Here is a 67,420-nt window from a genome sequence, read left to right as displayed (position 1 = left end):
TTCTTGACAACGCATCAGAATGGATTTGTTAAAAATCAGTCTGTTTTCAAAAACATGATTACTTTCCTGAAAAAATCCACGGCGCACTCGATAACGATCCAAACTCAGAAGTTATTGCTTTCTACAGGACTTCTCAAAAGCCGTCGATAAAATACCTCATTTCGAGCTATTTATAATGGTTGCAAATATTGGGGTAGGAGGAAGTCTCCTACAAGTTCTCATGGACTACCTAAGCAACAGGAAACAGTTCGTCAGAATCAATAACCCATGTTCCGGTGTTCGAGATGTTACTAGTGGAGTGCCGCTCCTGTTTTGCATCTTCATCAACGACTTATCCGACGCGCTGAAGTTCTCAGACCCATTCATCTTCGCAGACGACCTGAAAATCCTCGAGATTGGAAAAGATCATTGGACCATCCAGGAAGACCTAGACAGCATTGCAACGATCAAACAAGATGGAGCTGGCACTGGACAAATGTGCTCACATAACATTTCGAGGGAAAATGCGAAATTTTTGATCTTGGGAATTCACATCAAAGACGACCTGAGCTGGAGTAAACATATAGAGGAGCGACTCAGGAACGCTAACAAAGTACTTTACATCCTCAGACGAAACGTCTCAGTACAAGTTAAACCACTCATGAAACTTGGGCTTTACAAATCACTAATCCTACCCGTTCTGCTGTATGGCTTCACCTGCATAAACCCATCAGGAAGCGAGCTACTACATCGAACTACCTGACCTCACCAGCGACAATGGACGCACAAAGGAAGTCTTTCGGCTCCAAAAAACAAGAACGGAAAAAGTGATTTCACCTTCCGAAACTGCAGACTCGCAATTCGATTAGAGAAATATGTTGAATTCAGTAGTCCTTACGGACTCAAGAAGAGACTGATAAACCTAATGTGGGAGTTTGTCAATAAACGATTTTGCGATAAGAACGTCTGCACTTGACAAACATTTTGCGACTGCCGTATATGCAGAAATAAATGGACTCTATTTTAACAACTGACGACTGGGCATAAATCAGCTCTGCAGCAAACCCGCTGCGAATCCCAAACAACAACAACAAGATCAGGACAGCAAAAGACATAATCAATAAACTCCCTGAAAAACTGCTGAAATGTCTCTTTTAGACCAAAAAAAGTAGACTGGAGATGTTGAGATACTTAGCTTCATGCTAAATGCCGGAATAATTACGAGCAGCTCTACGCCAAGTAAAAAAACTGGTAAGGTTTTGCTTTTTTGCAAGAAAATTATTATAAAAGTAGTTAACCGGAAACAGAAAAAAATATTATTCGAAAGATACAAAGTCATTAAAATTTTCAGTGTAAGTGATGAACCAGATAGCTTGCTTAGAACAGTCAAAAATTTTTACAGAAGAAATGAATTCTCAATGAAAAAAAGAGACAAAAAAATTAATTTAATGTTTTAGACATAGAAATTAATGTAAACAGCTTTATGAAATAAGATGTGAGTGGCATCAAAAACCAAGCAAAACGGGTAATCATGAATTTCGAACATTTCAACACAGAAACAAAATCTTAGAATTAATGGCTCGCCTCATTTTTAGAAGCAACACATCATGGCATCATTTTTACAAATATGGGAAGAAAAACAAATTTTTTGGTCGACAAAACAACACTTTGAAGGCTGCAGTTCTAGAATATCAATGATGATTTCAAAAAATTTATAAGAAAACGGCAAAGGAAAATTGTTGGCGATAAGGTTAAAAAAAGATCCAAATGACTAATGAAAGACGTTAAATCGTTTCCCTCCATTTTCTTGGCAACATCGGTTTGCAATTGAAGCGCAAATTGTAAAAAAGCATGCAAGATGAGGAGGATCATTTCAACATATAAATATCAAACATCTTTACCCTCCCTGAAATCATGTTCTGATAGAACTCTGAAAATAGATGTAGTCAACTAACTAGGTTGTATTGGATGAAATTCTATTTGTGTCGGCCGAATTATCTGACATTGGCCATACGAATTTTGTAGCATCAACAACATTTGGTTCACCGGTGGCTCAAAATGCTGCGGAAAGCTTTGACGCACTGAGAGCCAGCCTTTATTTTTAATATTATAGATCAGAGCCAGGATTTGCCACAAAATCTTTACCGAAGAATTTCTTCACGTCAATAGGCTTAAGCCAGTTTTGAAAGCTCAAGATGAGTACAATAACCAGAAATTAGTCTTGGTGCACCAAGACCAGAAAACTTGTTCCGCTTCAGTTTTAAAAATAGCGTGTGCACAAAGTTAAAATGAATGCGAAAACAAAAATCTCCCATCAAATTTTTTTAACAGAGGTACTCACTTAAAATGGTTGTAATAGACAGCTAACATTTTTAACCAAAAAACTGATGCAAAAATTTATTTGAGAAAAAAGAGACAAAGTATTCAGATAATCAAGATACGTTACATTGTAAATGGACACCAGTAAAAATTTAACTTAAAACAATGAACTTTTGACGACGCAATTTTTTGCGAAAACGTTCGAGCAATTCAATAATTTTTTGACAAAGTTTCACTTTTTAGTGCTTTTATTCTTCACTAAAGCTTTGACTTTCATTAGACTGTCTGAAAAAGCTTACTAGTGGATGGATAAGAAAAAAGGTGAGACCAAATTAAGAAAATGCTAATAGAACGGCTATCAATTGACCGATGAGTAATTTCTCAGTGATATGACTTAGTGAAGAAGGCTGGGCTTTTCTAAATATATTGAGCATGAAATTCATAATAGAGTGATTTTTATGTTCACTACGACTATGCAATACAATTATGTTACCAGAAAGTTTTGGCTATACATACATAGATATGATCATCAATATAATTTAAATGAATTCGGCACCCAGTTAACGAATTTGAGCACCAAGGTAATTGTGACAAAATTTTATTGGCCTCTAATAAACTCAAATCCATGAAATACCTGAAAAATAATACTAAAATTTTGGTAGATTTAGAAAACAGGAACGAATTGGTTATCAGGCATAGGAGATTGGCGATAGAGCTGAATGGACGTAGAGAAGAATGTCGAGAATTTATTTAAAAATAAATAAGGAATTAAACCTCTTCAAAACTGGTGATCATTGGCTGATCGGGGTTCCCCAACACTACGTCTCAGTATTGCATTTTGTATATCTCAATTCTTTCAATGAAATAAAAATGATTCACACAGACATCAGTTCAGAAAAATGTAGAACAAAAGATAGAGAACTACTGAAAACAAAGATCTAAGGGCAAAAGTAGATGAGTAAACTAACAGCCTCCCCTCCTTAACAAGATTTCCAATTGAAGCATCATCAGCCCCGCGCCATCCAAGCATACTAGTTCCCCAAATTCAGAAGATAGAGCTTCATGTGAGAGGGAAGAAGATTTTCGTCCTTAGATATGACATGATGTCTGCTTTGCTGTCTTTATTAAGAACACAGAGCTTCATTGTTTGTTGTTTTCGAGCGTTTAAAGCAGATAGGCCAGCTTCTTCGGTGCACGCAAAGACAACGAATCAAAACCTTGCCTTCTCAAATTCAATTATTCTTTGTTCATATTTGTTCTTTTTACAGATTCTTTATATTGGTAGACTTCATTATTGTTTTTTTGGGCAAGTTTTTTTATATCAAAGTCAAAATTGCCACATCAAATTGATTTGTTAACGCTGGATTATCAGAATCTATTAGGCTTTCATGTCTGAGCAGTTGTAGTTGATTTAAGAGGAAAGGTTCCCTTGCAACAACTTAAGATGATGTTCAATTTCAAAATCTTGGCAGACATCATTTGAAATAACGGCGAGGAAGTCATGAAGTTAATTATTTCTCATGATGCTGTATGCTCCCTTCAGACAATAGATAGCCTGTGCCATAGTGAAAGCCTCTTTACGTGCACATAATGAAGCCATTCTTACTGGGTCTCAACCATAGCGAACGTCAATGTCATCTGGAGACACTGTTTTCTTTAGCTAAATGTTTTCGAGTCAAGATTTTAAAATTTTCCATTAATTGTTGACTTCCTCCATTTGGCTAACAATGAGGCTTTTTCTCCTTTTTTCATGCATAATCGGTTTGTTGTTGCCTTAGTTTGGCTTCCGGTAAGGATAGGGATAAATGATGTGAAATTTGAATTGATCACACGTTTTTCTTAAACCGATCTTGAGCTTTAAAGATGCTTAGATCACGATCTCTTATCGGTAAGAAACAGATTTTCCTGTATTTTTGAATTTAGGCGGGATTCCTTAATAGATTTGGTAATAGCTCATCTGCGATCGTTTTCTCACATTTTTTGGAAAGTGTTCAATATTAGGGGTTGTGCAAGCTAAAATTCTAAAAAGGTTTGTGAACTGAACGTTTTATAAACTTTTTGGTGTGAAACATTGACATGAAGGGATAGCTTTCTTGACAAAGACTTTTGCTGTCTTAGCGACATCTCATTAAATTTCTTCTTTTTTTGAATTTTCAGAACCAGCAACGCTACCTAATTCTCTCCGACCCCCTCCGCTTCTACTTGAAGTGTGTTTTTAGCAAAGTTTGCCGTGCATTTTCAAAAAATAAATTTCAAAGAAACATAGGATTAAGAAACTTAATAAGATTGAAACCCAAAAGCAGGACAGTAGAGAAAACAGTTTTTTTTACAGTTTATCGGTAGAACCAACGGCATTAGAATCGTCTGCATAATGAATTTCAGCTGTGAAGCAATCGTCAATAAGGTCAATTAATTGAATTATGGCCTTCTCATAAATCGAAATTGGAAGATGGTCATCTTTTTTGTAAATTCTTGGCAAAGTACTCTTTGTTTTTCTGTAGGCTGAAGACCATTCTCTGGATGCTTCTGACGCATAGTCAGGATTCAGACTCTTTGGTGAATTTAAAGACTGTCTAGTTTCCCGGCTGCTTAAAAATGATTGCCTTCCAGTGCACAACTTGTTGGTAAATGATCTTCATGGATTCTTTTGTGCTTTGCTTGAAGTGAAGCCATTGCTGCTATTTCAAAACAGGCTTGACTAAAATCTTGTGATGTCTGGTTCTCATCAGCTGCATGTTTTTGAGTTTGAATTCGCGTCAACCTCTGAGATGGTTTAAACTTTTAAAACAACATTAGCGAGTAGAATATAATTAGGGGAGGTTGTTAGCATTCTGAAATTATACAATTATTTAACTTGTTGACAATTCAAACATGCGAGTTAAATAACAAGCTACGTATGGCTACCATAGCAGGAGAAATGCATGACATCTCTTTTTTCTACAGTTTTGACATTAGAGAAAATATAGATTAATCGGAGCTATGTTCGTCTCATCTCTGGAGTAAACAATTTTTTTTCATTTAATTAACCACTGCATGATAATTGACAAGTAGTTGAAAGCAAAAAGCAGAGTACTAATAAAATCAAAATTGAAAACCAAAGCTACGATTTGTCTTTGAGTCTGTTTTTAAGTGCCAGCATTCAGGGAACGATGCAGGAAATTTCTATTTTAATTGAGCTTTATTTTACATAGGTCATCGTGTTATATGTGCATTGTGACGATGCATGGCAGATAGCTTTTTAGAAGTTTTTATTCAAGAATAGATGCATTTGATCGTTAATATCATTTTAATTGATTTCAAGTTACAGTTTTTGCATTTTAGCATCTTGGCAACTCTGAGAGTATTTTTTGCCTTCTATCAAACACAATTGGCCAAAAACCTAGTACACTACACTACTTTCTTCTAAGATATTCGAAAAATTAAAAAAACATTCCTGATTGATTATCCGGCGTTGGAGGACGCCAATAGAGCCGAGCGGGCGCAGAGCAGATTGACATAAAATGAGATCTTAAGAACAAAGTATTGCGGCTCCCCAGCTCTGGTTGATTTTTGCTTAGACGGGGGTTCCCAGAAATACGTCATTTTTAGCATTTCGTGTTTCTCAAAGCTATCAATGAAATAAAGACGTTACACAGAAAAATCAGTTGAGAGAAAAGTAAAACAAAAGATAAACAACTATTGAAAACAATAAACTAATGGAAAAGTAGATGTGTCACACTAACAGCATGCCTTCTTCAACAGCAACTCCTCCCATTGAAACGTCGACAACATCGCCATCTAGGAGTCCACGATAAATGTCCATAGAAGAATGAAGCTGACTTTTGTCCTTAGATATGAGATGATGTCAGTGTAGTTATCCTTTTTTTGCGCCGAGAGCTTTGATGCTCGTTGTTTCAGAGCTTTTCAAGCTATCGGGTAGCTGCACCATTGCATGTAACACACAAGGTAGGAAACATAAAAATTGTTGCTTTCTCAGCGTCAATTATTCTTTGTTCGTATTTGTTCATTATTTTTACAGATTCCCTTGCTCTAATTGGGTATAATGTTGAACTCATTTTAATTTTGTTAAATTCATTTTTGTGATAAAATGCATTAAAAATAAATTAGATTTTGAATTGCAGTGGAAACTTATTCTGTTGACATGTCTTTTTCTAATTTGTTGTACTCCTCAACATATCGCATTGCTTTAGTTTTACTCATTCTTTTCAAGACAACTTGTGCTTCGGCAAACAGGGAAGCATTGTCCGAAGTTTACGTTGATCTATCTTCCTTGCAATGGTTTTCTTAAGGCGTTCTCCTGTATGCTTGCTCTTGCAAGAATGACATTAGTCAACATCATTGAGTAGTAAATTGCCGTTTCTGCGTTAAATTATTTTAAACTGGCAAAAGTTTTTCAATCAACGCATCGGCAAAATTAAGGCATCTCTTGTTTCTTGGCTGCGTAAATAAGATTGCTTTCCTATTAACAGTTTTCTGGTAGAGGTTCTTCATGCGCCAAATTTTGCTTTGTTCAAATTTTAACCAATTGTTGCTAGTTTTTGAACAATCTTCACCAAAACCCTGTAATATCTGTTGTTCTCATCAGTTGCAATTCTTCAAATTGTTGACTCTGGGGTGTTTACATTTGCGTTTGTTTTTCAAATTAAGCAGCCAAAAATTTCATGATGTTCGCAACTAGCATAAAGTCTGGTAGACTGAACGTGCTGATACGTGGCGCATCCCTCTATAAACAAACAACTCCACCCCTAATATGGTCTAAAAATTTTAAGGAGTGTGACTGCTCGGACATTAGTGGGTTAAAAGAGAGTTATTTAGAGGCTATTATATACTATTTTTGTTTGAGTTTTTATTCTCTATAAGCTCATGAGCATATTAGTTGCTTCAGAATAAGATGGCTGCCAAGGTGGGCTCAAACACCTGTTCTAGTGTTCTCCCCAACATCTTTTGTTCACTGTCGCGCACGAATTTTTCTCACGATTATTAAGTTCGATAATAAATACCTCGGCTAATCCGCCCTGCTTCTTCTCCCACAATGTCTCTACAATATGAGTCTGATTCGGCAGGCTACAATGTCAAAGATCAGAAAGTGTGTCGGGCATGCTGTTAAAGTTATATGCTATGGAACTCTTGTGGACCGCTCCAGGTATAGTGTAGCAGACTGAAAAGTTCTTTTGAGCACTCTCCTGGTTTCTGTTGTCCACGTCGTTGTTCTATATATCATTAAATTGACATTGAATCTGAACAACCTCCCAAACAAACTATTTCGCTCTTCTCCCAGCAGCTTCAACTGAAAATCCTCAGCAGCAACAACAAAAAACCGAACAGTTATACTCATTAAATTTTGTTGACCACATCGATTAAAGTCATACTAGTATGCGTAATTAGCAAATTAAATTTTTTAGACATATATCTTAGATTAGATCGTTTCCGTTTGTGCCCCTTCAACCTGGGATCAACCAAGGAGACCATATTTCCCTGGAAATCTATGATATAGCTAGACTCCAATTGCTGGAGTTCATGGGCAACTCGGGCGTGACAAAAAAATGGTACGCGGACGATGGTAGAGTTGTAGCAGGCTCGAAAATTTTGATGAAGTTCTTCATAGATGTGTTGATAGGGGTTAGCGTTTTGGGAATCTAGTAAGAGCTCCAAATTAACAATTTATTATAAAGAAGTAAGCAAACTCTAGATCTTTTAACATTATAATGAAAGCTGCTGTCACAATAGTAGATGGCTGCCATGTGTTGTGTTCTGTCCTTGGCAGTGACTATAGGCGTGATATTTTCTCCTAAGGTTACAAAGCTTACCAATCGGCTGCAGAATATTGAAAGGTTCTAAAAACATCTACACAAGACTCTTAATCGTATGTAACATAAGTTTTTCAGCAAAATCTTGCTTTTTGCGCAGTCTCCTTGCGATTGGCGCAATCTCTTGGACGCAGAAAAAATAATTAAATACTTTTTTGCAACGCATCTGTGACCTACAAAACACGACAATTGTGTTAAATGTTTATCAACATGGAACACACAGCTCAACATGAGAGGATGGAATCTCATAAAAGTATATTCACCGCGCCTTACCTGAAGACAAAAGTTTAGGTGCAGAATTGGTGCCAGAGAAGGTTGCCTCCAAGTAGCTCAAAGCATTGTCACTGAAAAAGCGGTTTTACATTTTTAAAATCGAAAATTCTGTGACGGTTTCTGCATTTGGTAGAATCTTCAAGCATAAAAATAAATATTGATTGCTATTGTGGTGAAATTGCACACTAATCTATGCTCTCCAATGTCTAAATGAGGTTATACCCTCAGACTACAGAAAAAAATTAAAGACACGATTGCAAAAATATTGCATGACTTATGCTAAGGCGTTGAACGCGAGTCGTCACTCCAGTTGCTATCTCCACTTGCTTGAAAACTCCAGACTAAGAATTATAATTTATTTTAATAAGTAATGAAGGTTTAAAAAATTTTTGTAAATGTAAATCTAATCAAAAACAATTTCAAAAATTAGATGTTAGTTTAACTCTGTTCCAAGAATTAGTAGAAAATAGTCAATGAAAGTCTGAATACCTTGTAGGCTGTTTCAATTGATTGTGAAAAAGTTTTAAACAAAACTCAAGGTGAACAAAAAAAATTCCAAAAGGTTTGCTTTAGAGCAAATTAATTTCCATTTTCACTTCCTTTTTCTTTTGTTCTTACAACCTCCCTTTATGTTAATCTAACCCTTTTTTTTAAATTTTTAACTGTTCTTTGTCAAATGATAGCTTTTCCTCTAATATTTGTTCGGTGTCTTTCACTAAATTTGTCTGCTAATGAGCAGACCTCATCAATAAAAAAACGATGTTAATGGAGCATTTAAACCTAGTTAAAAAGCAGCCCCATTTTTGACTCCGATTACAGATAAAGAGAGAGAGAGAGAGAGAGAGAGAGAGAGAGAGAGATACAGAGCGGGGAGACAATGACTTTATTCTCGGTTCGAAGGCTAAAACATTAAAACAAAATTCGCAGCACTTTTTTGTTTGAGTTCTCTTTTGTTTGTTTGAAATTGCAGAAAATTTGGTTATTCGTAGAGATACCAAACAGACAAAATTTGCAATAAAAGCAGAATGTTTTTAGCTGAATTTCATTGCACAAAGGAAGGTTTTTATTTCATTTTCTTTGAAAGTTTTTTTAAGGCAAAAAATTCTAAGTTCTATAAGACTACTGTGGGGCGTGCATACTTGAAAAACTTGAATTAATTTGGCAAACTCTTTTCAGTTTGACACTGGTTAGAGTGGTCCAAGGATTAACAATCTTTAGGCTATGACAATATCTACTTGTTTCCGTCAACTTTTCATCGACGTGAATAGTCAATTTCAATTTAGATCGAATTACGGCACCCAAGTCCTTTTGGATTTGTACATTATCAATTGTCAAACAATTTGCAAATCCAACTGTTATAGTTCCGCAAAATTTCAAGCAAACTATCGGGATGCGGAGTCTTAAAAATCGCATGGAGGTCATTTGTAAAAAGTGAGGAGAGTTTCGGGCCCAGTACCCAACCCTGTAGTTTACCACTCAACACGTTTTGCACAGAGGAGGAGAAATTAATCACCTCCGATACTTGATTTGTTTCAAAGAGAAAAGTAGAAGAGGTAATTAAATCATCATCAAAAATGAAAAAAGTGAAATTACTCAGCAAAATGATGAAAAGCGCTTTATCGAACGCTTTTTCGCAGTCTAGACATACAGCAAATCAGTGAGGGTTTCAATGTTGATGCACTGATTGAACCTTTTCAATCAGTTGTACAATAGCGCTTTTGTTAGATTGACAACCTAGTTGTGTCGGATTGAATTCAGATTTGACGTGATAATAATTGAATCCTTATAAAAGTCTTCCAAATATAAGACATAAATAAAAAAGCAATCGGATTGGCCTGTAGTTTTTTCCAATCTAGAACAATTCCTATAGAGAGGTTTGATAAACGGAAATTTACAGACAATAGAAGAACTTTTCGTTAAAACTACGGAATTAAAAACTGTGGCGAAAAAATGTCTGCAAAAAAACCAGGTACTGGTTTTGGAAGCTGTGTGGGAAAATTGTCGATAGTTTTAAAACGTCACTCATAATGCCATGAAAGGTAAATTATGACAAACTATAGGTTATTATTACAAAACTTTCTGAATCGTCGCACGTGATAATGTAATGACCTCGGTAGAAAATTGCGATAATGGTGAACCTTTAAATGCTTCACCGATCTTCTGACTATATGTAGGAGGGGTTCTATGGTCTTACATAATAAAAAGATAAATTTTTTCCCTTCCGCTCCTGACAAACAAAAAGCGTTTGTCTGTTGTTCAAGTGCAAACAACCATTATACAACAAACTCTGTCTTGCTCTGGAAAAAATCCAATGTCAGAATGTTCTCGATCTGGCAGAATTCTGCTTGTAATTGAAGGGTTTTTCGCAAAACAACTTGCAATTGTGTTTTATCATATCAAGACAATGCTTTGTTTTTTAGGTGGAGTGAACAGGGTTCGCTTTCTTTTTTTTCGAGAAAAAAATTAGCAATTTGTTCCCAAAAAGCATTTGCTTCATCTGGATAAATTACAAAACTAAATGAGTTCCATGAGCTCACAAAATTCATCAAGCATTTTGCTTTTGAAAAAGAGCAAACTTTTCAGGGTTACATGCCCTGGAGTTTTTCTGAACAAACTTAGTTTGAAATTGAATTTCGTCATTGAAAGAAATGGATTTCAGTGCTACTGCTAATTGTCGGTCACAGGAACCATGTCCAACATGTTTCCTGCTTTTTGGTTGCTGGACTTTGTGATGACGACTCAGAGAAAAAGTTGTGGTTGAGAGAGGATGCTTCTCCTATGTCTGTACTATTCACTACCTGCCAATCAGTGTAAAGCATCTAGTTGATCCAATGACAACAAAAGTTTTTCGTTTCACAACAAGAACGCAAGAATGCTTTCTGTTCTTTCTTTCTTGGCGTGAAAGATACTCGAACAAAGCAAACAAGTTGCACTCTGCATTTTCCGTTTTTTCAGATAACCAGTTTACAGTCAGCACAAGTCAAAGCCATGAATAATTGCATAATCAAGCAGAGGAGCTTGTTTTGATATATTGTGAAGTCCTGTGTTATTTAGGAGCAGCAATTGCTGGGCTAACTGGTTTAATCATTGCGGAACATTTCGACTCAGAAGCATTTCAGTCTGGCGACTGACGGGCATCTCTCCCTTTCCGTGTTCGTAAAAATATCGTCCTTGTGTTACTGCAACTGATACAGTCTTAGACGATTTGGCAGCTGCAGCTGTTTGTTTCTAAAAAATTTTCATCGACATTTCCACATGATCGTCAATAATCGTTTTTTCTGACCTATCGTTTTCGTGGTCTTTTTTGCTTTTCGAGTCTGATGACTATTCGGTCCGTTCTAAGCATAAATTTGGTTCTCGCTTTTTCAGTTCTAGTTTTCAATGTCTCAAACAATTTGTGAGCTATTCCACTTTTTGTTTCCCTCGCAGTCCCTGACTTCCTCAGATGTCAGGTTTCTTAGCAGTAAAATTTCATTCAATAGAAGTCGTTTGCCGTATTCGAAATGAAGCAGTACTTCAACTGGTCTAGACCTAGCTTCAGGGTCAAGCTTTTTTTGGGCCAAGCCGCTCTGATCGGTTTCAAAAGTATACAGGAAAATTAGCCAGTACACTCGAGACTGTTTGCTCAACATTTTCGTCTTGGGTCTTGGAGATTACAGAAAACAAATGTTTTGGCTGCCTCTTTATTGCATTATGTCAAGTGACTTTTTTTACTTAATCCAACCAACTGAGACAAGTAAATTCACCGGAACACTGAATACCATTGCTACCAATGACATGCTTAACCCGATTCAAATAAATTATTTGCGTACTTAGCTTGATTTAGATGCTCAATGATATCCTTCAGCTGATGTCCTTCAGTAGACATATATAGACACTCTTTCGTTATTTGACTGTAAGTTGTTTGAATACTTCAGGAGAAGCTCTTACAAGCTCGTCGACTTGAGGATAGTAGTTCTTTCCACCCACAGAGATCTGGGATTTTCCCTTGCTGTTGACTTCGACCGTTATCACATGCGGTTATAGAATGCAAATAGGATTTTCTACCGTGTCAAGTGAAATGTGGCATAAAGCTCTTCGTCGAACTTGGGGTCTACAAATCCGTGATTCTCCCGGTGTTAACTTATGGAATGAACTGCATCAATCTCTGAAGAACAGATCTTCGGGAGCTGGATTAATTTCATAAAAGAGTCGTGAAATGGACAGAGGAGTCCGAAATTGAGAATAAATTGAGCAGCTGAGACTGTTAAACATCCTGCCTCTTCCGCGCTTGCTTTCGAAAGTAATGTCGGAAGGCAGTGAACACTTATCCTTGCCCAACTACGCGGATGCGCGTGTTGGGAGGTAAATCAATCTTCTAGTTATAAAAAGAAGCAGAACGGAGAAAGCTCGAAAAGAGTCTGTGTTCTAAACTTGCCGCATGGTGAATCGATTAGGTTCGTACGTAGATTTGAAGAAACCAAAATGACGGAAAAAAGGAGAATTCTGGAGACAATTTGGGAATTTCAACGAAGCAAATGTCTGTACATGGCAGTTGTGCTGCCATGTACAGACAACACAATTGCCACAAGTGCAGAGAAACTTTTTTTTCAGCTGTAAATCTTAACAAATAACAGAACAGTTAAACCCATTGATTTAAACCTCATTAACATACGTTAATAAGAATCGTCAGCAAACTGAAGCGAATCGTTAACGTTAACAAATTAAATTTTAGTTGACTTATCATAAAACGGATCTTTTCGTTTGTGCCTCCCCTCAGCTTAGTGGGTGCTTATTATTCGCACCCCCAGACGAACGTGTCATGTTTCTACATAATGAATAACTATATAATGGCACGTGCTCCTTAACTGGGGGTGCATAACGTAAGGGGGAGGCGCGAACGGAAATGATCACTTAAAGCATAAACGTTTTAATTTATTAGCTCGTACTATTTTCTCATTGGGTTCATATGTTTTTTTATTCTCTTTCAGTTGTGAATTTGTCTGATGCCGTTTTTGAACAACACTCCTCACGTACCAGGACCACCTCGACCTATCGCTACTAAAGTTTCTGACGAGCATGGTGTAAAGAGAAAGTTTGAAGAAATGACAGGAATTGTACCACCCAACAAACGAGTATTCGACGGATCCTTCCGAGTAGCCCCGGCAATCAACATTCCCGAAAACGCATTGACAGAAACCTTATTTGTCCCAGATCACATGGTTGGGCTCCTCATTGGGGCTGGTGGCCAGCATGTGATGTCCCTTCAAAATGAAACCTGTACTAAAATAGAGGTCGCTCCCAATAGCTACGGGAAACCGAGAGCTGTTACATTAACTGGCATGCAAGAGAATATAAATGAGGTTCGAAACAGAATCCAAGGTTTAATTGATCAGCATGGAGGGGATGCACAGAGCAGTGATGTTGAAACAATTGACGTTGTTATCCCAGCAGCTAAAGCTGGCCTCATAATTGGCTCTGGAGGGGCAACCATCAAGCAACTCATGGCTGAAAGTAATGCTAAAATGTATTTGATTCAGGAAACTAATCAAAATAACGGCATCGACAAGCCCTTAAAGATTACGGGTACAAAGGAAGCGGTGCAAAAAGCAAGAACGCTGGTATTGGATCTGATAAATCAGGGATCGGGTGGGGCCCCACCGTATATTGAGATCCCAGTCCCAAAGGCGGCTGTGGGTCTTATAATTGGCAATGGAGGCAATACCATTAAAAAAATGCAAGAAGATTTCAATGTGCGAATCCAGTTCAAACCAGACATCCCCAGTCAGGATCCGAGCACTAAGATTTGCCAAATTCTCGGCGATCCAGATAATTATCAAAATTGTGCTCAAAAGATATTGGAGATGATTTCATCAATGGAGCAAAGAAAGGGAGAAGGATTTCACGGAAGTGACCATGACCACATGGCTCAACAGTACAGTGCACCAGTCGACAACTCTCAAACTGTTGTACAGATGTCAGTGCCGGCGGCTAAAGCCGGTTTAGTGATAGGAAAGAACGGCGAGGTGATCCGATTGCTGAAGATGCAGAGCGGAGCTAACATTGAGCTTGATCGGCACGCGAAACAGAACGCCAGTAGCGACAAAATTCGAATCTTCAAGATTTCTGGAAATCAGTATCAAGCTGCAAAAGCGCAACATCTGATCAAACAGATTGTCGGAGAAGTACCAAAGCATCAGAGATTTATGACACAACAGGAGTTCATGCAGCAAGGCCAACCGGGAGGTGGGGGAAATCAACCAATGATGAATCAGCAAATGATGCAGCCCAATCAGATGCAACCATTCATGGGCATGATGGGTGGACCAAGTGGAGGCATGGATCCCATGCAGCAGATGGGGGCCATGGGTCCATACTCGGCAAGTGCACCATCTGGGGGAATGATGCCCAGTGCTGGCAACCCAGCTGCTGGTGGATGGATGAATCAAGGGGCTGGCGGTATGCCCGGACAGAACATGATGATGCCAGGAAACCAAGGAGCAGGTGGAGGTATGTACATGTCACTAAAATGTTCTTCATTTGCAGTAGCAGCGAAGCGACAGCGAGGCTGTTATGGGGTTCGTCTGTTTTCTACTACCCGAAGAGGAGTATTGGTTTTCTTGAGATTTTGGTTCACAAGAAGTATGATGTGTAAGGGCGGCGTTTTGACCTAAAAGCGAAAGTGACTCAAATTTTTGCTCAGGAAAAGTTTTTTGTTAATGTGCACCGCTGAAAGAATGAATTTTTTGACGTGAATGGATTTTCAATAGGAATACTTAGAGCTAACAGTTTTTAGCCGTTTTTGCCATTTAGCTAATTTTAATGACTAACTAATATACTCATGCGTTCCATTTCTTTCTTTTCGAAGGGCAGTGTTTCTAATTGTTCTCAAACGAAATTGCTAGCAATAATATTAGTCCTGTGATTTTTTTTAATGCGTTTTTAATAGCCGCGAAGCGATAGCTGAGGCTATTATTGGCCTTCTATTGGTTTTTTTTTTACAATTGAAAGAATTTGAATTGCATTGGCGCGCTGTCTTTTTTTAAAAATCTGTTCTGCCCATTTTCATGATTTTTGAAGTCAAATTGGAGTAGTGATTTTGGTCACGCAGAAACAGGAAGTAGAGCAAAAAGCGAGTGATTTTGAGGCATGAAATTTTTTTGCTCTAAGTAGAGTGAGAAAGCGGTGTTTGAACAAAAATTCGCTTTCTCGCTAGTGGTTTTGTTCACATTCGGCAATTTCACTTTGATTTCTGCTGTTTTTTCGATTGTTTAGATCGGATTTTTTAATCGGTTTTTCCAATCCATGCATAGTTCGTTTTAGGCCTAGTTTTTTGTTTGAAACTAATTTCCATTTCTAGCTAGTGGTTTTTTGTTCACATGCGGCATTTTGACATTGATATTCTGTTTTTTTATGATCTGATTTTTTAGAAATGGTTTTCTCATGTCAATCATAGTCCGTTCTAGATCTAGTTTATTTGTTTAGTCAATGGAAATTATTTGAATTATACGTCAGGACTTGACCTGCTATGTTTTTTTTTGTATGGTCGTCAAGATTTTTGTTACAACAATATGATGTCAAAATCACTTCAAATTTGCCTTTCGACGTCATTTTTGACGTCATAGCAGCCAGTGTTTTGTTCATTCGAGTGAAAGTTTTTCGGTCACTCGTGACTTACCTCACTCTCAAAAATGACCTCCTCACTCTAAAATTGAATTTTCGTCACTTTAATTCAAAAGAGATAAGGTCAAGTGAGTGTGTGTCACTCTAATTGAAGGTTTTTTGAGAGCAGTGAATAGAAGTTGCCTTAGGATAAAGAAATTCATAATAAAAAAATAAAATCTCAGCATTTAAGAAAAAAAAAATTTTCTTTTTGAGACTGCCGATCTACGAAGCTATCGCGGCTATTTTCTGACAATCTGCCAGCTATGTTTTTGCTTGACCGATTTTCTGTCCGACTCAATTGACTTTTGGTCCTTAAAAAAGGAATAAACAGATAATGCCCAGAGGGCATTAAGTTCTGTTGGAGCCTTTGAGCTCACTAGTCTCGAAGGATGTGAGTCACTGAAACTGTTTCGGAGACGTATACTCATGGAGTGAAGGGCTGTTCTTAGAAATTGACCTCCACTCTCTCCACCCCTCTTTCACATCAATCTCCCTCAATAAACCTCGAATCATCACCCCTGCACATCGTTCAGGCCGTAAGGACGTGGCCCCGTGCAGCCAAAGACCCCCTCCCCACCGTTGCCCACAGCAACCCCCGTTTATGCTTACATCTTTTTGTTCTTATATATTTTTTTGGATTTTGATCTGTTTAGTTGTAATATTTCTTATTTTGCACATTTAGGAAGGTAAATTTTGCTTTACTGGTAATTGAATTATTTTGTAGCATAAGGTTTTGAAATTGAATGTAAACTTGTTTCATAAATGTTATTTTGAGCAAAATTTTGCCACTATGCTTTGTTTTCACTTAGTTTTAGCATTTTATTCAGAGAAGAAGATGTCTCAACGAATTTATGTTTTGGCAAGGCTGAAAACGAAAATTCTTGTTTTCATTATACTTTTTAATTTTTCTTCGTTTCGCTGTTTTTTGTTACTCTCTGTGCTACTTATGTTGGTTCAATTCGTGTACTTTTTTGAGCATGTAGTCATTACAATTTCTGAAGCAGAGTTTCTAGTTCTTTTTACTGTGACACAATGCGTTAAACTTTTCAAGATTTTGGCCTTTTTTGCTTCGGCTTTAAATATTTTGTTTAATGATGTTGATTTCATTTCATGTGGTGCATTTCTTAGCGCCTAATGGACTCACGAATAGGAAATGAATAGTATTTAGACAAGGATGCTCGTTAATGTGCGTTTGCTTATGATGTTCCGACCCGAGTTCTTCTACATTTTTGACTCAATTATCAACCTAATGATGAGATAATTGAAAAAAGATGTTTGAGTTTTAGAAAAATTGTTATAAAACCAAACTACTAATTGAATTGCATAATACCATGCCTCATTACAGCGCTCACGAGATCTGCCAATAGAAAGACTACGAGAAAAAAAAGCAAACAGCAAAATGTGCAAAAAAATTTTTTTCAGCGAATGTGCTAAAAGAAGAGAAAAAGAAGCACAAATATTGACCACTCACAAAACTTTTATGAAAACGCATATTGTCCAACAAACGAAACATCAGTTACGACTTTATATCATTGGAAAAATAGTTTTTGAATTTCAACGAATTTGATGGAACCTCTCAATGATGAGAATAAATTACAAGTTTATGAAAAGAACAAAAACTGAAAAGTATAAAAATCTTAGTGAACGATCAATATCGTAAACTTTAATACTATTCGCTATCAACTGAGTGCATTGGACAGTATTATTCGTTCAATCCGCATTTAAAAGCTTATGAGACCAGTTAGCATTTTACGACTACATGAAGAATTTAAAAGGCAAAAACAGCAAATTCAAAAAAAAATGAGCGAGAAAAGTATCGAAGCCAATAAAAAAGCAATTTTTGATAAATATTTCTCTAAGCTCATATAATTTTTAACAGCATTGGAGTTCTTCTTTTTTTTAACAATATGACTCCAGAAAATCAACAAGTATGAAAAATATAAGCTACGAAATTTTTGAGGAAACCCGTTATATCAACGCTCTTAAACTCAATTTCTTAAAACGGAAGAGAAAAAATACGCTAAGCTATGCCTCAATGAGAAGGCGAGGATGTTTGTCAATAATAAGTCATCAACAGGACATCACAATAAGTCTTATGATTATGAAAACAACAACAAATACATGCAAAAACCAAAGATTCAGTAGAAAAGTGCGAGAAGAAAGTTTCGAAGCCATTTAAACCATATGCGTTTCTCTGAAATCTTTATCTATGATCCATTGGACGTCTTTTATAAGCCAATTTATCAATATTAGGATAGTGAGATAAGATTTCAAAAGGAACCGAAATTACAAAAAACATTTCCAATTTTAAAATATTGAAAACTCGTGCCATCGAAGTCATAAAACCAATAGTTAGCCAATGAAACCGCTTACCAGATTATTTTTAGTTACAGTAGAAGGAAGAGGGTCCGGTCAGTACTGAGACTAGTGTCCAAAATAATTTTGTCTTAAGAGCCACTAAATTCAATAGCTCTCAACGGAAGTCAACAAATACGCTAACTTATGCCTCGATAAGGAGATAAGGAGATTTGTCATCTTAAATTTATTAGAAAGACATCTAAATAAATCTTATGATTATGAAAACAACAATAAAAGCAGGCAAAAACCAAATAGTTTAATATAGAATTGGAAGCGTCGAAGCCATTTAAAACATATACTTTTCTCTGAAAACTCTATCTATGATCCATTGAATGCCATGTCTAATTCTCTAAGCCACTGAGAACTATCAATATTAGAATAATGGAACCAAAAATTTTTTAAAAATCCAAAAATTAAAAAAAATTATGAAAACTGGTGGCATCAGAGTCATAAAAGCAATAGTTAGATGATCAAACTGCTAGCCAGATTCATTTTAGTTGCAGTAGAAGAGGAGGTTCTGAGACTGACTTACAGTTTACGAAAATAAGTTTAAGGTTGATTAATTTGCAAAAAATTTCTTAAAATTCGTTTTTAAAGTTTTAACCGCCATTAAATTCAAGATCTTTCAACGGAAGTCAAAAATTACATTACGTTGCATCGATGGGAAGAAAAGGATGTTTCTCGTCAAAATATCATCAATAAGACTTCACAATATGTCCTATGATTATGAATATCATGCAAAAATACATGCAAAAAAAAATTCAGTAGAAAATTGCGAGAAAGTGTCGAAGCATTTAAACCATAAGCGGTTCTCTGAAAACTTTATCTATGTGCTATTGGATGTCGTCTTTTAGCCAATCAGAACTATCAAAATTAGGATAAAGAGATCAGATTTCAAAAGGAACCAAAATTACAAAAAATATCCAAAAATCTTTTCAAAAATTATAAAAACTCGTGGCATGGGAGTCATAAAACCAATATTAGAAGATAAAACCGCCTACCAGATTGGTTTGTGTTGCAGTAAAAAGAAAGGAGTTCTCTCTTTACTCAGAGTGACCTTATGTTCATCAAAATAAGTTTAATATCGGTTAATGTTCAAAAAAAATTCAAAAATTTATTTTTAAAGTCTTGACAGCCTTTAGCTGTCCACTCAAAGCACTAAATAGACAAAATTTAAAATCTGAAAAGGAAATTTCTTCAAAAATCTCGAAAACTCATGAGTCGAAGACAAAAAAAAACGCTTCCTTTAAAACTAATTTTTGTTCACTGAGTGCCATTAGACTGTAAAGGAGGTTTCTCATTAACGGAACTTCGATATGAAAATAACTAGTCTCTAAGTGGCTAGAAACACTAATAAAGAAAAAAAGTTCTAAAAAGCTCTCAAAATGAATTCGAGTTTTTTTGTAAACTTTCTCACGGGACCAGAACTAGCGTTTTTATCGATCTATTGGTAACCCAAAATTGTTTCATTTTGTAGCGTAAAACGTAATTTTGAAGTGATATTTTTATAGAAAAGCCTTAGTTTGAACAAAGGCTACGATAAAAGTGAACAAAATCATGTAATTATTACTTGTTCACACAAAACCTCGATAACTCCTCGAAAAATACGAGATTTAAAAAAATCTTTTTAGTTTTGAATTCTACGCTGGGCGAGATTTTTAATGATACCACTCACATTTCTGTACGATGAATATATCGATCGGCCTAAATTGTCAACAAAAAAACCCATTTGAGTATATAGTTCCTCCCCCCACAAGTTGGGTCGGAACAAAAAGGTTTCTCTGATTTGGAGCTTCAGTGTTTCCCAGTCTCTTATATGATTTTCGAATTTTGCAAGAGAATAATTGCGTTCATCGAAGATTTCTGCTACGACTATAACTATTATTTGTTTTCGTGTTTTTCTGCAGTTAAAATCGATAAATGTTGCTTTTTAAAATTGATCCCGAACGAAGCTTGAAGCAATTATTGTAAACACGTTGGTCTTTATGCAAAATTTTTGCTTGACCGATTGACTTTTCGAGTGACTTTTGCACCCTTGAATTTTTAAGTTTTGCGTGATTGTAATTTCTCTCTCATTCGAAATGTTAGGCAGCTGAACTCAAGGGACTGCAGTCCATTACTAAAATTCAAATAATTACCTAAAGTGGAGTGATTTTGTTACCCCCCCCCCCTCAATTGAAGCAGGCTGCAGTAGATGCGAGCTCCCACTAGTTTAAGAGCATTTTTTCCGACTTTAGTCGGTTATCTTTGTTTTAAATAAATAATTTTTGGGTCTTTCCTATTATAGCCCCCCTTAGCTTACTGGACAGAGAAACAATGGTCATCCACCTCACCCCAGCCCAATCATAGCAGATACACCATTAAGGGGGTGTAATGGGAAAGACTCAGATTTTCGATATTGGTGAAAGACTTTAAACGATTTAAGCTGGTAATAAATAACATTCGCCAAAATCAGTACATATGCCCCCTTTGCCGTTGCTCGTCATTGTTAACGCATTCTGAACATCACCGCTGCATAAAATGATAATATAGTTAGCCGTATTTCTTAATACAAGGGTGAATATCACATCCTGGTCTGCAGCCTCCAATTCTATTGTAGATCTATTCTGGTTCGGTCCCCGTTGTTTTTTATGACCCCCACTTACTGGAGTTGTTGCGTAGCATGTTACTATGTAAAAATTAGCAGGTTAACATTTTGAACGATTATGAAACACTGAAAGCGACACTAATAAAAATGGGTTAGTTGATTTCCAATCTGACAGCATTTAACATAACTAGTTATTCGGCCAATGCCAAAATCTATTTTCTATTCGCAAAATTTCTGATCTTCAGAAATTTGAAGTCATTGGGTGTATCGCTTGGTAAAAATTTGATTTCTTTCATTCATTATCCCAGAATTCCATTTTATTTTCAATATCATTTACCCTTTGCTTTCCTAATGGTATCTTCTAGATCGCACTGCTATTTCAGGGGATCTAAGTTTCGAGAGCGGTGATCTGGAGAATCTTGTTGGGGAGATTTTTTAAATCTTAGTTTGTCTTTTGGATTCTTACCAGAAAATATGTATCCAATAGTACAATGATTTGACGTTTCCAAAATTTTCTCCTTTGGATCTTGGTGAGTTTTCTTTCATAAATGTTCTGTTATGTTTATCATTTTTGCAGTTCTTCTGACCATTTAGTTGTTTTTATTTTGAATTTTTGCTTGATTTGATGTATGCAATTTTTTCTCGCTACATGTAAGTTCTCATTTTTCAAGTATCTCAGATAACAAGAGCAAGGAACTTGGCATTTCTTTGCAACAAAAATTGTTGCTTTGGCTTCAATATTGTTTAATTTTGTTGTTCAAGTTTTGTTTGATGGGCTCTTCGTTCAACTGTCGTATGAATTATTTAGTTGGTTTGGCTATCTCATGCATGTGTAGTATTAAAAGTCCTTGGATGGTCAGATGTTTCTAAACATGTATTTTAACAATCTAACCGAGATGTTAACGTTTAAATGTCTTGAGAACAATCTAAAATAAATATTGAAATAATAAAAATTATACTATTCCGATCAAGTTATTGATTGATATTACCCATTAAGCTGTTCGTCCTTCTGTATAAAAATAAGAACCGAATGATCCTAACTGCTGTCTCTTGGTAGTTTTTTTGTCTTTTTTTTGCAATATTTGGTCATCGCAAAAAATTTTGATAAGTATTATAAGTATTTTTCCCTTCGCGTTTACATCAATTATCTAATTTTTCCACTTTTGTATGGTCTTCAAAACCAAAAATCTTTTATTCTGCTTGGTATGCCTTTGCGTTTTACTATCAGCTGTTTTGTCCGTTTGTTTTGCTGTAATTTTAGGTGGTTTGCACATTTTTAAATTACTTTATGATGTACACCCACTGACTCAAGTCTGTGTGAAGTTTCGTCTGACTAAACTTCGAAATAGCTAATTCAGCTGGTAGGACATGTGATCTGAGAAGAATTTCGTGGAAATTTTCATATTTACAACGCATAACACACTTTTTTGCCCCAGTTCATCTGTTGATTTTTGCAGTTTATATTCTTTGCCGACACTGTTTGAAAGAAAACTCCACTCAATGACAGATGAAAGAGCTAAAGATTTGAAAACATGCAGCTTTATTTCCATAGGTATATGATTTCTCTCTGGATATAGTGAGCGAATAGGAGCCGCCTTTTTCGTAAAACACTTCAAATGTTTTTTTTTCCGGTCAAGATGTTTTCCTAAATAACGACGAATCTGAAGATTTTATAACATAGTCGTTAAAAGTAACTTTTGGTTTTAATTCATGTCTTATAGAAAAACCAAGGAGCTGTGTTTTATCAGCATTCAAAGTCAGTTTATATTTTACAACTAACTGCCTGTCTCCATTAAAATACTTACCATTTTGTTTGCAATTTTTTCTCCCGGATCATAGCGACATAAAATATAGATATAGTATTGAAAATTGTTTAGGCTTAAAGTCACCTTTGGCTTTTTTGTGATTTCAATAATCACACCCAAACCTGATAATTAACCAACACTGCTATATTGCTCTGCTATATTGCTTAAAATACATTAGTGTATAAAATTTTATTTTTGTATTTCATTTTGGGGACATTTTTTACCTCGGGTTCTTGGCATTCTAAATCGCAGCTAATATTCGGAAATCTGTCGGTTGTGTATCAGAAAAAGGCGTTGCTGATAATATTTTAGCTCGCAATCGTATTAAAACAGCATATTCAACAGTTTTCAGAATGGTTTATTCGTAATAACCTAGAACTGTTGACAGTCAGCTAGCATAATAGTGTGATTCATTTATTTAAAAACGTTTCTTTAACGCCAGATCACACATTAGGTATCCTGTTAAAATAAAAGTTGGAAAATATAGGGGCATGGATCATATGACATGAAAATGTTGCTTCCTGTCATTATGACAATCTGATTGTTCTTTTTATTTGCTCTTGAACGAAGTTCATAGTAATTATTGTAAACGTGTGTTTTTATGCAAAATTTCTGCTTGAAAATTTTTACTTTTCGAGTGATTTTTACGCCCTTGGCTTTTTGCGTTTCGCGTGATCTAAAATTCTCTCTCAATCACAATTTCAAGCAGCTGAACTCAACTGGCGGCAATTTAATACTAAAAGTCAAATGAAAAGTGCGTCGAAACTGGTGTCATTTTTTACTTTAAATCTTAATACAAGGTATATGTTAACCTCTAATGTGGTTATTTGAAGCCCACTATTGAACTTATTAGTCCCATTTAGGCTCCCCCTCCCTCCCCCTGACTGAAGCGGGCTGCAATTGATTAGAGCTCCCACTAGTCGTTCGAGAGCAATTCTTCCGACGTTTAGTCGGTTATGTTTAGAATATTTGCGTTTTACTATTTTGCTGGTTGCCATTAAACCTAAAATGATACAGAAAATCGTGGTTTAGGTAACCCCTATGAACAGTGGACCCAATGGATGCAAAGCTTCCAGAAACAGGCTGCTGGTCAACCAGACTACATGAACCAGTACATGGATTACATGAAAAAATACATGGAGCAAATGGGCCAGCAAAGCGGTCAGAACTACTCCAAGGAGCAGATTGATATGTGGATGAATTACATGAAGAGTATGATGGGTGCTGGTGGTGGAGCAGGAGGAGGTGCTGGCCCATCGGGATCCGGTGGAAATCCATCAAGCGCGGGATCAGGAGCACCTGGAGGTGTCCCGGGTGGCCAGCCGAATTGGTCGATGCCGAATGGTGGTGCGTCCGGTGGAGCTCCCTCTGGATCGGGTGGTGCGGGTCAGAATCCAATGGAAGCAATGGAGCAGTGGCAACGGTTCTATCAGCAGATGCAGCAACAATAAATGCTAGGTCAGATTGAAGTTGTTTTCAGCGTTACTTAAAAAAAGTTGGAGCAAAAAATGCTATCTAATCAAGTGATATCGAAAAATAAACCGCAACAAGCGAAGGTAAATCATAAGCGTAGATTAACTTAAGTCGATTCACTCTTGAAAACAATTAACACAAATAGATAGGAAACGAGTTGATCTAAAACTAGTTTGTCATTTAAAACTAAATATACTAATAAATCCCAAAGCTTATTTTTAGCGACCGGCAGCTGAGCTCAATCTCTGGGAGCGACCTTGTTGAAAACTGCATCGCAGCTGGAATTTGAAATGGATAGGCGATTTGTGAATTTGATTTGCCAGAGACGTATGATCTGTGTCAAAAAATTTGTTTTTTGAGAGATTTGATGCCGTTTGAATTTTGAATGGGTATATTGATTGGGTATAATGACTACTGTGGTTTGTTTTAGTCCTTAATATTGGAGGTTGTCGTTTTCGAAGTAATTTTAGAGTATCAAAATTTAGATGATAATTTGTTATGTGATCTTGAAATTTGAAAATTGTAGAAAAAATAATTTTTATGGTATTGATTAAAAGTATTTTTTGATTCGATATGTCAATTGGAAGTAAATAAACTCAGTAATATTCTGAAATTGAATATTGGAATTGGTTGATATAGATATAATCTTCTTTTCTATTCCCTAAAATTGATTGGTGTGATTTTTTGTACATATTAGTTATTTCGAGGCACGGATAAATTTTAGGCTCCGTTTTGAAGTCCGATAGATGTAATCAGTTTGATATTAATTTTTAATGATTCGATAAATTTGTTCTGATGCTTGCATTGTCTGTAAAATGATCAATTTTTCATCCTATAAAGTAGTTGATGCAAGTATTTATAAATAACCGATTTCGATAAATTTGTCGACCTGATAACAGCGGACACCGGTTAAAATGTAAGTATTGAAATCATTAATACTAATATTACTATTAATTTAACACTTTTGTGAAAAATATCAAATTGATTAATTTTTGTTAGAACTAGCATTAAAATGTGATGTTATGTTTAGATAATAACTGATTTAAAAATTGACAAGCAGAATTGGACGTCGTGCGAACTTACGTGAAGTCATCAACCAATCAGAATCGCGCACCCACTGCATGCGAAGAAACCCCAATTTGAACTGTTTTTAACGAATCAAGGCTTGGCTTCCATTCCTCAAATTGCAACGAGAACTGATCAAGATCTGACCGATTGACTAATCTAAAACTAGAAGTTTATGTGCACTGTTAATGGGCAAATTATTTTGATAGGGCTTGTATGTATGCTTGCTTTTATATATAAAAACAAAAGCTAGAAAAATAAAAGAGGAGTTTTCTCGCAGAGAATCCAGTTTAATGTCAGAAATTTGTGAGCGAGAATGCTCCATTTTGTGTTTGTATAATCTAATTTTTCTTAAATAATTCTTGAACTTGGAACCCGATGCATGTGTGAATGAATAATGAAAACGTGAAACTGTGTTGAAAGAGTATTATTATTATTGTTGTTGATGTTATCTTTGCATAGCAAATCAAAGTTTATTTTTATCTGTTCTCAATTGCAACTTGTGTATATTTTTATAGCCTCGACCAAATTGTGCAGAGAATTTGGTGCCAGCAAGTCTTTTTTGACGTCAATATTTCCATATTGATGCCTTGAGTGCAACATCGTTTCGAACTCTATGCGCCCAGAAAGTTTTGTTGAAAATTTGTAATTGAATCTAAAGTTGGTAATTGGCGAAAATGTAAGATTGAAGAGTTTGGGCGTCATTTGGACATTTTTTTTGAAAAAGAACTAGCGTAAACCGATTTTTTCAATAGTTTGGCAATGACCAACATGTTTACGCTAAATAAATAATAACTTTTGTTTTAGAAGCCAGTTCATAGAACAAAGGGAATTTTTCAAACACCGCAGTAGATAAGAGAATTAGATCTCAACGTTCGGCGTATAAAAAAAATAGTTAATTATTAATGTTCACTCGGTTTAAAAGAGGAGATTCCTTAATTTGGCAGCCGTCTTAATTTTAGAATAAAAATGTTTTATAGAAAAAAAACCCTCCTTCTTTGACCTGCCTCAGCCCTCGCATCAAGAATCCCATGGTCCACCCCCCACCTGTCGACTCTCAGTCCTACCCCCGGTTGCTTGACGTCATCCCCCCCCCCCACACACACAGACACTGGTTACCTCCCTCTCAATGCTAGCTAGCATCCCTAAGCTCCAGCTGGTTACTACCGAAGCAACCGCTGGTCGATCGTTTGAGAGCAATTCGCCCGACGTTAGTTGGTTATGTTTAAACATTAAGAAAATAATGTAGTTGGAATACATAAATTTTGAAAGCATTGAACTTTCTAAGGGTTCGAAAATGCCAGGAAGAAAGTCTAATGAATGTTTCCTTTTTGTGAGATTTTTTTGTGAAAGTTATAAATTTACACAATTTCGTATATGGAGGTTATCAAAACTTCCATTTCAGTATACTTCATTCTAGTGGTCTATAGATTGATCCAAGGAGGTGGTTTATAAGAAAAATTAAAAATCTTTTCATTTGTCATTTTGCCAGTAATTGAATGACCACTGGTAAATTATCTGTTTTTTTTTGCAGATGTAATTTTGTGAGAAACCATTTTTGTTTTTGTTTACATACCAAACACCAGACAAGCAAAAGCTTGTCATAATTGACACAATCCTCATAATGTATCTTTCAATGGATGTCAAGTTTTTCATCAGTTAAGTCGGTATGCAGAAATTACACTTAAAACCTCGCTTTCATTCATTTGGAATCATACAGATATATTACATACTTTGAGTCAGAGGACGCATGAGCATTGTGAAATTTTTTCGGATACTTCGGTGGAGATGAAAAGAAATTAAAAAAGAAATGGTGATACTTTTCGGAAACATCTTTTGAAACTAAATTTCATGGATTAAGAGTATTCGTTAGAATAAACAAACAGGCCTACTTAACGTTTTTTTAAGACCTACTTAAGTTTCGGAATGCTGGAAGAAGTGTGGATAAAAGTATTATTCAATTAGGGTTCTCCCTAAGACGTTTAAAGGAAATTATAGAAATTGCAAAATCGGGAGGTTTTTATATTTAAAAAGGAGTCAATTTAACTTTTTCGATGAAATTGATTAACTGATGATAAATATTAGATTAGTCTAGATTTTTCCCATTAGTAAAGATAACTACACACATGCTGATAAAAGATGGTTTGAGAAATAGGTTTATAGGGAATAATGAAAAGATAAGATAACATCAGAGAAAAAAACAATCATGTTCAAAACTCATAATCTGCTCAAAAATCATAATTTGTTTTTAATTCCCTCTGGGTTTTTAATGCAGAATTATAAATTATTAATGTTTTGATTATTTTGTATTATTTACTTAATTAAAACTAGTGTAGTGATTACAAAAACGTTGTTGATTGACTCAAAATTTTAGGCAAAAATATTGCTAATTTATCTGAAGATTGTAACCAATTTGTTGATGATGCTGCAACTATTCGGACAGAAATTGAGAAAAATTTTTTTGAAATGGAAAATTGTGTGCTTGGCCAATTTTTTATATTACCAATGATAGATCACAATAATAAATTGTTGTCGAGTTTGAAGCATTATCGAAAAACAGAAAATGACCTCGATTGTTAATAACTGGGAAAACGAAAATTTTCCCGCACAAAAAACTAATAGGAAAGTACGAAAACCTGTTGTTTCAACATACTAAAAAAATGAAGAAAAATCATGATAATTGCTAACTGTGGTAAATATCACGTTAACTTTACCATAATTTGCTGCTACTTTATCTCAATTGTTTGAGATAAACTTACCCTGGTTTACCTTAAACTTTATTTATTTATCATACCAGGTAAAAAAATTAGCAACAACGTATAAGCAAAATTGAAGTGATTTAGGATAAAATTATCCTTATAGCTAATATGGTAATGAATGGTAGTTCCGTCAAAAATTTGCGGAAATTTATTGTTTTTGTTAATGCACTTAGTTCTTATCGTTAAGGTAAAGATTAACGTAAGTTAAAGAAGTAAGATTTACCTTAAACGTTTTCATATTGCTCTTGAACGAGGTTCATATCAATTATTGTAAAAGTGTGTCTTTTTACAACTCGAAGAGGAGTATTGAGATTCTACAGGTTTTTACGACTCGAGGAGTATTGAGATTCTACAGGTTTTTTAAAGCAGAAATCAAGTTTGTTCATGACTTGAATTTTGACTTCTTTCTCTTCGAGCTTTTACCTCCGTTTTTGATTGTTGTCTTCTGTTTTTGAACATTGGACTTTAACAATAGCTTAGTATGTAATGTATAGCAATTGGTAACAGTGTAATTCAAGGTGAAGAGGTCAATTTGAGAAAATTTTATCCCCTTTAACTACCTACACCCCCCCCCCCCAAAACTACCCCCCACGTACCTACCCCCCCCCCCCCCACGTACTCCCACCAACCCACCTACCTGCCCCACCTACCAAACCCCCATCCCCACCAGCACCTACCCACACCCCTGAACTGAAAAAATGTAAAAATTTTAACGCTTTTTATGTTATATTGGTCTACTACTTCTGTTACTTCTAGTGTTTTTTTTTCGATATTCTGATTTTGTCCAAGTTAGGGTGGAGATTATTTTGCACGACGATTCGAGTCGTTTCCGGTATTCTACCGGCTATGTTTTTTTTTAGCAGAAAGCAAGTTTAACTACCCCAGCACTACCCACCTCCCCAATCTATCTAACCACCCACGCCACCTAGCTCCCCCCGCACCTAAAAAATTGTCGGCCTTTTTAAAGCACTTTAATGTGGTTTGTTGGGCTACTTTTGTTTTTTTCTCTTGTCTATTTTGATGTTCTGATTTCGGTATGTTTTTTATGCAAAATTTTTGCTAGACAATTTGGACTTTTCGAGTGAATTTTACGCCCTTGACTTTTTGCGCTTCGCGTGATCTTAAATTCTCTCACAATCACAATTTCAAGCAGCTGAACTCAATTAGTGGCAATTTAATACTAAAAGTCAAATGAAAAGTGCGCCGAAACTGGTGCCATTTTTTACTTTAAATCTTAATAGTGGTATATGTTAACCTCTAATGTGGTTATTTGAAGCCTACTATTGAACTTATTAGTCCCATTTAGGCTCCCCCTCCCTCCCTCCCCCTGACTGAAGCGGGCTGCAATTGATTAGAGCTCCCACTAGGCGTTCGAGAGCAACTCTTCCGACGTTTAGTCGGTAATGTTTTTTTTTGTATTTCCAAACTCAATTTTTGGTGATGGGGACATGATTATATCGGTTCTAATATCCTGCGTGCATTGAATTGCTTCCAATATTTTGGTTCGAAATGCATTTTATGTATTTATAAAATGAAAAGAGGAATAGAGCATTCCACGAACCTTCAAGTGCAACTTTTTGCTCCCTTTTTGGTAATTTTTATCGATGGAATTATTGATAACTCCAATTACTGTGGACCAGAATGCGCTCCCGCTGATTCAGTTATTTTTAGTAATTACAACCACAAACAAGCAGGACTAATTAATTTATATCTTAAATTAAATGTAAATTAAAAAGGAAGAGCCAGTAATAATTTCAGGGGCTAAAATTTAGAATGGCATATCGATTAATTGTTATGACATCTCGCGACCGATAGATAGAGAGAAAGAGAAGATTCATATTTTGGATCCGGTTCTGCTTCGTTTCAAGCAGGAGATGCAGCATGCCGTGAAAAGTTTTTTGACAGGTGATCTGAATTTTTCCATAATAACCAGAAGTATGACAGAATTAGCCAAGGCGAAAGCACGAGGTAAAATGTACATAAATGTCAACGCCGCTCGCATTCTGCTTTTTTCTGCTCTAATGAACCGAGAAAAAACATTATTGCTACTTACGTTTGAAAGTCAAAATACTTTGGACAAATCGAGTATGTTTACTAAACTCTAAATCTTAATTATAAATTTTGTAAAAACCATTCATTGTTGGACGATTATTTCCATAAATAATGGTTTACACCTACACTAGTGAATTTGGTCGTGAAAAATAATAAAAGGATATCAGTATATTACATCTCAGATGCATTTTGTCAAAAGTTTGGCAATAATCATAACTTGTACAGAATTCAGTTTTCACGCTTTCAATATTTTAAGGAGTTAAAAAGCGTTTTCTCTGTTCATTATCAGTTATTTTTTTTAAAAAAAATTACAGGTAACACTAATGAAAAACGAAAGAGTTGTTGAAAAGGCAATTATTTTAACCTGCTGCCAGAGTTTTCAACGTTGTGCGTGTCTCTGAGATTAGTGGTTTTATCTGAGTTAAACAAAGCTGATGGCAGTTTGCAGATAATAAAATGTCTGCAAATCAAAATAATGAAACACTAAAACGTCTGCAAATGAAAACGAATTGGAAATTTAGAAATTCCCTGATTATTATTAACTTCGTTTTGGGCCCCGGTGAAGTGTTCGAAATATGATTTGGCAATTATTGTCTGGAGGGGAGGGGGGTACCCCCCAAACGTTAATTACATGGTCTGGACCATACTTTTTGTCCAGCTATTTCGAATCATAGAAGCGCAATGTGGAGTCGAAGTTTTCAAATGAGGTGACTTAAAGCTATATTTTGGTTGAAACAGTCTACGAGGGTTATGCTTTGGTTTGAGATCAAAAATTAGTACCCATCAATGAAAAAGAACGCTCGCACATCTGCAAAAATGAAACAAAATTGTTGAACAAAAGTTTCAGAAAGTTCAGCACATTCTAGAAATAAATATTAAAAAATGTCTCCAACCGGGTGTACACAAATCCAATCAATTTATATTAGGCACGAACTTGATGGAGGTACGAACTGATCACAGACTAAAAATATCAACGTGAATGTGTTTTAAAGAAATTAATATAAATTAAAGTTATGGTAAAGTTGAAATAAACTTCGGGTTTTATGTTCAACTTTGTCCGATTGTCGATAATTCAAACTGAGTCAAGTTGCAGAAAAAAGCTCTCCCGTCTCCAAATGTGGTAGACATGAATTTCAGATTTTTCGGGAAGCGGTGGTTTTATATCCCTAACATTCTAGTCGAGAACTGATTATTAAAAATACTGACAGAGTGTTCAAAATAATCTAATGTCACCTTCCTTCTATTGACCTAGTTTTTACCAGAAAAGCGTACTATTATCTTACCTTGTGTCACAATAAAACCAATTTTAGATTTTGAACTCTTAGCCATGAACAATAACTGATGTTATCTGCTATTTTTCACTGCTTATAAAAAAATTGCGATCATTTGGATTGCGAAGCAAGCATTTCTTCCCAAACCAAAAGTTAAACTACCCTCTCGTGTAGAGATTGTCAGTCTACACGTGAAAAATATTAGATTATAAAACTCTCTCCATATAATAGTCTTGTAACTTTGTAGCAGTCTTAAGCGATAATCGTTATCTTGTATTAGTCTTACAAGGTATCGGTGACTAGAGAGGGGTGCTTAAGACAACACTATTTCATTGGTCAACATATTAGTTTGGATCTTTTCTGTTTGTGCCTCCCCCCCCCCCCCAGCTCAGTGGGTGCATATTTTTGCAACACTCAGACGCCCGTGCCATATTTTTACATAACGTAATGGGGGAACAAACGAGACTCATTATTTTTGTGTTGGATATTTTCCGATTTCTCTCCCACCGTAAATTGTGCACACCCAGTTACAGAGCACCCCTGATTATAGTAAACCTTCATGTAAAAATTTGGCGTGCTGCTGGGAGTGCAGATAACGTTCACCCACTAAGCTGGTGGTTGATCCTTATCGTTTTATCTTGACAAAAACTTAGTGTCCCAATAATTAAGGGAAATTAAGAGGAGTGGCTGATTTCCGTTTCGTTTCGACTAAAACAGTTTTTTATTTAATTGACTGCACCAGTAACAAAAAAGGGTTCTTTCCCGTTTGTGCCCCCCCCCCCAGCACGTTATGCGTTATGTACCCTCCAGTTACAGAATAAGTGTCGTTACATAGTAAATCATGATGCAAAAATTTGTCTCGTGCTTCTGGGGGTGCAAATAATAAGCACCCACTAAGCTGGGCGGGGGGTGTTTGTGGGGGGTCACAAACGGAAAAGATCCCAAAAAGTTCAAAAGAACTAATCTACTTAAAAATAACCCTTGTTGACATTGGATTGATTGTAACACAATTACAAAGAGGAAAAATCAATCATTTTTGAACTTACTATTACGTAAGGTTACCCTTTCATTTATAGCACACATTGTTTTCGATGCTTTGACAATAAAGCTCTACAGTGTCGTACAAAAAGTTACTCAAATTTTTCTTCTTGGAGAGCAGAGGTTCATTATTTTTAGTTTCTTTTTACAATAGTCACTGATCGAATGATTAACTACAGTGATCCTGAACCTATAACAGACCTGAATGAACTATTTTCAATACTGTTTTTCCTGCATTTATTCCTATGTATATTGGAAAGATAACCCGACGGTTAGCGAATTAGAGTGTTTTACAATGAAAAGTTTGATATTTTTGTACATATTGTTTAATTATCTAATCATTCCTTTTTTAATACTGGGTGCATTCATATCTTTTGCAATATCGAATTTATTTGTTTTCCTATTTTTAGAGTTTCTTTTCTTTGTCTTATTCATTGTAGCACAAGTAATTAAAACATACTTCTACTCTGAACCTCATTACATTATCTTAAATGACGTTTTTATAATACAAGAAGCTCCAATTTGCTTTTACAAAATATTTTATATAATTAGCAAAATTAATGCAAATTAAAGCATTTTATTTATGAAGTTCGCATATGAAGTATCAATATATGGATTCTGTAAAACGTCTTACAACGCAAATCTATTAACTAACGTATTGTTGATTTTGACTATTGAAGAATTGGGTTAGTTGTTCAGTAAGTTCATTCTCATTATCTAATTAATGCAAATAAAATTTTTGCATTACCAATGTTCACCCAAAACTTTGTGCCAAAAAAATTCCATAAATATTACTGCAACCAAAATGTCTCGATCATTTATAATGTAACTGAAATTGAGCATTCCAAATACATTTGCGTTTTCATGTAATCTTTCAATCTTTCTAGAATACAGAATACAAATAATATGCACCCACGAAGCGGGGGGCACAAATGAAAAAAGATCCAAAGGACCTTATAACATTACACCGCTTAGCATACATTTTGGACTTTTTTAGCATGGACATGTCCTAAAACTTGCTTCTCAGCCAATTTATACGTCATAGGAAGCAATTGAGACTTGTCGTTATCTGTAATATGTTGGATGACTGCAAAAATAACAGCAAAAACGAAACAAAAAACAGTTGAATTTAACAAGAACGCGGTGCAGCAATCGTTGAAAACATAAACTTTTCATGGAGAAATTTAAACACCGTTATTACTGCACTTTTTCAACGCCAATTGAGCCACCCATTAGTTTGATACTGAGGAAAGGAATGAAAAACTCAGATTCAGCAAAAATCCAAAAGTAAATTATTTATGCGTAGTACCAAAACCAACAAACCATTAGTTCAAGATAAAACTATTATAAAGATTGGATCTTGGTTTAAGGGAAAGAGGGTGCGACCCCGGTCGTTACAGAGACCGAGCTAGAAAATTAAACGAAATAATATAAATGTTACAAAGCTCAAAAACCTGCTGGTTTTTTTAAAAGAAATATTTTCAAAAGTTTCAGAAAAGGAATTAGTTTTCAGTTTAAAAGAAAATTAGATCCTTTTGCAACCGCTGAGGAATCCAGTTGTACTTGACTTGTTTTTTTTTGAGATCAAATCATAGGATGACAAGAACAGCAAACACGGAGAGAACTCGAAACTTCACAAACAGCTTATCGAAGCCACAGTGTTGAAGTCATTATATCTATGATACATTAAAAACCACTAAAAACTTGAAGCCGAGGAGAGCGATTAAATGATTTGCTTTGCTTCTCTTTGATATTAACTGAGTATACTAGGTAAAGGGTCTCTGTGGAAAATACAACAAAAAGAACATCAAATTTTGACTCATTTCTAAGCTCCATAGAGGTCTGTCACAACATAACCAATGCCAAAAATATTGTTCAGAGGAACACATAATTGAATAGTTTGGTCAATAACAAGACTTAATTACTTGTTGACGACAAAGAGAACAAAAGATTGGAAAAAGAAAATCTTTTCTCAAAAAACACTAGTTGAAAGTCATTAGAACTTTTAGCTCTAATCCGAAATCAACAGAAAATTCATTTAAACATCTATAGAAACAACTAGGGTTTCTTATTGACAGAATTATGCCGTACAAAAACGAAAAAACCACAATTACAGGCAAAAGCAAAAATCCAATAATTTTGTGAGAGAACGGCTTCGCAATCGTTAAGACTATCAGCTGTTAAGGGAAATCATTAAAAATGTTTATTTTGCACATTCTTTCGAAGCCAATTGGAGCAAAACCAAATATGGTTTGTTGAAAAGGGAATAATTAACGACCTCGAACACAGGGAATTAGGCAGAAAATTCACAAAACTTTTGCAGTAAGAAAGACAAAAAACATTAATCGAAAATAAAACCACAATAAAGAGCAAGTTTTTTTCAATTGGAACAAATTATGCCGTGTATAAATGAGAATGCGCTACTTGTGGATAGAAAATGACAAATTCAAAAAGTACACTAACAATCTCTTAAAATAATTACAAAAAAAGTCATAAGAGGCATTGGATAATAACTAAAGGCATTGTATGGGCTAGCTGCAACACTTTAAGAACCCAATTGAATCATTAAATAATAAAATATAGTCATGTGGCTGCAAAAAGAACGAAAAAAGAATTAAAAAAAATCATTTAAATTTTGCAAAAACACATTGTCAAAGCCATGAAACTATGAGGCTTTCTCTGAAGACAAACTAATAATTTTATATGGCCTTCAATTCTTCCAAAAAATATTTGCCATTGATTGGGCCATGATTTGAATTACTCCTTGTCAGTAGTAAACACAAAAAACCAAACTGCAAAAAGAAACTTTGAAGACAGCACCCTAAAGTTTTTTAAACGAGGTTTTATTGATGGTAAGATTCCTCGATGAGTTTAAACCTAGCCCTGATTTTTCTCACCGTCCAACAAAAACAATTAATTGTCGCATTTGTTTGCTAAGTAGATCAATTAGCAAATGAAATATTTCAATAAACCACAAATAAACCATGCATTTTGTATAATTTGTAGGTTTTTTTTCAAAAAATCGGCAAAAATCTTTCCAGAAAACTGCTATAGGAATCGAATGTACAAATATCTTTTTTGGAGTTTTCAAAAATTGTGGCAACAGATGTTAGATCTCTACTTTCTGCAAATTTGAGCAGAGTAGGTAACAAAAGTTATTTGGAGCCTTTTTGATTTAAAAAAGTCTCAAATCCAAAAAATTTTGGCAGAAATGTTCATCAAAAATCTCAGGTAAGACAAACTGGCGAGCCGTCTCTATCCTTAAATGTAAAGCTAATAAGACTGCTTTTAAAAATATTTACAACTTTTAGCAGATTTGATAAAAATGTGGTCAAAAAGTACGGAAAAAGTGAATAAAAGCAACGGAATTCACTTTTTTTCCTCAAAAGCTTAACCCTTGACAAAAACTCCCTTTAAAAAACGAAAATAAAAAATCCTTTCCATATTAACGAAAATAAAAAAAAATCCATATTTTACGCTGGACAAGTTTTCTTATGATACCAGTCTCAACTTTCTACGATGAATATATCGATCAGCCAAAATTGTCCGAACAAAAAACCCATTCGAGTATATAGTTCCTCCCCTCCCTCCCCCCCCCCCACATGAGGGTGGGGTCGGAAGGAAAATTGTTCGAAGGCGCATTCTGCAATTGTTCATTATTACAATTGTTTTTCCCTATCCGTCCAAAACAGTCTCGAACATCGCAGACAAAATAGTCCCAAATTCGAATCCCAGACAAAATAGTCCCAAATTTCAAAAAAATCCCATACAAACGAATCCTAAACAAAATATTCCAATAAAAGCAGACGCAATAATCCCACACAAAATAGTCCCAGATAAAATAGTCCCATTTAAATGAAATGTGGAAATAATTGTCAATATATACTACAAACAATTGACAAACATAATCATTGAGTTAAGCTTCTGGATATATTGTTCTTAAACGATATGATTTAAAATTAAACCCAAAATTGTATCAAAATACAAAATTTTGCCGACACTGATGTAATTAGCTTAATTTTTGTTCAATGACAAACAATCGTATGAATAAGTTAATGAGTTTATCTTTGATTGGTTTAATTCTATTTAATTTCGTCTGGGACCCTGTTGTCTCCCTTTGTTTAAACTGTTTTAACTGGGACTTCTTTGTCATGGAATGCTGCTATTTGGGACTGTTTTGTCTGGGACTGTTTTGTCTGTTTTTACCCAATGAAAGTCAGCTATAATAGATTTTCATCTACAAATTTAAGATATGGTCGGATCAGACAGCCAGCTTAAGACAGCCAGCTTAAAATTAATCCTTAATAATAAAATAAACCTTAGTGCTTAAGTGATGAAAATCTTAAAAATTGTTTACCAAATTTTGTTTAACCCCAGAAATTTCATTTTAAAATGAACGATACGTTTTAACTCTAGACTGTTTACATCACGGAAGATTTATTCAAGGTCTCGACTAAGGAAAAAATGCTCCTGAAGAGGTTGTAATATTCCTTTTTAGTACTGGATCCATTGTACTCGCCATAGCTATAATCGAAGACATAACCATAAGCATAGTCATAGTCATAATCGTAATTCAAGGGGTAAGTAAATTGATAAAATGACATGGCCTCAGAAATTGTAGCATAATCTTCAGGGCAAAAGTTGAAATATTAATAGAATCTGGATTCAAATTATTAATAGAATCTGGATTCAAATTATGACTTCACAAAACTATTTCATCACAACGATAAAAATTATGCTTCTCAGCAATTTTTGAGCATGGTTAGAGAAAACCGAGACAAAGCATTACGCGCAAATGTAACTCTGTAGAATCTAGATAAGCCGATTACTGATTCGATAAAATCAGATTCCTGCGGAAAAGGTTCGTTTAACGTGCACCCGTGTGAAGTCGATCATATCTCCAGAGCCTCGTGTCGGAGCATTTCAATACTGATTCATTAGAGTCCAATGGTAAAACATTAAATCAGTACTGAATCAGAGTGACCTAAGGGTAAATTTATCTCGCACTATGTGCAGACAGGAACATTTTTTTCATGAATAGTCACTGGGCATTCTTAGTTTATTGTTTTTTTTTCTGATCAAAAAAAAACATAGTAAAAATGATATTTTCGAAAATCGCAAATTTTGGCAAACATGTCACACGATCATGCAAAAACCAAATAAAATCGTGTAAGTACACGTTACAAAATAGTAAAAAAGACTGATTGTAATTGGACCGGAAACCTTGTCAAATGAAGCTTGTTAAAACGGGGGGGGGGCGAAGAGGTGAGAGAGAGCGAGACAGAGAGAGAGAGAGAGAGAGAGAGAGAGAGAGAGAGAGAGAGACAGAGAACCTTTTTGCGACCGTTTTGAGCGTGTTTAACAGTTTTTGATAGTTTGGAGCGTTTTTGACAGTTTTGAGTCTAGTTGAGATTTTTTAAACAGTTTTGAGCGTTTTTGACAGTTTTTAGCGTTTCTGATTTTCTTGATGCTCTGGATTATTTTTTAGGTTTTTACAGTGTGTCTTTAAAGTTTTTGATTTGTGTTTTTGATGAAGTTTCTTGTTATTGGGGATTCAAATCTTAGAGACACCTTGTCTTACATTCATTCCGACCCTCAGTTTCAGATTTTTGGGTAACTCTGATAATTTTTTTTTCGTTTTTGAACTTCTGCCACAGTTTTTCCTCGTTTTTAGAGCTCAATACGATGCCTTGGGGGTCGCAGGTGTGCTGATCTGTACGATTTTTTGGAATATGCACGGCGCTTCAGTCAAGTTTTTGTTATAGTAGGAGACAAGGACGTCAAAGACCGAACACTCGGTTCGGTTTCGAAAAAAATATTTGGGGTTCCAGAATGCTGTCTGGCCGTCGAACGTAAAACTCACAGTCAACGTGATACAAAGGAATTTGGATCCCGTGATTGTGACGAATAACCACGTCTTTTTGAGTGAAAACCTTGCAGTTAATTTCAAGATTGTAAAAATGGTAAAAAGTGCCGATTTTGATGTAGATCATTCCTGTCATTTCAACGAAGATTGCCATATTTTCAGTTGGCCGCAATGATCCTGTCCGTGTTTGAGGAGTTTTTGACGAGCTGGTAATATTTTACTTCAACTTGCGTGCCGTTCATTGCTGTGTCTTACTGTGTAAAATTTTGTAGTAGTATATATATCATGGTCTGCAAGTGTTAAAGTGTGTTCAATTGTGTTGAACTTTATTACCATATCGTTTTGACATCTTAACCCCAACTGTATTTCCAAATGTATTTTCCCCATTATCAGCTTTTTTGGATTTGTTTCGGAGGTATGGTTATCACATTGGACAATTTGACGACCGACCAGGTGTCGGGGATTGATTTCAGGAGGAATTGACGGCAGGTGGGGATGGCTCACATTTCCACTGGTCATCCTTCCAGCTGTGCAACAAGGACTCAAACGGTTCAAGTTTCCACGGAATTACCTCATCAGTCAGAAAGACCTCTTTCGAACGTCAATCATGAACGTCAGGATCTCGAACGTCAGAATCTCGAGCGCCAGAGTCTGATACTGGTGAAACTGCTGGACAAAACAGCTGAAATTTAGGCTGCAAACAAAATTTTCTTCTTTTGTTGAAGTTATGTTTAATCTTAAAGCAAAATGTGCTTAACTTTAATATAGGTACTTAAGTAATATAGGTAAGCATCAATAAGCATTGTTCTGCTGTTCCTTCAGAGTTGAGTTTCATTCATAATGCTCGGCAAAAAATCAGTGAAATTTTCAAACTGCTCAGAGAAATTTCAGCGTATGAGTAATAAAAATTTCAATCTGCTCAGAGAAAATCCATAGAGTTTTTTCATACTTTGAAAAATTAATGCAGAAAGACGCTCTGATTTTACCAGGATTAGTCCGATAAGTGACATGATCAGAATACTTGGCAGAAATAAACACAGAATGAAAAAATTCTGAATCATTGCTGAAATTGTCGGCGACGATCGTCCTACTTCCTAATTTTCAATAAACATTCCCGTGCCGCCGAACTATTGAAAAAAGTGCAAGATTTTATGAAAAAAAACACAAAATGATTATGACACGTTCACCACCAAGCTTTTAGTCGGGATTGATTTCAGACTATAGACAGACTAGAGACTTTAAAACGTATCTCTATGTTGAATGCAACACATTATTATATATCGTAAACCACATGGCGCTGCGAGCAGAAAAAAACTCATCATAAAGATGCCCCTTTTCATAAGGCAAAACCACCAAGAGGCAGACAGAAACCCTCCAGAATACCGAGAGAGGCCGATTACCAGCCGAAGAAACTTAAGGACAGAACCGCCCACACTTCATCGAAAAACTAGAAGAGACTTGGACGGTCGAAACCGAAAAAATTGGAGTAATCACAGAGACCCTAAATTGTAAACAGAAGAAAACAGAATCCGATCAAGAAATCATTGCACAAATTTAACAAATAAGTGTCAAATTGCAAATTGGCAGAAAAGGCGGAAGAGCCCCAGTCGAGACCGGATGGTTATCCTGCAGGAATTTGTCAATTACTGACAGATAGATGGTTATCTTGTAGGAATCTGGCAAATTTGTTATCTTGTAAAAATCTGCCCAGAATTTCTGGCAGAAGATGCATAGTCTTGTAAGAATCCGCCAGAATCTGCCAGATTATTACAAGATAATCATCCATTCTCGACTAGGGAAGTAACCGAGAAAAATCATATCCAATCAGCATCACTAATCTGAGTTTGAAACAAAACACAAGCAGATTCATGCAGAGATTTAAACCAGTTCTTCAAAAAGCTACAAAGACATCTAATTATATCAAACAACAACAAAAAAATACAAAGAATACTTAGCAACAAAACAAACGTTTTGGAATAAATTGGATATGGAAAATCCTGAGCGCACAAAATTGCCTAGTTAAGTGTAAATTGTGCCAAGAGAAAAGAGTGCCGAGAGGAAAGAATATCAGAAAATTTTGAAGTTTTTTTCACAAATTTCTCCAGATTTAAGAGGAAAACCAAATTAAAAAAAACAGCTGAATCATGTAAAAAAGGACGAATAGAAGAAACAGAATAGGAGACAGACAAAAACCAAGATTAACTATCGCCAAGGACAAAAAAGAGATTGAATACCATCAAACGATATAGAGAATAGCAGAAGCAGCGAAAGACAACACACAGGAACAAAAACGAATGGAGAGGAGATTAAAAAACCGAAAAAAGCAAAGCCGAAACAAAAAAAAACCGACCTAAAAGGTGACGGTCAGAAAACTGAGGTTGAGTTTAAAACATATAATTCTAGAGTCAACATATGGTACATATTACATACAGGCAACGCAATATCGATTTTACAAATAAAAATAGCAAATTTCTCCGAAGTAACATCAGACGGATAATAATTTATTGATTTTAACTTACAAAAAAATGGAAACAGGGTTTTTAAATACAAAGCATAGTAAAACTATGTAACCACGATAATGGTTGATAATCAATTACAACATATCATCAAAACTATATATAAAGTACATCGAAAACAAAAATTTTCAGGAGGTGAAATAAAACCGCAAAAACCGATGAACATTACAATTCTGGCGCAAATCGATACAGTGGCCCACAACAGAGACAGCTAGATAACCACTGTAAACTATTTAACACAAATACAACAGTCATAGATTATAGGTACAAAATTGAGCTGAAAGACAATTATAGACAACGCAGAGCAAAAATACGGCCACACGTTCAACTCAAAGTCAAAACCGAATTGGGCAAAAAGATTCACGGAGCACAAGTATTCCGAGGAAAAGAAGTGAGAGAAGACCAATTCATGAGCCCAGAAAAGATTACGCACAAAAATGACGACAGACTAATAAAGGCAGTAGACGCAACAGAATTGAACGATATCATTGTTAAAAAAGCGCAAAAACCAACATACAAGACCTAATTTTACAAATCTCAGTCAAAACCTGCAAAGATAATCTCCCACTATACGTCTCTTCAACAGATCTAAAATACACATTCTGAAAAAACAACTGCACCCAGAAACTGCAGGACACTGGCTTCGTTGCGGAAAGAAACCCCCAGGGAAAAAAGCCCCCACTTCATTTTCGATAGGAAATAAACACCCACGGAAATAAACCCCCACTTTACTATTAAAAAGCTGCGCATTTAGCGCGTTTGGCCATGCCTCGCGGGCCAGGGCCATTCCTCAGCGGCCCGTGGAATTTGATATGAAACTATCACAACCGAACTAATTATCACGACAGAAACTCAATTTTAAAATGGGGTTTTATTTGTTATTAATGCTATCAACATTAGAAAAATATTACTACAAGATTGGAAAAAGCAAGTTACAGAGCATCGGCCAAACAACACATTTTTTAAAACTAGCTGTAACTGGTTAGGGTACAATATAGACTATAACGGAAGTCGCCAACAAACCGAGAAAACAGAGGAAATTCTCTGAATAGCTCTGCCGTCAGAGAAAACATATCTCGAAAACATAGTCGTCAGAGAGTTCATTTCTAGTTAGTCAAATTATTCAAAATTTTACTCGAAGAATCCTCTTGTAGTGACGAACAATAAGCTTTTGACAAAATATAATCGGAAACCCAAGAAATTATTGCCCACAAAATTAGATGCAAAAAATGCACTCTCGATTTAAACAATTACACTGCGATTAGGAGCAACATTACAGCCAATGGAAAATAACATTAAACATCCAAATGGATAAACCTCGAGAAGACTAAACTCAGCGGGGATACGCTGTTCATAAATGAACTAGCAATGTTGGCCAATGATTACAAGGTTGAGCAGTTCATCTAATATTGACTACTAGAGCAAAATTTACGGTGGAATTATGCCAAAAGTCTTTAATTAGTACTCTAAACATGCAAAAGCCAAAAAACGGTGGAATTATGCCATAAAGCACTAATTAGTACTCTAAACATACAAAAACCAACCAAAAGTTACACTAGCAGATTAACCAGACGGATAGAGAGAACGCTAATATAGAACTAACTTTGATTAATTTATTGAGGGGAAGCTAATGAAGATCAAAGACCTCATATTGCAAAATTCCTGCCAGAAGCCAACAAAGCAATTCTCCGAAACATCCAAAATCAACTGTTCAGATTAAAACAAAAGAACGAACAGTTGCACGAATCATTATCAAAGCACAATTAAGCAATGGAACTCAACGGCCAACAAGTTTCCGAACATTTAGGTCGACGATCATGTACCGAACAGGCGCAAAAACGTCTAAATAAGCCAATTAAAAACCCCAACTGTTGTGGACACTGAAAAGAGAAACTACCAAATCTACTTGATCAAATCTCAGAAACCGGAATAATCCAGAAACGGTAAAAAGTAATTAGAAAGATGACACAGAAAAACCCAGCCCATGATGATGAGGCCGCTCATTTAGAAAGAGAACGCCACGCTCTCTTTGACGGCAGAAAAAAACCCGAGGATTTATTAAGGCATTTTACTATAGGCTCCACTTGTTGGAATCAACTATACAATTTGCGTATACAAACAGCGAATGAGTAGGGTAAGACACCACGAAACACAGCAACGGCTGGGAGAAAACTCCAGACCGCCAGAAGAAAACCGAATGAAGAAAAGCAGAAGATTCAAGAGAATTCGGATTTTGCACGAACTATAAATTTTGCGCAAAACATTTCTTGTGACCATATTGGCCGGCAATGAGAAACCTGGAGTTTAAAGTATTGAATTTAATTTTTTCGGCATTCGACCCATGTATTTGCACACGAGTTAATTTTTCTCGTGTGAAAACACACGATTTGCGAAAATCATGTAATTCAATGCTGACACGAGGAAAAATCGTGTGTTTCCACACGAGAAAAAACTAGAGTGAAGATGTTTAAGAAAGCCAATGAAGTTGAGTGTCGAGAATACGAGATAGTGGAAATTAGAACACATACAAAGGAAAAACAGTTGCACTCAAAAGCAAATTACCCGAACAATACAAATTGCAGGAGATCACCTTCTATCACTATTCAGTCAAGAAGAAAGAAATCGGGATCACGAACTGTCAGTTATACACTCTAAAAAAGTTCAGGTAAATTTACCTGAAAAAACAGCTGAATTTACCTGAATCGTTCAGGCAAATTGTTCTCTCTTGAACTACACATGAACTTGCCTGAATTTTACCTGAAATGTATCTGAATTTTTCAGCCGTCACTGGCTGAGCTTTTAACTGAATTCACCTGGAAATGCCTGAAAAAAATACCTGGACTGTTCAGGTGATCCAAAATTTTCAGATGTTTTACCTGAAAAATTTAAGTATTTTTTACCTGATTTTTTCAGGTGCAGTTCCGGTAAACACATCTAAAGAATTCCGAGACAAGCCATTTTAAGCAATAGGAACACATTAACATACCCCTTCAATATACCACTACTGCAATATCAAACTTTGCACAGCGATGGGATTGTAATGCTGGACGATGGAGTCATTTAAACCAAAGACCTCTGTAATTGATTTCTCTAAGCACTCCATTGATCGCAAATTGGGCAAAGCAAAGTAAAAGAAAGGAAGGGTGTTGCTAAATTAACATTATGGCTGAACATGGAGTCAGATATTTAACAGAGAGACAACAACTGTCTCACATGTTTACGCTCAGCTACAAAACACAGAGAAGAGAAACCTGAAACGGGTATACAAATTAAGCGAAAAGTTAAAAATCCATTTTTAACAGTACAAAAAACATAGAAATCAAAAATTGCCTTCCGATCTCGGTAGAAATTTTTTGAAAAATTATTAAAATTGTTGATAATACGAGAATCAAATCAGCCAGAAGTCTCAGTGAATCAGTGAAGACATATTTACCGATAGCGATTTACCACAAAAAATAAATAGACGTTTAATGGGTAAAATGTAAAATAAACAAGCCTTTAAAAGTAAAATGTAAAATAAACACACACACATATATATATATATATATATATATATATATATAAATAAATCAATTGTGGTAAAATGTTTTTAATTTCTGAAAAAAAATCAATTTAATTCCGCTCCTTTTCCATTATTCGTTCATCCTTGAGAGAAAAAAGACGAAAAGACCGAAAAACCATCAGGGTTTGGAGTTTGAGCAATAATAGTTTTTTATTGTTCTCATCTTAGCTGTAAGTTGATTGCATCACGCCAATAAACAAACTACGCCTCAATTAACACAAAATCTTGGAAAGTAGAGGGCTTAAGTTTCAAATCTATGATAATGGCACTTTTTTAATTGAAGCAATTTTTCGTGATCACAAAAAGCTAGTTTCATGAAACGATGTAGTGAACAATACTCGCCCTCTCTCTCATTCTTCCTGGTCTTTGCGGTGAGAACAATAGGCCTTTAACAGTTTCCCAGCTAATGGCAGTGCTCGAAAAGTATCAGGAGCATACAGAAGCTACAGTATGCTGCCATGGAGAAGAATATCCTGGTGTTTACATTGGTACTCGAGTTTGGTACTCTATTTAGCATCATATTAGTGAAAGACATTGCGTCTAGATGTAAACAGAAAGATCTTAGTTCGCCTAAAAGTTATAGAGTCTTACATTAAAAGCCTAGGTTTCTGGTGAAAGCCCTAACTACAGTGTTTGCGCATAAGAACAACCGCCAATTCTTGTTCTTACGTTTCCAAGAAGAAAACTTTGTAGGCGTCGTCTCAAAATGCGTCTTACACGCATTGCTTTTAGAAGCCGGAAGCTACTGGAGCGTTTGATAATTTGAATGTTTCTTAGTTTTGCAATGTTGTTGGAGTCTACAGGCTCGCGGTTGGCGTGACCTTGGTTGCTCACAAGTTACGTGTTCATATGTGATGAGTTCTCGTCAGATGCGCTTTTATAATTGCTTTGCTCTCGGTCTTTTAAGTTGAGTATTTCAGTCTAACTTTTCCGCAAGTCATCTGGTTTTTATCCAGTTCTGAATGTTCATTGCCACTTTGCTGTGATTTCTTTCTATTTCCCATTTTCTGTATCATGTATTGTGTTGAGTTTTGTTTTAGAATGGTTTTTTTCTAGTATGCTAGTTGGTTCTTTTGTGCCTGTTTTTGCTTGTTTGGGTTTAATTAAGCTTCTTCTGGAGTTATGCCTCTTTTTTTGTGACGTTGATCGTACTAGCTTGCTTGCTTATTCTCTGTAGTTTGTTTGATTTCGAATTATGCGCTGTTTTTGTCTAGGTATAATTAGTTTGCTAGGGTGTTGCTTAGTTTGCACACGAATTACCACTAAAAAATTTATCGACCTTCCAACTCTTTCAGTGTGCTATTTTGTTGTATTAGCCTCTTTCTTTTTCCTGTGGTGTGTTTTAGTTTGCACACAAATTACGGCTAGTCTGTTTGATTCAGTTCTTTGCTATGATTAGCTGGTATAGAGTTTCGCGCTTCCTTGCTCGGTTGCCGCCCTTGTTTTTCCCGGCTTCTTGTTTTAACATGCGCTGTTTGGTCGACACTTCAGTTTAGTCCACTCGTTTTCTCGTCTTGTCACGAGTTGCTCGATTGACGTTTTTGCGTCATCCGCTCAATTCCCCGTTTTGTCCAGCGCTGCTCAGTCAATGTTCGCCTTTCTTCCGTTTGTTTTCCCGCTTGAGAATTTCGTTCCGTCCTCCCGTTTACCTCCCGCCCCATCTCGCATATGTTGGCCCACCCGCTCCCTGTTTTGTTGACCGTTGCTTGCTGCAGGTTCATTGATCACACTCCTTGTGTTTAGTCGGAGCTTGGTTTTTGCTCTTTGGCAGTTTTCATAGGAAACCACGATACCAGGGTTAGGAAAAACTCTTTTCTGTTTGCATGAATGGCCTTCCAAATACTTTCTTAGTATAGTGTGAATCAGATTTCTGGTTTCTGTTTTTATAAGATCATGACTACACTACAGGAATAGGGAAAGGGCCTGCATAGTGCAAGAAAAATTTTGCAAGCTGTTTATGTAAAATCCATCAATAACAAAACAATGCCATAGATAGACAGGATAGGCACGTTATGGTCGCACGTCGTATAGCTAAGTGCAATGATGAAGAAATTAGCTGAATTACGCATTACAGAATAATGGAAAATCACCGTAAGAAGCTTTAAAGGAACTATATAATTAAAAAAATCATCAATAGGCAACAATACTACTGATGAGTGTGTTGATCTATGGTCCACAATAGATCACATAAGAGCATAGAAATGATCAGGGAAACATGCTGTAAACCTTGCTCGCAGCAGTATTATCACTTGCCAACCAAGAAAATATTTACCAGACTCATCTGCAAGCACAGTTAGGAAATTGCGATACGGCGTTGCAGTTAAATAAATCACTCTATAAAAGTGATGGCAACCAAATTCACAACGATGTTTTTTTATTCCACACCACCATCCGTTCCTCCAATATTATCTCTAGTTTCCACCCAACTACAATTCACAATCTAAGCATGCCAGATAATTTAAAAACCGCCAAAAGCCCCTTTTGCTTTTATCTTTTCCGGCTAGGATCCAACACGCACCGCATGCGCTAACACCTCCACAAATTGTCTTCATCGCATATCCTGACCAGGCAGCCGATTCATTTATTTCATATATAACCTCGCAATCCTCATTGCTGTTAAATCCAACCGTAATACTGATCTTCGCAACACAAACCCTACTCTAACCACTCTTCCACAATTGCGTCTCCCATACCCCCGGCACCTGTTGCCTATGTCGCCATTTCCTAACGGAAACATTGCACAATCGAATGCACTCAACCAGTCTCTACATCGCTTCCTCCAGCCCACGCATCTCTTCTTGTGCTGGCTCAAAACCTTAGGTGCGTCCCGGCAACAGTTTCATCAAAAGCAGTCCCACTTGTTGGTATATTGGACAACCTACCACCATTCCTGCAAAACACCCCTCAAATGCATACATCCATTTGCGCGTCCATTCATTTGGGAACAGCAGCAATTTCCCAAGTTTACTTATCATCAGAAGCCATGCAACAGATTCCCTTTAAATCTTCCGCCGCTTTTACCCCCACCTATGGTAAAGCAGTTGACGGACGCAATCATTAGTAAGAAGAAGAACTGTCCACTGCCTAGTTAAAATTTGTCACAGTACAATGTTGACTCCCCGCAGTAACCTGAATAATTTGATCAATTGAAAAGAGCCATAGACTCTTTGTTCTCAACAGATGACGTCGAGTTGACATCCCTGAAATGTTAGTTTGACTTGAAAAAAAGACGTCGCAGAGTTTGTATACTATGGAGTAAGGTAGAAAGATGCAGTTAAGACATTTAAACGTAAGTTTAGCACTGAGAATGCTCATTAGTGGTAATATCATAAATAACTTAGCTACAGTTTCAAATATCGATTGGTTCTTCAAGTCACTTTCATGCTTGACTGACCTGAAGAGAAATTCACTCCTCAACACGACAGTGCAAAAATTGACGACCAACAGGAAAGAGTTGTAGTCACTTTTTGTGGTTAAAAAACATTTGGTTAAGCCAATCCTTGGTTGAAGCAAATAGCAAAGACACAACAGAAGCAAAAAGGATACTATCAACTTAGTAGTTAATAAACAAGACCAAAGTTGCTTCAAAAAGTTTAGTGCAAACACGCCAGCAAAAGGCACTCAGAGATCGGCTTCAAAAACTGCAAGCTAGTTCTTTTCTTTTTTTGGAGCTTTTTTTGTAATGGAAAGTATTTTGAAGTGTCGAGTATTTAAGGAAAACAATCGCGCTCAGTGAGCTAAAGTAGTGGCTCAGGCAAAGCTTAAGTGTTTTCCAAGTTTAAGTGATCAACCTATTTTCAGGCAGTCTTCTAATCCTAGAAAAAGTCAGCAGGAGGTTACAACAGCTCACATAGCACAACTCAACGTGAAGCAGAAAAAATGTTTGTACCTTAGCCATCAAGGACCAGCAATAACAATGCAACTGATAAACGTCAAAGTAAGGAATCAACTGGACGGTAAACAAGTATTATTTCTAGCCAGTCATCTGTTGGTAAAGGGTCCTTGCGGTCCTTGTCAGGTTTCGTCTCGAATTGTTTCGAAACTTAAATGGAGGAAGATGTCGAACTGGTTAGTAAGGTAAGTCATGGTATGGTTTGGAGTCCTACAACGCACCTATCAAATGGTCCCATGATCCTGCGCGGTTGCAGGCGCGCATCAACTCTTTGAAGACATTACAGTGGAAAAAGATAAGATGTAGTAATGCTGTGGCTGAAGACAATATTCGACGGCGCAACAATTTTTTCCCGTCACTGGTGTAAAAAAAGTGTTTAGCAAAGAGACTAATCCATTGTCTAAACCTCAGAGAAAATTACGCAAACACCACACGGAACACCTAAATAAGATTTTCAAGTGAAATTCCCTCCGATCTTGAGTGTGTCTATCACACAACACGGTTTTTAATCCGAATGGGCAAGGAAAAGTCTATGTGGTGCTCAATGCGGCAACGAAAATGCAAAGTGCATCTTTGAAGAAAACTCATTTTACTGGTTCAGATTCACTACGAAATCTCAATTATATAAATCTGAGATTTAGACAACATCCTTATTTGGTCTCAATTTTTTGGTGAAATGTTTATTTAAAGTTGATTCTCCATCATGTGGTCAGCCATCTATGCAATTTTTGTTCGTGGGAGTACACCACTTAAAATGTGGTGCATCAATACACGCGCCATATATTTGGTGCTAAAAATTTGAACACTTGTGCGAACTAAGCATTTCAACGCTGTGCACGTGATAACGTTAGCTTGCACCCGGAGGCAATCAAAGCCGTCCCGGAGAACTTTTATAAGAATGATTACTAAAACTTCGTAGAACTTGTCGCAATTTTTCTCAATAGTTCTCTATAGATCAAAAGATACGGAGCCTTTTCTCCATCTAGTTGGTTTTAATATTACTAAATTTGCAAGCAACCTACCAAATCTTGCCAATCAGCTTAATGGTTTTCCTCAATACATTGAACGTATAGTCATTGCTTCATCAAGACCGGACTTAGTGCACGTGATCGGTCTTTAGTAAGATCAGAGCAAGGACTCCTTAGTTGTGAGCAGGGGTACCTGTGATACGCAAGGATATCATCCTTCGTTATTTATTTGATTCAGTATTTTTTTTATAAGATACCTTTGAATTAGTTCAATTTATTTGTCCTTCATCATTTTTTCATATTTAATCATTTAGTATCTTGTGATCTGTTCAATATTTCCTTTCTCGGTTTCCCGCATCGTGATCAGACATGTCTGATCACGCATTCAAGATTTAATTATAAGCACTTCACTCATTCTCTTAGTTTTGCAATTCAAATTCAGTTGAACAATTCTCTTTGTAATTCCCGCTCCGCGAATAAGCGTTAAATACTCAAGTCACGATCTTGCCCCGCGAATCACAATCTAAGTAAAACTAAGCGCACCCGCATTGCGAGTAGCTACTATATTTAAATAGAGTACGACAGGGCTCAATCCATAACTAAGCGCACACCTCTCGGAATAAATCCTTTCTGGGATACACCCACACCCGCCCTCCTCTTCGCTGGGAGAAATGGAGGGTGCAATATAAATTGGCACTGTTGGCGAAACAGAATTTTTTTCTTTACAAACTGCTTGGACTCAAACCCGAGATGGTGGAACTTCCCCTCGAACCAATATACGAAGTAACTATAGTTGGTGCTTCCGCACAATCGGAGAGAGAGAGAGAGAGGAATGCCCGCAACGCCCAACAGAAAATGAACTGGCAGAATAAATGCCAACGACTAATTGAAGTCGGTATGATGTGTGGTGACAAACCGTGGCCACTAGCGGATCGCAAAACCGTGTGTCTACTCTATCTAAGCATCGGGGTAGAAGGACGTCGCATTCTCAACTGCAAGAACCTTCATGTTTTCTCGGTTACGAAACAGCTTCGAGGCGAAACAGTAGAACAGTTCTATGGTAAACTAAAGGAATTGGCAGTGAACTGCAATTTCAAAAATAAGGAAGAAATCATGATACGCGACGTCTTCATTACTAACCTAATGGATCCTGAAATTCAAAAGGAACTTCTCAAACAAACGGCTGAGCCTTGTCAAGCGTTAGAGCTAGCAATTAACATGGAACTTGGGTTGCGAAACCAACATCAAATTCAGCGAAGATTGTCATTCCGGTCAACGTCAACGCAGTTCAATTCGCTAATACTTCTCGAACCCCGAATTGTCAAAATTCGAATAATGCTCCAAGACAAAACAACTATTCCACACTCTACTGTTCAAACTGTGGAGGAATGTGGCTTCCGAATCATCTCGATAAATGTATCGTAAAAGGCAAAACTTGCAAAAATTGTGCACTTCTAAACCATTTTGCGAAAGTATGCAGAAAACAAAAGAATGTGAAAACTCAAAATTCTAAGAAAAAGATGTTAAGCGTCGTGGAAGAAGAGCCGCATCCCGAGGACTCAGTGAATTTCCTTCAACCAGCTAAGCACTACGAATCGGACTAGAGTAGCGGAGAGGATAATACGGTTGCGGTGATCGAGAATGCAGTAGAGAAAGTAGAACCTCTCAACATGCCTATCAAGATCGGCAATATTAACACTACCCTATTCGTGGACTCCTGTAGCGCATGCAATATTCTCAATCGTTCACTAGCATCGCAATTGGTACAAAGTAGTGCGCGCTCTTTCTGGATCAGCGAAAAGACGTCCCCACAACTTTGGTCTTTCTCCAATGAACCAATTCAAATGGGAGGAAAGATACAATCTTTTATAACGAGCAAAGGTTGGACTTGTGATTCCGCAACATTCACCGTTTTAGCTGACGGACTAAAATCCTTATTTAGCCGTGACTTGTTCGATCTATTTGGACTAGCAGTGACCCAATCCTCATCTCAAAAAGGTAATCGTGTCAACAATATTTCCTCTCCAGAATTCAAAGAGCAATACCCAAACCTTTCCCAAATTGATCTCGCGCATCGGAAGATCAAAAAAACATGTGGCAAAATTTAGGTTTCACATAGAATTCCATTCTAGACACCAAAAAGGTAGACGTATACCAATTCAACTTACAAGAAAAAGTCAATAACGAACATAAGTAATTGTTAGACGAAAAACATATCGTGAAACTTTCAAATTGTCCTGATAAACATTTCATATCACCAATAGTGGTCACCGTAAAAAAATCAAAAGATAAAGCTAGCACTTGATTCAAAAGTACTAAACAACGCCATCTACAAGAATGAATATCAAATGCCAATATTGATACGCTAATCGAATCCATTTCTCAGCAAATTAGTGCTCCCGGGTCGCAAAACACAACATAATGTTCTACAATAGATTTGAAGTACGCATACAGTCAATTAAATTTGGATACTAACACGGCAAATCATTGCAACCTTAATATTATTAGTGGTGATTTGACCGGCACTTACAGATTCCAAACGGGATTTTACGGGCTAACAGATATGCCAGCAGAATTTCAAAAAGCTATGGACTATACGTTAATTGGTCTAAAGAAAACATATTGTTTTTTGGACGACATTTTGATCGTTAGCAAGGGGTCTCTGGAAGAACATAAATGTTATGTCATGAATTGCCTGAAACGATTAAATGATGAAAAACTTCGCATCAACTCTTCGATTAGATGATGAAAAACTGCGATTAGATGATGATGGCGCGCATGAAAAACTTCGATTAGATGATGAAGGCTCGCATCAACTCTTTGAAGACACCACAGTGAAAAAAGATAAGATGTATTAATGCAGTGGCTGAAGACAATATTCGACGGGGCAACAATTTTTTCCCGTCACTGGTGTAAAAAAAGTGTTTGGCAAAGAGACTAATCCATTGTCTAAACCTCAGAAAAAATTACGCAAACACCATACGGAACACCTAATTAAAATTTTCAAGTGACAATTCCCTCCGATCGTGAGTGTGTCTATCACCCAACACGGTTTTCAATCCGAATGGGCGAGAAAAAGTCTATGGGGTGCTCAATGCGGCAACGAAATGGCAAAGTGCATCTTTGAAGAAAACTCATTTTACTGGTTCAGATTCACTACGAAATCTCAATTATATAAATCTGAGATTTAGACAACATCCTTATTTGGTCTCAATTTTTTGGTGAAATGTTTATTTAAAGTTGATTCTCCATCATGTGGTCAGCCATCTATGCAATTTTTGTTCGTGGGAGTATCCCACATAAAATGTGGTGCATCAATACACGCGCCATATATTTGATGCTAAGGACTTGAGCATTTGTGCGAACTACGCATTTCAACGCTGTGCACGTGATAACGCTAGCTTGCGACCGGAGGCAATCAAATCCGTCCCGGAGAAATTTTATATTGGCGATTACTGAAACTTCGTAGAACTTATCGCGAATTTTCTCAATAGTTCTCAAAAGATCAAAAGATTTAGAGCCTTTTCTCCATATAGTTGGTTTTAATATTACTAAATTTGCAAGCAACCTACCAAATCTTGTCGATCAATTTACTGGTTTTCCTCAGTACACTGAACGGATAGTCCTTGCTTCATCAAGACCGGACTTACTGCACGTGATCGGTCTTTAGTAAGATCAGAGCAAGGACTCCTTAATTGTGAGCAGGGGTACCTGTGATACGCAACGATATCATCCTTCGGTATTTTTTTGATGCTGTATATTTTCAAAAGATGCCTTTAATTTAGGTCAATTTATTTGCCCTTCATCATTTGTTAATAATGTTCATTTAGTATCTTGTGATCTGTTCATTATTTCTTTTCTTGGTTTCCCGCTTCGTGGTCAGACATGTCTGATCTAGCATTCAAGATTTGCTGATAAGCACTTCACTCATTCTCTTAGTTTTGCATTTCAAAGTCAGTTGAACAATTCTCTTTGTAATTCCCGCTCCACAAATAAGCGTTAAATACTCAAATCAGGATCTGGCACCGCGAATCACAATCTAAGTAAAACTGAGCGCATCCGCATTGCGAGTAGCTACTATATTTAAATAGAGTACGACTGGGCTCAGTCCATAACTAAACTCACGCCTCTCGGAATAGATCCTTTCTGGGATATACCCACACCCGCCCTCCTCTTCGCTGGGAGAAATGGAGGGTGCAATATAAATTGGCACTGTTGGCGAAACAGAATATTATTCTTTACACACTGCTTGCACTCAAACCCGAGATGGTGGAACTTCCCCTCGAACCAATATACAAAGTAACTATAGTTGGTGCTTCCGCACAATCGGAGAGAGAGAGAGAAGAATGCCCGCAACGCCTAACAGAAAATGAACTGGCAGAATAAATGCCAACGACTAATTGAAGTCGGTATGATGTGTGGTGACAAACCGTGGCCACTAGCGGATCGCAAAACCGTGTATCTACTCTATCTAAGCATCGGGGTAGAAGGACGTTGCATTCCCAACTGCAAGAACCCACATATCATGATATATACCCTCCCTACTGTAGACTTCTGGAAGATCGTGGAAGAGGCATTCATCCTTCCTCGCAACATAACTTTTGACCGTCATGTTTTCTCGATTACGAAACAGCTTCGAGGCGAAACAGTAGAACAGTTCTATGGTAAACTAATGGAATTGGCAGTGAACTGCAATTTCAAAAATAAGGAGGAAATCATGATACGCGACGTCTTCATTACTAACCTAATCCTGAAATTCAAAAGGAACTTCTCAAACAAACGGCTGAGCTTTGTCAAGCGTTAGAGCTAGCAATTAACATGGAACTTGGGATGCGAAACCAACATCAAATTCAGCGAGGATTGTCATTCCGGTCAACGTCAACGCAGTTCAATTCGCTAATACTTCTCGAACCCCGAATTGTCAAAATTCGAATAATGCTCCAAGACAAAACAACTATTCCACACTCTACTGTTCAAACTGTGGAGGAATGTGGCTTCCGAATCATCGCGATAAATGTATCGTAAAAGAAAAAACTTGCAAAAATTGTGCACTTCTAAACCATTTCGCGAAAGTATGCAGAAAACAAAAGAATGTGAAAACTCAAAATTCTAAGAAAAAGATGTTAAGCGTCGTGGAAGAAGAGCCGCATCCCGAGGATTCAGTGAATTTCCTACAACCAGCTAAGCACTACGAATTGGACTAGAGTAGCGGAGAGGATAATACGGTTGCGGTGATCGAGAATGCAGTAGAGAAAGTAGAACCTCTCAACATGCCTATCAAGATCGGCAATATTAACACTACCCTACTCGTGGTCTCCGGTAGCGTATGCAATATTCTCAATCGTTCACTCGCATCGCAATTGGTACAAAGTAGTGCGCGCGTTTTCTGGATCAGCGAAAAGACGTCAAAGTGTCCTGATAAATATTTCATATCACCAATAGTGGTCACCGTAAAGAAAGATCAAACGATAAAGCTTGCACTTGATTCAAAAATACTAAACAAAGCCAACCACAAGAATGATTATCAGATACCAAATATTGATACGCTTATCGAATCCATTTCTCAGCAAATTGAGGCTCCCGCGTCGCAAAACACAACTTGCTTTTCTACAATAGATTTGAACTACGCATACAGTCAATTAAATTTGGATACTAACACGGCAAATCATTGCAACTTTAACATTATAAGTGGTGATATGACCGGCACTTACAGATTCCAAACGGGATTTTACGGGCTAACAGATATTCCAGCAGAATTTCAAAAAGCTATGGACTATACGTTAATTGGTCTGAAGAAAACATATTTTTTTCTGGACGACATTTTGATGGTTAGCAAGGGGTCTCTGGAAGAACATAAATGTTATGTCATGAATTGCCTTAAACGATTAGATGATGAAAAACTTAGGACACATCTTCCTAAATGTCACTTTGGAAAGATAAAAATTGATAGGTTAGGATACCATATTTCTCAATTGGATATCTCGCCCCTTGAAAGAAAAACAGCTGAGATTTTAGCACTTGAAGCTGCGAAAACTCTAAAGAAAATCCGTTCTTTTCTGCGATCGGTTAATTATATCGGAAAATGTTTTCAAAATCTTGCTCAAATTAGTTATCCCCTCCGCCCATTACTGAAAAAGGCATCAAAGTTCATCTGGACAGAGGCATATGATAACTGTTTTAATGAAATAAAAAATCGCATCGCGAAGGCAACCGCAAATAGTCACTATAGCCCGCAACTCGCAACACGCGTAAAATGCGATGCGTCTCATTCCGGTCACGGAGCAGCACTTGGACAGCTGACAGTTGATGGGTGGAAACCAATCGCATTTACGTCTCGTTTTTTGAGTTCTTGTGAAGAAGGCTATAGCGTAAACGAACTTGAACTTCTGGGAGTAGTATGGTCGATTGTACTTTTTAAAAAATATCTATACGGAAAAAATTTTAGAGTTATTACAGATAATCGAGCTCTTTCATCTATAATGAAAGAAAATAGATGCAATAAAGCATACAACAGTAGATTAATTCGCTGGATTGATCGTTTACTCCCCTTTGAATTTGATATTGAACACCTTCCTGGGGCGAAAATGGGTTTAGTTGACTACATTTCTAGACACTCGTCTCAAAAAGCTAAAAAAGTCTCTGCGTATGACGAGGAATTTATTGTAGCAAAATTAAAGATAATTTCTGCGTCTATTAATTCATTGGAATTAAATAAAACAAAACCTGCACTTCATATACACCAATTAATAAAAGCGCACGACTCCGCATCACAAATTACACCTAAATTTGAGGCACATAATCCCGCATCACAAATCACACCTAAAACTGAGGCTAATAGTAAAGCGATAAACTTAGTTAGCACACATGCAGCACGAGTATACAAACATGATTATTACATTTCCCCCGCTCCGCGAAAGAGCCTCAAATATAAATTCTAATTTCAACAATTTATTATATGTAGATCTCGCGTCACAAATTCCACTTAACACTTCTCTCGCTAAACGAAATACCAACAAACGCAAACAATTATTCCAAATTCGGAATGAATTAGCTCTCGCGCCGCGCGAGACTCAAATTATTCAATCTAAAATCCCGCCAATTAGGAGACATTCCTCAAATACCTTTAAAAATCACCACCCACAATTATAATCAGTGCTTTTTGCCTCAAATCATCTTACAATTCAGTCGTGCAATTTCATTCTTAAATTCGTTAGGCAATACCCGCACCTCAAATCAGCGACAAAATTCAACAAACGATGCCCGCGCCGCAAGTCCCCTACAAATAACAGCGCCAACATCTCCGGCTCACTCGTCTAACACCCGTACCCCCCTCACACCCAGCCCACATGTACCAACATTTGACTACATTGTGTCCAAGATTTTCAAAAAATCACTAATTGCATCGTAGACCAGCAAAGGACGCAGTGTTAAAGGAGGTACGATACTGCATTTTAACAAACAATGAAAGTTGACTCAAAGCCCTGAACCCATATATACACTCATTTTGAAGAGATCTCCATGTAGGTTCTCGGTGTGTATGTATAGATGAAAAAGTCGCCATACCGAACGTTCTGCGAGAGGCGATGATTAGTGACATACACTCCAGCCATCCGGGCACATGGGGTATGATATGCATGGCGACGCATTGCTGGTGGCCATACACGCACCGCGAGCTTATCGTTAAAGCTACAGAATGCAAGCCCTGCACAGTGATTGGTAAGAATCTTAAATCTGTTATCCCCGCTAAGGAATTTCATCCTCATATACCGTGCCTTGAACCATATCAAGAAATTCAAATTGATATTGGAGGTCCCATTTTTGATGAAGAGGGCAACAAAATTTACCTCCTAGCCGCTATTGATCGTTTTTCTAAATACCCTACTGCATGTATTTATGACAAGGCAAACGGGCCAAATGTTCTAAAATTTTTGGACATTTATATTGAAAATCACGGAATTCCACGATCTATTCGACTGGATCAAGCAAAATGTTCCGTAGGCAATCAAGTAAATAATATTGATATAATTGAAGCTCCAGTGAACGATCATCGCGCTATTGGACTGGTAGAAAGACTCATTCAAACAATTAAAAATAGACTTGCATGTACCAAAGAGGAAAACTCGTCTGCTAATGCCTTTCTTGTAAAGCATGCATTCAAAACAAAAATACATCAATTGCGAATATGTAAACAAAGAACAACGAAGGTCTCGCCTTTCGAAGCACATTTTGGAAGAAAACCTAATACTCCGCTGAGCGTGATATCGACCACGCCTAAATTGTACAATCTTACATATGAAAACATTGTAAACTACTATTTAACCATCACTATTAAAAACAGTGATGCCGGAAGAAATATTTCCCGATAACAAGTGGGTGAATGGTTACCGTAGTGACATTGAGGTTGAGGCAGGGATGTCACGAGTGACGCAAGAGGCGAAAAAAAAGAGAACGGGCAAGCACGGATGGCGAATCTTGCTTCCTGCGGACGAAGGCCATTCGACCAATCCCGCTCAAAGAGCGAGCGGTGGAGTTGAATTTACCCAGAAAAATTCATAGAAAACTACGCCCAAAGAAGAACTTAGAGGGATTGTATGAGGTGCTCAATCCAAGCTCGCACATCCTGAAAGTTAGCCCGACGACCTCCACGGTTAAAGAACCCGGAAAACCCGTAGTGACAGTCAGGAATAGTGATATCGCAAAATTCGGGACGTCACTGGAGCGGCAAACTCCGTTAAAGGTATACGAGGACCAAAGGGGACCAAGATCCGGACAAAAGATGGTAGAGGAGTTAATTCAAAGCCATGTTAAAGAGTTCACGAGGAAACAGAAGGGTGATAAGAAAATGAAGCACCGCAAGCGTGATTCGGGCAGCGGGGTCTCCTCCTCAAAATCGAATTGTTCATGATGCGAGGACCAATTCTTAAGATTCCCAACTTTCTTGCTATTCGAAACCAGCAGCAAGAAGCAAGTACTGTTTCGCAGAGCAAACATCCCACAACATCGTCAGCAACTACAACTGCCACAGCGAAACAACCGCCAAGATCGTCTGATAGAAATCGCCGTAGCCCATCGTATTTTGGCTTCAAAAGTCCATCTCCTGATTCGACGATCGCAGCACCGCCTAAACCACCACGACGAGCGGGTGATGGTGAAAACTACCAGCCCCAACCCGAGTCCATTTTTGAAACAATACAAGACATTGCGGACCAACAGCCAGCTGAGATCAAAATCTCCCCAAGAATAGGAGACGTTTCGCCACCCGCCCCGCAAGATCCATCACTCTTGGATATGGACAACCCAACGCTAGTTCACTCTATGACAGTGTTTGAGGCCGAAGGACATACGTTTGATTAATGGAATAATTAGAAACTGAGCTTCCAGATAAACTGTGAAACTACAAACCTTATAATTTAATAGTATATATTTTTAGCTATGATAACCAGTACGTATATTGTTACTATTCATTTAACCGGGGACCAAGTACTAATTTGTAAATATTGGTATTAACTTATACATTCGAAAATTGTTAATGTAACAATTTTCTTTGTCGATGTAAGAGGTATGTGATAACCAAGGATATCATCCTTCGTTATTTATTTGATGCTGTATTTTTTAATAAGATGCCTTTAAATTAGTTCAATTTATTCGCCCTTCATCATTTGTTCATATTGTTCATTTAGTATCTTGTGATCTGTTCATTATTTTTTTTCTTGGTTTCCCGCTTCGTCGTCAGACACGTCTGATCACGCATTCAAGATTTGCTTATAAGCACTTCACTCATTCTCTTAGTTTTGCTATTCAAATTCAGTTGAACAATTGTCTTTGTAATTCCCGCTCCGCAAGTAACCGTTAAATACTCAAATCAGGATCTCGCCCCGCGAATCACAATCTACGTAAAACTAACGCACCCGCATCGCGAGTAGCTCTGTTTAAATAGAGTACGACAGTATCAACAGAACCAGCACAATCAAATTAAACCAACGCCTTGTGCTAAGTCTTTTTCCCGAAATTCCCGAACTAGCCAGATCACATTACCAAGAGACCATTGTCAGGACAGTTCCCATCTTAGACACCACTTGTTTGTTTATGGTTCTCAAGACGTATTTAGTGCTGTCACTTTTCTTAGAGCCCATATTACAATAAATTTTAAGGCAAGCTTGGCCCATGTTGCACATAGGAAAATAATAAGCGTTTCTAATTTGGAACCGCAAATTTCTCTCCTCGCTGCATGCTTGAAGAGGACATTTGGCGTGTTTCGACCTTTACTTCGGACAAAGTAATCAAGATGACAGTTATCACCATTGTCTTGCAGTGAAAAAATTAATCAATTAAGCACCCAGTCCTCCTTGCAAATTGTGTCGTTGAATTTTCGGAGTGCACCAGCGTTCGCCAACATAACAACGTCTCCACCTCTGATAACGCAGCCCATGCTGGCACTCGTGGAATATTCGAGGTGGTTTGCACGTTAGTCGTTGCCTCACCACTGAGATTTTGGAGATCATTTTTGGTTTTGCCAAAAACGCACTGAACGCGCATCCGTTAACGCCCTTAAGTGCCGAAGAGTCAAATTGGATCAAGGAGTATGTAACCGTAGGTCTGACGGACAGACGGCTGCCGAGCAGCCTGGTTTGGGTGCTTGAAGAAAACAAACCAGAGTTACTATCTCAATGGTCGGATTCAACATCTCCGGTTTGGTTGCAACAGCATTGCACGCTCTGCCGTCGTGCGTACGTCATCCGGGTCGCTAATCCGCCCACTTGTTTAACTTCTTGTGTAGGATCTCCCGAAATAGTTGTTCTGGGTAGGCGGATGTTGGATTTGTTAGATTGTAAATGCAACCGAAAAGACAGTATAAAACCGTTGAATAGATAAATAACTTGTTTTGCTTATATGAAAACTGTTGCTCAGTTTTATATTGTATATTCACAGTACGTAAAGGTTGTCAGAAAAACTAAAATTGGTTTCTCAATTAACGTAATAGTAAAATAAATTAAAACGCTTTAAAATAGTGTCGTACAGTTTTACAATCTGTAGGAATGAGTTGTTTCGTGGTACCAATTAGCTTTCTCTACAGCGGCCAATTTAAGGCTGAATTGGCGGAGCGGTTTAATGCTTTTATTTGTTGCTTTAGAATTAACTACTTGAGTTACAGAATTTAGGTCGAATTGGCGGAGCGAGATCGCTTTCAATTATTTGTAGAGTATTTCGCTCAGCGAAAGATACCAAAATTTTGATGCGTCTGAATTTAGACTTTGGCGAATCAGATTCTAGTTAAGAGAGAGAGAGACAACTATTTTGAATAACGAAATTGAGAAGAATGAAATTAGACAAAATTAACAAAACTGATTAACAATTTGTTCATAAGGTAACATTACTAAATGCGGCAACTTACAATCACGAGACAAGGTGAACAGACAAAAGATCATGCACAGGATGTAAACAAATTTACAAGTATGAAATCATAGGATTCGATCTTCAAAATTAAAACTAAATGAATGAACAAATTAAAGGTAGATGAAATGAACTAAATTAAGTTAAACAGAAAATGAACCAAATTAGCTACACCAAGTAATAACCTCAAACTAAAAATGTACTATTGTACCACATTTCCCCCTTGGCGAAAATAAATAACATGTTATTTATCAGAAAATTAATAGTCATATGTACTTGTTAAAATAATTAATACTGTAATGTTTTAATCAGAGTTTTGAATGCAACAGTTTTACTTAAATACACTTTAATCACTTTCACTTTCGTAATATCTCTCCGCTTCGCCAACTGTCATAGACAACTCTGGTTCTTCATAATTGGGAGAGACGTAGAATTGAGTTGGGTATGAGGTTGTTGGAGAGCATGGGCCGACTGTAAAGTTAGACTCCTCTTGATTAGACTGTGCTGCAGCAGTTTGTATGGCCGAGATTATTGATTCATTTTCGATTTGTTGTTTCTTAATGTTTTAACGTCTTCTTCGTTTCCCAATTGCTGCAGTACTTGGGGTTGTGGGAGGGCAAGTTTGAATTGGAGTCACAGATTCATCTGATTCTGTGGTCGATATTGCGGAGCGTTTTCTTTTTGAGGGAAGTAACACTACTAATGCTTTTGTCGCTGCTTTTCTCTTTGGCCTGCTTGGTGGCTCCGCGATAACAATGCTTGAAGTTGGTAATCCCATTGGCACCGCGAGATCGTTACTCGATTCTGTAGGTTGATTTGGCGGCGCCGTTGACTGTTGTCTCTTAGGCTTTGTTGGCATTCTTACTCGGAGGGCACGTGTAACATTGGAGTGAATTGACGACACTGTACTGACGTCATCTGCCACTTTTCTATGTTTCATTCGTTTCCCACCTTCTAACTTTTTCCTGGATTCCTTTGCATGGTGGCTTATGAGTTCCTCAGTTGTTTTGCCCGTGGGAAGTTTTGGTCGTCGGTTAGCGTATACCTGCAGTTCTGTGTCACGTTCCGCCTTCGTCCCAAACTTTGCTAGATTTGAGTTCCTGATTGTTACCTCTCTCTTGCCCGGTTCTTTAATTAATGAAGCATGTTCATTTGTTTTAATTTTTGACGATCTCGGTGCTAGGACGTCATATAAGCCGTCGAGACTTTTCTTTGATCTTTTTGTGCGTGGTCTCTTTTTAGCCAATTTTACCTCCAGTGATGTTTCTGTTCTGGGTATCGATTGGCCGACATCTGGATGAGAAATTAATCTCGATTCCTTGTTTGGGTCCTTTTGTCTTTTCATCGCCTCTTTGCCCAGTTTGTCCTTGTTCACCTCTATTTCAATGTCACTTCGCTCATCATTGTTCCAGTTTTCGTCTGTGATAAGCTGGTCCCATCTGACAGTCTCCAATTCTAAATATTTGTTTAGAATCTTTTTGTAAGTTAAACTTTTTGGGTCTGGTTTAGTCGTTATATTGCTTAATGGTGTATTCGCTTTTCTGCCAAAATGTGCCTCAAATGGTGATATGTTAATAGTCTTTTGACAACATATTCGTAGCTGATAAATTATTGAATTTATTGATGCTTTCACATTAAATTGATTTTGCGCCGCCGTTTTAATACAGGCTAAGCGATTCTTGATTGTTTGAATGAGTCTTTTAACCAAACCAATTGCTCTGTGGTCGTGTATTGGCGCCTCGATTAGCTGTATGTTATTTTGACTACAAAATATTTTAATTTGTTGCCCCGTTTGACATCAAGCTTTATCCAATCTAATTGCGCGGGGTATACCGTGTAGCAAAACATGTTCTTGAAGAAACTTTAAAATATTATCTGCATTAGCTCTATCAAATACTTCTGCTGTTGGGAATTTCGAAAATCGATCAATACATGCAAGAAAATAAATCTCTTGATTTTTTTCATTATAGATGGGTCCTCCGAAATCAATTTGAATTTCTTCATTAGGAACTTTACATAACTTTGATGGTGCCCATTTATTTGCTGGTATAATAGGTTTTAAATTTTTACCTATCTTGACACAGGGGTTGCACTTTGCTGTTTTGGTTGCTATGTCCCTGTGCATATATGGTCACCACGCGTGTGTTGCCATATCAGTCATTCCCCATGTGCCAGGATGAGTTGCGTGGATTGCGTCTACATAAGCATCTTTGATTGCATGGGCAAGAGCAATTCTGTCATCTATGCAGACACACCCGTTCTTCACATGCAAGTCTTTCCAGAAGGAAATAATGTAAGGTGATATTTGTCTACATCTATCTTCATTGTCCGTCAAAATGCAGTCGCGAATCTCTTTCAAAATTGCGTCCTTGGTTGCCAGGCTGGCCATTGGAGAGCTGGAGAAGATCATGGAGAGCGCGAAGTTGAATGAGTCCAGGTATAAATCGTCTATTGACGGCGAAGTGGCTGTTGTATCAGTAGTGGGTGTTATCGGAGTCACGGGTGCTGCTTGGACCGTAGAAGGTCCCTCTTCTGCAAAACGTACTCTCGATGGGGTCGATTTTTTAACTGTCATCAGCGTTTCATCATCGGAAGTTGATTGGGACATCATGTAAACGTTCTTGAATTTCGTTGCGATTCGTTGAAAGTGATTTAAATTAGAGAGTGACTGTTCAGTGGGTCGGTTTAAGGCAAAAAGCGAGTGAGGAATGTTAGTTGTCTCGATTTTGGGGATGGAATTTAAATTATTGATTGTTAATTCGCTAATTGAGTCGTCAATTTGCGTGCTTGTAGAATGTTCTGGATTTCGCGGTGCGAATTCACTACATAAGTTATTAGTGGAATTTGGATTATTTACGACGCATTTTTAAGATTGATTTCGCGCTGCGAAATCGATGTAATTTTCGGCATTTAATAAGAAGCGTTTCGCACTACGTTTAATTACATCCAATTTAGCTACAATAAATTGCTCGTCATATGCGGATATATTAGCAGGTTGTTGATGCGGGTCGCGAGATATATAAACCACTAATCCCATTTTTGTGCCCGGAAGGTGATCAATCGAGAAGTCAAATGGTAGTAAGCGATCTACCCAACGTGTCAGTCTACTATTATATGATTTGTTAGATCTATTTTCGCTCATAATTGAGAGAAGTGCTCTATGATCAGTTATCACAGTAAAAGGTTTGCCGTATAAATAATACTTAAAATGTTCCACGGACCAAACAATACCCAGAAGTTCTAGTTCGTTTATACTATATCTGTCTTCAACAGAGTTCAAAAATCGTGACGCGAATGCTACTGTATGCCACCCATTAGGTGTTCGTTGTTCCAATGCACATCCCAATCTTTTAAGCGAGTTGTCACATTTAATTCGTGTTTCTAATTCCGGGTTGAAATGTTTATTTTCAGTGGTTTCCGTAATTTGTTCTTTTATTAGAGAAAACTGTTTATCGTGCTCTTCCGTTCAAAGAAATTTTGAAAGCAATGGTCGTAGGGGGTAACATAATTGTGACAAATTCGGGATAAATTTTCCTATTTGGTGTACAGAACCCATAAAAGAGCGAAGTTTTTTAAGATTAGTGGGTGCCGATAATTTTCCAATTGCATCCGTTTTACTTGAAAGTGGGGTTACACCTGATTGTGTAATATTACGACCGAGCCATTCAATCGTTTCTTTCGCGAAATGACATTTTGCAAGATTTATGCGTAAGTTTTCTTGATCCAGTTTCATTAGACATTTTCGTACCAAGTCTAGATGTTTTTCGATTCCACCTCTGCTAACGATCAAAATATCATCTAAGAAACAGAAATTATTTTCCAAACCGGCAAGAGTACAATCAATAGCTTTTTGGAATTCAGCTGGCATGTCCGTTAAACCATAAAATCCAGTTTTAAATCGATATGTGCCGGTCATATCTCCACTAACAATATTAAAGTTACAATGGCGGGCCGTATCACTGTGTAGTTTTAGTTGACTATAAGTGTATTGCAAATCAAGAGTTGTGAAATAAGCAGTCTCCTGCGACGCCGTTGACAGTGTTTGCGAAATTGTTTGAATTAGCGAATCTATATTGGGCATTTGATACTTGTTTTTATGAATAGCTTTGTTTAGGATTTTTGAATCGAGTGCTATTTTGATTGATTTGTCCTTTTTTACCGTAATGACAATCGGAGATATGAAAAATTGATCAGAACAGTTGTTTAACTCTTCAATATGTCCTTCATTTAACAGTTTTTCTAATTCAATTTTCACTTTCGGTTGAAGGTGTATGGGCACTTTTCGTCTTTTTTGATGTATTACTCGATAATTTTTGTGAAATTTTGAATTGACCGAGTGATTTTTTGATTTTCCAATTCGGGATATCAAATCAGGAAACTCCTTTTCCAGTGATTTCTTTATTGCACAAGGTGGATCTATATCGTTAACTTCTATTTGCGGACAAGGCTTCTGAGAAACTGTGATGCCTAACTGATCAAAAAGGTCTCGTCCTAATATTGGTCGAAATCCATCGGCTACAACTGTTATTTTTGCTTTCTGAATGCTCCAATCATTACATTTTACCGGCGTTTTCAAAGTGCCGAGGGGTTGAACGATATCGTTAGAAAATGACTTCAATTCCAATGTTCTTTTCTCCGACCATTGTGATTGAGCACAATTGAGCATTATTTCTCTTGCAAGCGACATATTAATAATGGTACAACCACTACCGGAGTCGAGAAGTAAATCACAGTTTGTGTTTCCGATTGTTAATGACAAATTTTTCAGTGCTAAATTTGGTGAACTCATATTTTCAACTGTTGCAACGTAAATATCATCCGAAGAATCATAGTCTGAGTTGATTTGCTCATTATAATTGATATAATTGACGTTCTGACTTTCCTGACTATAGTTTTGATTAGATGTTTCAGCTGTTTCTACAGTGTTAATGCGATTGGTTTGTTGAGTGTTTCTTGTATTATTAAGTCTTCAACGACATACCTTAGCGAAATGGTTTTGCAAATCACAGTGGTTACATTTCTTACCCATTGCGGGGCAAACCTGACGATGTGTAGGTGTCCAGATTTGACCACAACCACGACATTGTCCATCGGATGCACGGTTGGTGACTGCTCTGCTTGATTGAGTTCCACGTACACCCGCGCCGCGAAATGGATTGAATTGTTGTATTGCGTTCACCGTACTACCAGTTGCTCCGTTATTAGATGAAATTCTTTGCTGATTCTGATTACCCATTTCCATGTTGACTGCAATGCTGAGTGCCCTCTCTGGTTCAGCTGTATCCCGTAGAAGCTCTCGCTGAATGTCATCATCCAGCATGTTAGTGATGAAAATGTTCCTGATGATTGCTTCTTCACGGTTTTCAAAGTCGCAATTTTCAGCCAATTCTTTCAAGATGCTGTAGAATTGCTCTACAGTTTCGCCCTTCTTTTGCTTCCGAGAGAAGAACACATATCGATCAAATGTGATGTTTCTTGGACGGATAAAGGCAATCTCCATCATTTCCCAGAGTTTGAGGTTAGTCAAATCGTAAATATTGTCGTGCGGGAATTTTTGTGTTAGTAATCGTCTTCCTTCAGTACCAATACTTAGGTACAATAGAGATACGCATTTTTGATCACACAAATTCCATGGACGCTCCCCGCATAGTATTCCCGCTTCTGTTATCTTTTGACATTTTAGTTCCCATTGCAACTTCAACTGGTTGTTTCTTATTCTACGCTCTCTCTCTCTGCTTCCTCGGTTGTGTCGTCAATCGGCATCTCGTACTTCGGTTCCGCTGGCAGACGAACTGTCGATGGTTTGGGTTGTAGCAATGTGTCTATAGTGATATTCTCGCGAGTGAGAATCGCTAGTTTTAATTGAATTCTCCATTTCTCCCATCTGATTGGTGGGTCTGAAGTTGGTCGTTCCCAAAATGGCTCTATCGACAACGGTGTTTTTCTCGATTCTCGAGCTGGCTGTGCCATGTCGTACAGTTTTACAATCTGTAGGAATGAGTTGTTTCGTGGTACCAATTAGCTTTCTCTACAGCGGCCAATTTAAGGCTGAATTGGCGGAGCGGTTTAATGCTTTTATTTGTTGCTTTAGAATTAACTACTTGAGTTACAGAATTTAGGTCGAATTGGCGGAGCGAGATCGCTTTCAATTATTTGTAGAGTATTTCGCTCAGCGAAAGATACCAAAATTGTGATGCGTCTGAATTTAGACTTTGGCGAATCAGATTCTAGTTAAGAGAGAGAGAGAGTCAACTATTTTGAATTACGAAATTGAGAAGAATGAAATTAGACAAAATTAACAAAACTGATTAACAATTTGTTCATAAGGTAACATTACTAAATGCGGCAACTTACAATCACGAGACAAGGTGAACAGACAAAAGATCATGCACAGGATGTAAACAAATTTACAAGTATGAAATCATAAGATTCGATCTTCAAAATTAAAACTAAATGAATGAACAAATTAAAGGTAGATGAAATGAAATAAATTAAGTTAAACAGAAAGTGAACTAAATTAGCTACACCAAATAATAACCTCAAACTAAAAATGTACTATTGTACCACAAATAGCTTAGAAATCTTCTGTTTCGTGGAAAAAACTTGATTGGTAGAACCAACGACAGCCCTTCACTCTAGGCTGAGTTCAGTCAATTTTACTAGTTATTACTAGATGCAGCACTCTATGTTCATTTGCTTTCTGTTGTAACGTGTTGTAAGCGTGTTTGCTTTGAAGTTACATTATCGAATAAGGGAAAAGTTTGCTACGTACATACCTTGAAAACTAATGAACTG

At 36.9% G+C, this 67,420-nt stretch overlaps 2 protein-coding genes across 3 annotated transcripts; both read left to right on the top strand.

Moving 5' to 3' along the window:
• The first annotated feature begins 175 nt into the window (after positions 1 to 175).
• Positions 176 to 742, top strand: LOC142341389 (uncharacterized). Its single transcript, XM_075392317.1, has one exon. It carries the CDS (start codon positions 176 to 178, stop codon positions 740 to 742), a length of 567 nt encoding a protein of 188 aa, XP_075248432.1.
• Positions 743 to 13,352: 12,610 nt separating this feature from the next.
• On the top strand, positions 13,353 to 25,792 carry LOC142340560 (far upstream element-binding protein 3-like). Of its 2 annotated transcripts, XR_012759073.1 has the most exons (4): positions 13,353 to 14,867; positions 23,805 to 24,230; positions 24,468 to 25,161; positions 25,276 to 25,792. XR_012759073.1 is itself a non-coding variant. In XM_075391208.1 (3 exons), the coding sequence occupies exons 1-2, from the start codon at positions 13,364 to 13,366 to the stop codon at positions 24,221 to 24,223; spliced, it is 1,923 nt and encodes a 640-aa protein (XP_075247323.1). In that variant the 5' UTR covers positions 13,353 to 13,363; the 3' UTR covers positions 24,224 to 24,230; positions 25,276 to 25,792. The 2 variants fall into 2 exon arrangements, 1 of the variants encoding a protein (XP_075247323.1); XM_075391208.1 differs by lacking the exon at positions 24,468 to 25,161.
• The last annotated feature ends 41,628 nt before the right edge of the window (positions 25,793 to 67,420 follow it).

Source organism: Convolutriloba macropyga, chromosome 6, assembly GCF_964194025.1.
Source record: "Convolutriloba macropyga chromosome 6, txConMacr16.3, whole genome shotgun sequence".
Classification (NCBI taxonomy): domain Eukaryota; kingdom Metazoa; phylum Xenacoelomorpha; order Acoela; family Convolutidae; genus Convolutriloba; species Convolutriloba macropyga.
Note: the sequence above shows the minus strand (reverse complement) of the source record. Positions and strands in the feature narration are given on the sequence as shown.

Excerpts from the sequence above, each read along its gene's own strand:
- LOC142341389 (XM_075392317.1), top strand. The coding sequence starts at position 176 with ATGGTTGCAAATATTGGGGTAGGAGGAAGTCTCCTACAAGTTCTCATG.
- LOC142340560 (XM_075391208.1), top strand. The coding sequence starts at position 13,364 with ATGCCGTTTTTGAACAACACTCCTCACGTACCAGGACCACCTCGACCT. Across the intron at positions 14,868-23,804 it reads AAACCAAGGAGCAGGTGGAG|GTAACCCCTATGAACAGTGG; the intron begins GTATGTACATGT and ends ATCGTGGTTTAG.